The sequence below is a fragment of the Onychostoma macrolepis genome, chromosome 19 (genome assembly GCF_012432095.1).
Source record: "Onychostoma macrolepis isolate SWU-2019 chromosome 19, ASM1243209v1, whole genome shotgun sequence".
Classification (NCBI taxonomy): Eukaryota; Metazoa; Chordata; class Actinopteri; order Cypriniformes; family Cyprinidae; genus Onychostoma; species Onychostoma macrolepis.
This window is the reverse complement of record NC_081173.1, coordinates 28,109,388-28,181,476: the sequence shown is the minus strand read 5'-3', so window position 1 is coordinate 28,181,476 and position 72,089 is coordinate 28,109,388. Positions and strand designations below refer to the sequence as shown.

The following is a 72,089-nucleotide window of genomic DNA, read 5'->3' as shown; positions in this document are numbered from 1 at the left end:
CAGCAAATGAGATCAGGACTAACCCGGGTAAGAGAAATTAAATGAGTGAACTACAAATGTAGTCCCTCCTGTGATTAACCACCAACTGTATCATGACTTGACTCACCAAAAAATAAACCCAAAAGATCAGTGATTTATTAACAAGGAAGTTTATTGAAAAATAAAGTAAAATGGAAACAATCACAAAACAGACAATAGAGTACAAACACAATACATTTAGGCCTGTATTGTTATTATATGGTTGCACATTGTAAATATGCTGTCACTACATACCAATGTATTGCATATATCACAGACACTGTTTGAGATTTTTCACCAGTAAAGGGGTCTGTACCATGATGGTGGCTGAAAAAACTCAGGGTTACAGGATTAGTTTTAGTTGACAAAACCAAACCAGTCCAATCCGGCTTTGTTGATACAATGATGCTGATCATCAACTTTCTCTGTCAGCTCAGGCTTTATCCTGAGTTTATGGAGCGCGTGCACATGAAACTGTGACATCAGTAATGAACAGCCAGAAATCACTGCCAGAGATTAAAAGATTGAAAAATATGAAGAATTTAAATACACAGCAAGGTCAAAAGGGCTGTCCTTGAAAGAGGACAACTAAAAGAAAACTGATCAGTGCAAGTGAAACTTGTGAAGTTAGTTGATAATATATGATAATATACAGTATATAGGTATAAAGAGACTAAAAAATCTGAACTCATATGTAATCATATTTAAAGCTTTATATATTGATTCTAAAGCTTATTTATATTCTATATTATCTGTATATATTTACTTTAATTTAAAATAAAAGATTAATAATAATTATTAAATTAAAATGGCATATGGATCAAGGCTATAATAAATATATAAATCATATAAAATATTTATAATAAATAATCATTGCTAAAGCCAGATGATTTTATCTTTAAAAATGTTTTACTCTGTAGTGCCCTTTGATTTGGAGCAAGAGAAACTATACCGAAACTTACCTGGCTAGCCAGCTAAACCAGCTTCATGGTACAGGCCCCTGGTTCGTAACATTATCTGGCTTTGAGATTGATCTGATGTTTTCCTCTGATCAAACAGGAGCTTCTGTTCCCATCGGCATCATTGTTGGTGCTGTAGCTGCTGTCATCTTGTTGGTTATCATCGGTGTTGCTGGGTTTATGGTGTATCAGAAAAAGAAAGGTGAGAGAGACTCAGATATTATTATCATCACTATTGACTACATTGCATGTTTTACACATTTATGTGCTAATATTTCATCTCTGAATTTCTGTTTTTCAGGCTTCAAACCTGTCAATGGTAAGTTTTTCTTAATCTCTGTTTGATATTATTATCAACAGATGGGCCCTGCCTTCATGATATGGTTAATAGTAAAATGTTAATATTTCTAAAATTTTGGTCACGTAAAATCAAAGAGTAAGTCAAAATATATGTATAGTTCTATAATATTTTTCTTTAAATAGATCTAATAAATAAGAAATTGTGCAACTGTGTGATGTAGCTGTATACTGTCATGATGACTGTAATTGTTTTCTGTTCTAGCATCTGATGATGGCTCTAACAGCTCAACTCATTCAGATCCAAAAGCATAAAGATCTAAGTAGATTATTATTATTATTATTATTATTATTATTCATTAGTGCAACTGTTTCAGTCATGTGAAGTCAATTAAATGTAATTTCTGGCATTTTAGGAGACCAGATGAGTGCGAGAGATGAAGTTAAAAAAGATGCTTGTTCTGCTGTCCATCTTGCTTACAACACAAACACACACACACACACACACACACACACACACAGGATCATATATTTGATGGGATTGATCTATATTTCTACATTAATTACATCTGCTAAGTAAAGTTTTTGTTTCATCACACTTTATGTTCATCTTTGGTTTTCATTAATTGTATGAACTTGTTCATGTTTTAATTGTAAAATGTATATATTTCTCTTTGGTGGCAAAAAGAAACCAACAATACAAATAATTGATTTGCAAGTTTGATTAATTTGTAGGATTTGTAATATCATTACTTTTTTTTTTTTTTTTAACTGTGTTTTTATTCAACTTTGTATAAACATACCAATATACACATAGCATTTACTTAAAATATGAATACACAAATAATAAGTAAATAAATAAATAACCATACAAAGTTGAAGAAAAGGGGGAATGAATTAAGAAGGAACCGTTAATAACTTCAAATAAATACAAATAACAAAAAAAAAAAGGCCCTGACAACATTTCAAAGGTCAAGTAAGGGATAATCAATGGCTAGCTGTGCATTAAACTTTCAAATCGTTTAATGCACAGCTAGCCGTTGATTATCCCGTTTATGCCATGGTCATTTGCCAGCATTCACATATTAAAGATGTTAATAATATTTGCGCTGCAATATTTGACCGGAACGATAAAAATTATGGTTATTTTTGTCTGTATTACTGTTCAACTGTAACTCATCTATTATCTTTAAACCATTCTCTTCCCATCTACTAAAGACACTATCCGATATAGAAGGCAGAAAATCTAGGTTATCTTTAATGGGTATTGCATGTGATGAGGCTATTGCTCCTCTGAATGTTTTTTGTATTGTGCACCAAATTTTGACAGTATACTGTATCCATATATTTGTTTTCTTCACTCTCTTTTTGTGCTTGCAAAGAAACTCCAGGAAGTGAATTCTGTTCAATACTGACCCATTCTGCCTCCTTATCAACACCAAGCCAAGCAGTGAAAGCCCTAAGCTGAGCACCCTAATAATACCATAGTATCTAAGATTAGGAAGATTCAACCACCCCCCTCCCCGGTCTTTATTTGACATAAGCATTTTTAGTATTATTCCTGGTCTTTTATTTTGCCAAACAAACTTTAAAATCTATTTTTCTAATTTATTATGCTGGGACCAAGTAGTACTTCCCATCTAGCCAAGTCTTTTTTTATAGTTTCAAAAAGCTGTGTAGTTATGTATAAACGTGATGCCATGGGTGTAAGGATGACTCCCAAGTATCTAAAACCCTGACTAGACCATCGAAAAGATATTGTCTAACTGAGTGGGCCAATGTCCTGATATCATCATTGCTTCAGATTTGTCAGCATTTACTTTGTATCCAGAAACTAATCCATAGTCTTTAAGGCATTCCAAGGAACAGATGTAAGAGGATTTTCAATTAATAATAATACATTATCTGTGTATAACGATATCTTATGACACTTTCCTCCTTTAACCTTTATCCCCTGTACACTGTAAGCCCGTACGAGTTGATTGAACCTAAACAACTCGTTGCCCTAAAAAAGTTGATTTTGTCTTGTTGAACAAACAAGACATTTCAAGTTCTTTACATCGGAAAGTGTTAGTTCATTGAACTAACTATATGTTAAAATAACTAAAATTTACCAGTTAAGGCAACTCAAAACATTAAATTGCATTAAAGTTAACTTTTAGTAGACCAAATTGCATTTTTAACTATTTAATTGGTTTAATTTGACTGATTTCTCTGCCGATTTATTATTCTTAAAGTTACAGCTGCACAATAAACAAGGACAAAAATACAAACAACAAGGATTTTGTTTTAGAATTCAGTTTATTTTAATTCATTTTGCTAAATCCATTTAACAAATTTCAGGTAACTTTAGGTATGTTGAGATTTTATCTAATAAAACAAAGAGAAAATGTATGTGTTTAATGTATTGCTCATTAATCAATGAGCTGCAAGGCATAAGTCAATCCAAAAACAAGAACAAATGGCCTGAGGGAGGTTCTCTAAACGTCCTTCCCAAGATTACTCTCTGAGACAATTCCTTACAGGGGCTAGATGGAGGAGAAAGACGGGATGCTGTGCAACATCTTCACTTTCGTGGATTCCAACTGGAACGTTTTGGTGTGACTCCTCATCATCAGAAGCCTGGACATGAAGGAAATTAATAAAACCAATTTTAGCTAAAAACTATGTAATGACCCCTTTAGTTTACATCATTTATAACAGAAAAAAAAATCAACAATACTTACAAAGCATGCTTTGAAGAACTTCATGAAGTTCTTCAAAGGTGGGTGATCAGGGATTACAGGAATCCCTCTTATGGCAACACACTTCATGTCAGTGAGGTCTGAGGTGGCAGAGAACATTGTATCAATGAAAAATGAAAATCACATTTCCATCGATTATTGCTTTTTTCTGTATTACAGGAAAAGTTCATGCAAAATGAAAATTTGCTGTTAATTTACTCACCCTCAGGCCGTTTAAAATGTAGGTGACTGAATCCACGGCCCTTGGTGATTCATAAAATGGAAGTGAAGGGGTTCCATCACTTTGTCCAAAAAAAAAAAAAAAAAAAAGCAGAAAAAACAAAATTAATACCCCTGGCTCTTGACGATATATGACATCTTATGAAGCAAAACAATGAGCACACTGACTGTACATTGACACCATTACCTGTAATCCATAGCCTTAACATAAATAAAATGGTTAGTCTAGTATGTTTTAACAAGTATCCTCTTTTGCCACATGCAAATTGACAGCACTTACATTTCCGGATAATGTTTTTTTTTTTTGCTCAGCACTGCTCTTCTTGGAATCTGTAGAGTGACAACAATGCACATTAGACTTTTTTTTTAACAAGCTGTCATTAAGATGTGACCTGTTAAGTTATCCATAAATTGCTTCTAAAAATTGCAGTGAAGTTATCCAGCATTAAATGGTAGAAAATAATTGGTATTAAATTAAATGTATTCAGTAGCTAACTAACACTATGCGGACAAGAGAACACATTTCTTGGGCTAATATCCGGCACATGCACGAAGTTTTTCAATATAAGCTTGTTTGTGTAATACATTACTCGCAGAAGTAAAGTAAAGTAAAAAAAAAAAGAAAAGCTGATCCGTAAAAGACCGTGGCGAAAGGTTTGCAATCCACATGCATTCTTAAATTATATATTTTTTTTATTAGCTAACTGTTATACCTTTCATTTATTAATAATGGTTTCAGAGCAAAAGGTAAAGAAAGAAAGAGTTTCAACTCACCAGCAAAGTTAGTTAACAAGATCATACAGCGACCCCTACAGGGAAACTACGGTACTGCATGGAACTTAAGTACAGAACAGTGTAAAACTCTAGGGGGTTACATGATCATTTACAAAACAGCTCGGTCTCCTTATTAAATACGCTGCAGAGGCAGACATTTGAGAGAGACGGCAGTTTTTCCGTGACCCACTCAGCGTCGCCAGTGGACACGCCCCCAGCATTTGAGAGCAGAGAATACTGCTTATTTTTTTCAAGATTTTGATACCTTATTTTATTTACTTTAGCATTCAAACTTGGCTGGGTGGTTAATAACACATTTTTCTGTGGTGTGACAAACTCAGAACACACATTTAATATTGACTTTACACGAACTTCAAGTGGACCTTTGGGAACGACTTATCCACCTTTTTCTTCAACGCGGAAGTAAGACTATGGGTGAGACTTCCGGTTCATTAGCCGCCATAGGTAAATAACGAGGAGAATAACAACGTGCAGTAAACGGTAGAACTGTTTGCACTACAAACCAGTGTGTTCATAAATAAGATAATACATTAAAATAATATGATAAGACACACTAATTTTCAATTTAAAGCAGCAAAAAGAACTGTTTTGTACAACTAAAAATAGCTGGACGCGACCGGAAGCTAGACCCATAAAATTTGCAAATGGCCACGCCCATTTTTACGTCAGGAAAAAGGTGGATAAGGTCAGTAAGGAAGATTCTGAGTTCTATCCTTCGAGGACAAAGTCTCTACACACTTTTGTGAAATTGAATCAATTCTTAATAATCGTCCTATATCCAGAGCATCTATGGATATTAATGATTTGGAAGCCCTTACCCTTAACCATCTCCTCCTATTGAAAACACAGCCATCTTTACCACCTGGACTGTTTAAGAAGGATGATTTGTATTCACGACGAAGGTGGCGACAAGTTCAATACATGGTGGATTTATTTTGGAAGAGCTGGATTGGGAGTATCAAGATAAGATAAAAGGATTGACTCATCAAGTAAAAATCAAGACCAAGAGCACCTTCTTGAACCGGCCCATCACTAAGATTTGCCACCTTCTTGAAGCAGAGGACCTTTAAAGCTGACTGACTAACTGACTGATTTATGAGAGCTCTCAAATGACTTACTGAAGATTTAGAAGACTGTTGGAAGGACATTGACTTGTTAACTTTCTTTAACTGATTACGGACACTGCTCATACATTGAAGAACTGGACATTTGCACACAAACACGTGCACACACACTCATTTGTATATACATATTTATTTGTGAATATAGAATTCATTGATTTGCATGTATTTGTTTTGTGATGATTATTACAGTTAGAAGTGTAATAATCAGGGGCTGGATTGTAGGTGCGGGAAAGGTTTGTCTTTTATTTTGAAATTGTCATTTCCTATTTGCTATGTCACTTGGGCATAGGTGCACAACATGTACCTGTTAGTTTTTCTGGCTAGAAATGTGGGAGTTCATGCAGATACTGTATTTAGATGTGAGGTGGTGTGCTGTAGTGGTTAAAACTCAGAGCTTGGCTGCAAGCCGTTAATTGCCACAATTTTTGCCCTTGAGCAAGTTGCTTAACCCCAAGTTACCATTTTGGATGAAAGTATCAGCCAATTATGTAGTCTACTAATGCTTACTGAAGACAAAGCTTGTCTGATTTCTGTACGATTTACAGCAGCTGGAGGCTTGGCATCATTGTATTCTCTCTCCAGTCTCTCCTCAGGTGTCTCTGCTGCAGAAGTCTTCCTCGTGTCCAGTCTCGTGTCATGCTACAGGTTTTTACCCCAGTGGAGTAACAATCACCTGGATGAGAAATGTACAAGAGCATCATGAGGATGTGGCGTTTGGTGAATTTCTTCTCAATGAGGACGGGACCTTTCAGAAGACAAGCACCATCAGTTACACCTAATTAGTGGAAGAACAACCAGTACAGCTGTGTGGTGAAACACCAGGGCAAAACCATCAGAAAAATTCTGACAAAGAAAGAGATCAGAACAATTTTTTTTCCCTTGGTTTTTGGCTGACCAAAAAAATATGGATTTTTCATTGAAAACAGTGCAAAGATTCATTAACATAAATGTTTACTGAAAAATTAAGAATTAAAAAGGGTGAAACTGTATTCTTTTTCAAACAAAAAAACTGAGGCATGTCTGTGGTTAGACTGTTTGTCACAGTTCACAGTCACACCACAGCCTGAGTTTGTAAGAAAAAAATATATTTTAAGGCAGGATACTGTCAATTTCTTGCTTGACCTGTATAGAGGGAACAATCCAAAAACAAATAATAAACAAACACTAAATAATGATCACCTGGCTGTTACATTATTTGTTTTGCTCATGTAAACTGTATACTGTACACTCTTAAAAGTGCTGGGTTATTTCTGTGAACACATTGTTGGGTTAATTGTGCTGGGTCAAAATTCTGGGTTGTTTGCGGTACTGTAAACACATAGTTGGGTTGTTAGTGCTGGGACAAATGACTGCAAGGGGTTCTTTCACCACTGAACACCTGGGTTGGGTTATTTTGACCCAACCGGTTTGTTTATTTTTCCTCTTCATCGAATTTTCTGGATTCTTCACTCGTCTCATCGTCAGACGGTCAAGCAACTCGCAGCAAGCAGGATTATAAGGTAAATTAATATGATAATATGATTATTTACCTCTATTTTTATAAGCTGTGGTGAGAGCACACTGATTTCATGGTTAATGTGGTATTTGATCTGTCGCTGTGCGTCTTAAAGTTAGCGTTATTCTGTGAATGAACTAGCCGCCTACATTTTTTTGTTGACAAAAAAGGCCTCAACAATCTCTTTATAGATATATAAAAGTTATGTGTATATATTTTATTTTAGCTGGCTAAAATACTAGTGACCTAAAACTATTGCACAGTACTGTATATAAATATTGGGGGCTTTAAATACCCCATAATTTATGCCATGTTGGTTGGATGAAATTTAGGTAGACAACCAAGAAGTGCCAATAAGCAGAAAGAAACCTAAATCGGTAACACAATAGATATTTTGTTTGAGCAACCTTTCAGACCCAGTTCACAGGAAAACTCAGATGGTTTGGCTGATTTCCATAAAATACACTTAAACGTTATTTATTTAAGTCAACTTAAATTTTACAACTTGTAAAAATGTAAGTTATGTTGCAAGACTAAGTGTCGTGTAATTAACAGGTGGGGACCAACATGGTGATGCATTCCTGCACATTTTGTGGCTTGGTGACGAGACAGCGACATCCCACACCTTCGCCATTGAAACGGACTTGTTGCTTGAGGCTGTTTATCTTTTCCAAGTCCTTTTTTGTGCTTGATGTTATCTTCCTTCCTGGGAATTTCTCCAGCATGCAGTATATCATATTGATGGACATGAGTCTTCATGTGTGAAGTATTTGAGGGCAACAGTTTTTTCTGGCCACTTGTAATGTTTACATTTTTTGTCACATGTATTGTCTGTTGTAGGTCTCTTTGTTTGGCTTAGTTTTAATGGCACAATGTTTGGACTGATTCTCATGTGGCAATAATCAATTTCATAGTGTGTGATGAATGCAAGTGATATTTACAGTCATGTTTGGTATCATTTGAATTGTCTCAGGGCGTCTGGTACAATGGTCTCATTCTTATAAGAAGTAAACTAAAAGGTAATACAGATCCTAAGAGTTTAGATAGATCTTGCATACTGTAGAGGGCGGGTCAATTTCCAGTGGTTTCCATGCAAAATTACCTTTTGTCCCAAAAGGTGTTAACTCAATCAATGCAAATTCCAATTGTTAGCTCCTGTCTCCATCTCGGGGGATGTTGGTCTTGGTCTGAGGTACTTAAGGAAATGTTGCAAAAGGATCAGGGCCTTCTGTAGCCGGAACGAGCCCATAGGATGAAGTGTGTTCGCACAATTCATACTATGTATTTTTCTCAAGTCAGGTATGCTTACTCTTAGATTCATCTTTGATATTTTGATGGTTTGTATTGATTCGATGTCGTTGAATTGGCTGTATAATTGACACAATACATATTTACCTGACTGAAAATAAATTGTTATATTTGATTTTATTCTGACTTACTCTGAAATTATTTTCTCAAGTAGATTAAGTGAAGGCGTATGTTACCGCAAACATGCGTCCAGGGTTAGTACAGACTAGATCTCAGGTTAGATGGAGCATGGGGCACATCAGGTGAGTTTCTAGATTTCTGACTAACTGCTTGACTTTAGTTAAGTTGTTATGCAGTTGCATTAACTATGGGGGGCTAGATAAAATACTATTGAGATACTAGCATGGTTCGGGCATATTTCATAGTACTAGCCATAACCTCTGGTTATTGTCTCAGTTTTAGTTGTTATATAGTTAGATTAGCTATAGGGGGCTAGATAGAAACACTATTGAAGTATCATAGTGCTAGCCATAACCTCTGATTATTGTTTGAGCTTTAACTAAGTTGTTACATAGGTGACTGTAGGGGGCTAAATAGGACCACTATTTAAAAATGACAAGCATGAAGCGGTCTATTAAATAGTTAGTCATAACCTCTGACTAATGATCAGACTGGAGGGTTTGTGACCGTGGGGTACATGTATTTCGGCCGGCATGATACACCCTGAGCGACATAGATTCCTAATGAACGAGTAATAAAGTAAAGAGTTAACTAGAATAATCATGTTATGGATGGACTCTGACACGAAGATGGTAAATGAGAATGATATATTTATTAAAACAGGTGAGACACTCAGGTGACTTAATGTTTCTTGCAAGGTGGGTAGGTGACTTCAGAATGGCAAATTAAACGGATAATACGATGTTCTTGAGATTCTTCTCTTTTCCTCAGGCGTACGGGGAGACGAGACAGGATCGATCCGGGGAGACACACACACACTTCGAGGACGGAGCTCTATGAAGAGAGGAGGATACAAGGTGGGAGAACACAGCAGGTAAGTCAGACAGGGTAAGTATTTCTTGGATTTTCGGAAGGATATAGTCTTTTCAGATACAGGATACCAGAAGGTTGAGTCCACGTAGCAATGACGAGATCGGACGCTGAAGTGTGTGTGTGTTGATCCTTTATAGTGCTGGTGATTGGCGTGGTGATCAGGTGCAGGTGAGTGTGATTAATACTCAGGGGATGTGGAGCGGTGTGATTGGTGGAGTGAAGGGCCTGACTGGTCCGTGACAGTACCCCCCTCTCCACGGCCCGCTCCTGAGGCGGTGGTCTGCCCCTGCCTCGGGGTCCTGGGCGATCTGGGTGGATAGCATGGAATTCCTCGAGTAGAGTTGGGTCCAAGATGTCATCTCTGGTTACCCACGAGCGTTCCTCAGGGCCATATCCCTCCCAATCCACGAGGTATTCGTGTTTACCACCACGACGCCGGGATTCCAGGATCTCCTTTACTTGGTAAACGGTACCTTCTTCTAGGATGTGTGGGAGAGGGGTCTCTTCCTCCAAGTCAGGCCCTGTGGTGAGAGGTGGAGAGAAGGGTTTAAGCAGTGAAACATGGAACGTAGGGTGAATTCTGTAGTGGTGTGGTAATTTGAGTTTGTATGTGACAGGGTTGATACGTTCCAGTATGGTGAAGGGGCCAACGAATCTGGGACTAAGTTTTTTACAGGGCAGGCGTAGACGGATATCCCTAGTTGATAACCAAACTTTCTCCCCTGGTTGGTAGTTTGGGGTTTCTGATCTGCGGGCGTCGGCTGTCATTTTTTGTCTACGCACTGCCTGTTGAAGTTGGTGGTGTGCTGCGTCCCAGACTCTCTCGCTCTCCCGGAACCAGTGGTCGATGGAAGGGACGTTGGAGGGCTCACCTGACCAGGGAAACAGGGGAGGCTGGAAACCGAGTACGCACTGGAATGGGGTAAGTCCAGTGGATTGTTGTCGTAGGGAGTTTTGTGCGTACTCGGCCCAGCCTAAGAACTGGTTCCAGGAGTTCTGGCGGCCATGGCAGAAGGTTCTCAGGAATCGTCCTATCTCCTGGATTTTGCGTTCAGTCTGCCCATTGGACTGTGGAAGATAACCAGATGATAAACTGACGGTCACACCTAGGAGGGAGAAGAAGGCCTTCCAGACTCGGGAAATAAATTGGGGTCCTCTATCGGATACTATATCTTCAGGGAGGCCAAAGTATCGAAAGACGTGATTGAAGAGGAGTTCTGCGGTTTGGAGAGCAGTTGGGAGACCCTTGAGGGGAATAAGTCGGCATGACTTGGAGAAACGGTCTATGATTACTAGTATGCAGGTATTACCATCGGATACGGGTAGGTCGGTAATGAAGTCCACTCCTAGGTGTGACCACGGACGTTGAGGTATGGGTAAAGGTTGAAGTTTGCCTGCTGGTAGATGACGGGAACTCTTGGATATAACCTTCGGACGTCCCGGGCCATGTTTGGCCACCAGAAGCGGTCTCCTAGCAACGAGAGAGTTGCGTTGGCCCCTGGGTGGCCAGTACCAAGTGAAGTATGGGTGGAGTGGATAAGGGGAGTCCGTTGGGTCCGAGGAACATACTGTAGGTTTGGGGGACAGCCCGGCGGATTGGCGGGAGGCGTGGTGGAGGCTACTGGTGGAGAGGACCACTGTATGGGACTAGTGATGATGGTAGTAGGTATGATGGGTTCAGGTTCGGGAGTATCTTCTTCGGGGTTATGGATCCTGGATAGGGCGTCGGCCTTGATGTTCTTGGTTCCGGGTCTGTAGGATATGGTAAACTGGAAGCGTGTAAAGAATAGTGCCCAGCGGGCTTGTCTCGGGTTTAGTCGTTTGGCTTCTCGGATATATTGCAGGTTTTTATGATCTGTGAGTACAAGAAAAGGGTGCTTTGCTCCCTCCAGCCAGTGCCTCCATTCCTCTAGGGCTAACTTTACCGCCAATAGTTCCCGATTTCCTATATCGTAATTTCGTTCCGCCGGGCTGAGTTTTTTGGAGAAGTAGGCGCATGGATGGAGTTTCGGAGGCTTCCCCTGCTGCTGAGATAAGACGGCTCCTACGCCCGTGGTGGATGCGCCTACCTCTACAATGAATTGAACTTCAGGATCCGGGTGAATGAGGAGTGGTGCGTTGGTGAAGGTCTGCTTAAGGTCGTCAAAAGCCTTTTGAGCTTGGGGGGTCCAGGTGAGGGTCTTGTTCTTACCCTTGAGGATGTCTGTGAGGGGACTGGTGGTGGTACTGTAGTTAGGAATGAAACGTCGGTAGAAATTTGAAAATCCGAGAAATCTCTGAAGTTCCTTGATTGTGGAGGGAACCGGCCAGGATGTGACTGCTTCCACCTTCCCCTTGTCCATGCGGACGCCACGCTGGTCGATGATATATCCCAGAAAGTGTACGGAGGGTTGGTGGAAGGTGCATTTTTCGGCCTTGAGGTAGAGGTGAAAGTGACGGAGTTTGTGGAGGACCTCCGCAACGTGGTGGCGATGGTCGGCCAAGCTCCGGGAGTAGATGAGGATATCATCTATATAAACTATAACAAATCGGTTCAGGAACTCCCGGAGCACCTCGTGCATAAACCCCTGGAAGACGGAAGGGGCGTTGACAAGCCCATATGGCATTACCCGGTATTCGTAGTGGCCGGTAGGGGTGATGAAGGCTGTCTTCCATTCGTCTCCTTCTCTTATGCGGATGAGGTTATATGCGCTGCGGAGGTCCAATTTTGTGAAGACGGTGGCGCCGCGTAGTTGTTCAAGGGCTGCTGGAACAAGGGGAAGGGGATACCGGTATTTTACGGTGATGTCATTGAGTTTACGGTAATCAATGCAAGGGCGTAGGGCGCCGTCTTTCTTGCCCACGAAGAAAAAGCTGGAAGCAGCAGGGGAGGTAGATGGTACTATATAACCTTGCTGTAAAGCCTCCGTAATGTACTCCTCCATGGCCTTTTGCTCCGGAGGAGATAGTGGATAAATTTTGCCTTGTGGTACTGGCTCACCCGGGATAAGATCGATCGCACAGTCCCATGGCCGGTGTGGGGGTAGCTGGGCAGCCCTCTTCGGACAGAAGATGTCACTAAAGTGGGAATAGCACGGAGGTATATTGACGGATAAGTTCTGGTGAGGGCTTTCAATGGATGTGGTGCCAACTGTTATAAGAGATTGCTTGGGTCTTCTCGGTTGAAGTAGGTTGGGAAAACATTTATGGAAGCACTTCTCACCCCACTTTAGGACCTCTCCTGTCCTCCAAGACAGATGTGGGTCGTGCTGCACCAGCCACGGTCGACCCAGAATGATGTCTACCGTTGAACCCTCCAGAACCAGAAGTTGGAGATCTTCTTGATGCAGTTGACCAATCTGTAATAGTAGGGGTTCGGTACAAAGATGAATCATCCTCTCTGTGAGAGATTGGCCCGTTATGGATTGTGCTTCATAACCTTTAGGAATGTCAAAGGTGGGGATGCGGAGTTGCTGGACGAGGCGTGAGTCGAGAGAGGTTTGAGTTTTGGAAGTGGAGTGAGGACAACTCACCAAGATTCGTGGTGGTCGCAAGGGACACTCCAGTACTCGATGTCCATCATCTCCGCAATAGAGGCACAATCTGTGGGTTATACGGCGTTGTCGTTCCGATAAGGATAGACGGGTCACATTAGTTTGCATTGGTTCTGGAGGGTCTTCCATCTCTGGTCGGCGAGGAGGAGGAGGAGTTGCGATGGCGGTGGTGTGATCCAGGGAACAAGATTGGATACGATTAGAGCAGCGAATAGCGAGTTGGATAAATTTCTCCAGACCATAATTGTCATCGTAAGCACTGAGGTGAAGACGGAGGCGTGGGTTTAAACCTTGTCTAAAAGCGGTGATGAGTGATGGTTCGTTCCAGCCGCTAGCGGCTGCCAGAGTGCGGAACTGTAAAGCATACTGCTGTATGGTGTGAGTACCTTGACGAAGTCGATATAACTGTTCACCAACAGTGGAATCCCCAGGCGATAGACTAAATACTTCTTTGAAGTGATGAATGAAGTGATTGAAACTTTGGGTAGCGGATCCAGCTTGGTTCAGGATAGTTTCGGCCCATTTCAGGGCAGGTCCAGTGAGAGAGGTGACGATGTAAGCTATTTTGGATTGATCTGTTGTGAAGAGATGAGGGTGCAGATTCATGTTCAAGGTGCTTTGGAGAATGAAGCCATCGCAATCCTCCGCCGAACCAGAGAAGGGCGCTGGTCTGGCCACAGGACTGGCGAACACGATCGGGGAAGGAGTGCTCACGGTGGTGTTGGACGGTGGTTGTGGTGGTGGAGCTGGTGGATTAGTTGGTGCGGGCGGTTGTAGGAGTAATTTTTTAAGAGTATCCACCAGCTCTTGGAAGGGGTCCGGAGTGCTCATCCTGTGTGACGGTGTCGGTCCGATCTTCTGTTATGGATGGACTCTGACACGAAGATGGTAAATGAGAATGATGTGTTTATTAAAACAGGTGAGACACTCAGGTGACTTAATGTTTCTTGCAAGGTGGGTAGGTGACTTCAGAATGGCAAATTAAACGGATAATACGATGTTCTTGAGATTCTTCTCTTTTCCTCAGGCGTACGGGGAGACGAGACAGGATCGATCCGGGGAGACACACACACACACTTCGAGGACGGAGCTCTATGAAGAGAGGAGGATACAAGGTGGGAGAACACAGCAGGTAAGTCAGACAGGGTAAGTATTTCTTGGATTTTCGGAAGGATATAGTCTTTTCAGATACAGGATACCAGAAGGTTGAGTCCACGTAGCAATGACGAGATCGGACTCTGAAGTGTGTGTGTGTTGATCCTTTATAGTGCTGGTGATTGGCGTGGTGATCAGGTGCAGGTTAGTGTGATTAATACTCAGGGGATGTGGAGCGGTGTGATTGGTGGAGTGAAGGGCTTGACTGGTCCGTGACAAATCAAATGTCAGAAGAATAATAATTAGGAACAGATGAACCAATTTGTATTTCAACCTAAATTCAAGGTCATAATAAAATGGAGTCAGATTAGAATTTATCCTAAATTTAATAACTTTGCGCGCTAAAAAGACCGAACACACAGGAAACCTTCATCCACGATTGGATACCGTCCTTGGACCAAATTCGTGGACCTTACAAAGGCAATGAGACAACAGATAACCCAATGTTTGGGTAATGTTTAACCCAGCAACACAGTTAACCTGACCCACTGGTTGGGTTAAATAAACAACCGAGCATTCTGGGTCAAATGGTTAAATCCAGAACTTGGGTCAAAACAACCCAGCGCGTGTTCTGTCCCATAGTTACCCAGCGGCTGGGTTAAGGTTGAGTTATTTTTTAACCCAGCCTTTTTAGAGTGTATGTTTAGATCTATGAGGTTCTATATGGTTGCACATTTTGATTGTTATTAAAATCTAAAAATGTATTGGTGATAACTCAGTCACAGTCTGTGAGTAATCTGATGTTTTCCTCTGATCAAACAGGAGATTCTGTTCCTGTTGGGATCATTGTTTTTGCTGTGGTCCTGTTGATTGTCATTGGTGTCGTTGCATATATGTTGTATCAAAAGAAAATAGATGAGGATGGAAAAATATCCACTTTATAAACCATAATCTCTAGCTTCCGCTAACTGTTGTATGCTCGTTCACGGGAGAGTGACGTTCCAGCAGATGACGTAGGACATAGAATATCATCACCCATTCACTGCCATTATAAAGCTTGGAAGAGACAGGATATTTATTAATATAACTCCGATTGGATTTGTCTGAAAGAATACACTCATATACACCTAGGATGTCTTGAGGATGAGTAAATCCTGCGGTTATTATTATTTTATGGTGAACTATCCCTTTAAATTTTTAGGTTTTTAAAAGTTTTTGTTTCTTCACACTTTCTCATCACCAATGAGTGATTTGTAGGATTTGTGAAAGTTTTATTTGCTTTTGATATCAGTAGTGACCCTGAACCCGAAATCCTGTTGATTCAGACAAACTAAATCTCGCTTTTAACGTAAAACCAGTTAGTTTAGATAAAGATGAAAAAACATTCTCATAGTGTGGCGCTCATTTCTTTCATTAGTGTGTGTTGCTTTGTAATCCATTTCACTAAATTACAAGATGTATTTTGGAACTAAATTACATTTTGACCTTCCAAATGCTATCAGAGGTTTGCTATTGTAGATTAAATATAATGTACTTTGCTACACACACCAAACAGAGCTAAATATAACAAATAGAAACTTTTTTGCAGTTAGTGAAATATTTATTTTTTTAAATATGAAAAATGAAGTATGAATTTTCTTTGTACTCTGCACTTTCTGTTCAAACCTGGGACATTTCCTCCATTTCCTTTCTGACATCATATATGTTTATATACAGTATTCATCATGTTTAGACCATGGTTGAACAATAAAGCAACCCAAATACAGGGGCCATATTTCACCTACAAAATAAAATTATTTTTTGGTTTTGTTTGAGCTAGTTTCAGAAAATACAATTCAAATATTACAAAGAATGCAGCAATATGGTCTTTTAGTTTGAGAAGATTAATTAATAAAACAGTGACTTTGAGTGGGAGATCAGATTTGTGACATATATCCTCTATATTTTATCTGTTTTTAACACAAAGTAAAAAAAAAAAAACCTCTCCCCCTCCAGGGATTTAAGAGACAGAGAGGCAGGTAACATCCTAATGATTCTTAACAAACAGGTCATTAATTCTTTGAAGCTCTACATTAATTAGTGTATGTAAACAATTAAGTTTACATCAATCAATTTGTTAATCAAAGCTCAGAGTCAAGAGTCTTTCAGTATTTAAGATACAATGAATTTATATTTTACATTAGAAATATACAGTTTTTTATTTCCAGCATTTTCTGCAACTGACATAAAAATCAATCTATTTATTAAAATGATGACTGTGTGCAGATGTGCTGTTCGAGGTGATAAAGATCCGTCGGGTTTTCGCAGCTTAAAGCATTTTACTTTCAGTTTACACTGTGTTTACAGCGCATGCGCATTGACTGCTGTTTATTTTGCGCCAATATATATTTCAGGCCATTAATGTAGGCCTAATGTATGTAACACAAACTATTAATGCAACATCATCCAACGATTTTGTGACCTCTCAGACTATAATTTGCAAATCGGGCTTAAAATCCTGTAATGTGAACTAGCCTTAAACCTAATAGTCATCTATTTCTCTAAAACTTCAAGCTATTAGTCTCCACTAGGTGGCGCTCAAAGCCAACAATTAGGTCCTATTCCAAATGCGCCATAAAGGCTACTGTGGATTTGACGCTGGAGGATTTTGGCTATGGTATCACGTGGTTTCTCGTAACATAGTGCATTTAAGGTCACATGGAAATACCATATCTTTTATTGTCTCTTGTAGTCTGGTAACAACAGACAGCAAAACCCGTAGCCTGTGTAGTAATTGTACAGCAGTGTAAGCCTACTTGATTCCTTAGCCAATTAAAAGTAAGAGATAAGAAAAAATAATTTAAACCTGTCAATTAGACCAAAAAAAAAAAGTATTATTACATTCCACATTTCTGTCCCCCTCACTACTGAAATGATGGCTACGTACTGGTCAAAGGTATAACGGATCCGTGCATTTCCTATGGAAATGATAATTAAACAACAAAAGAAAAACAAGTAGCTACTCACTGCTCTTAATTAAATAACATAGCTTTAATAGGCATTTCTGTATAGCCTACTATCTATTTCATACAGTAATATGTAAAACAGAAGTAGTTGTTTTAATGTATCTTTGTTCTATTGTATTTATTTGTGCTATTGCTTGTAATTTACTTATTTGTTCTTATTTCATTATTGACTGTTTACTTGTCTTTAACTTTATATTAGCTAGTAGTTTTTGCTGCAATTGAAATTTGACTGGTCTCTAAAATGTATCCTAAATTTACATTGGTCAAAAACAATAAAAACAATATTTTTGGGGGGCTAGTGAATGTTTTGGCAGGGCCAGTAGGCCTAAATATCTGATCTACTGGCCTGACCAGGAGTGTGTTTCCCAAAAGCATCGCTAGCTAACTATGGTCTGATGTTCCATTGAACTATTGGTAACAACAGAACTTGCAACCATAGGCCTAGTTGATTTTGGGAAACACACCCCAGGCCAGTAGAAAAGAAAAAGAAAGCCTTCATGTTGAAACCTGAGTCAATTTTTTATTTTTGTATTTTTATTATTAGTAGTAGTAGTCTATTCAATAGTTACTTGTTAATAATGACCATTTTCTGATAGTCAAACGTGTACCAATTTGAACTGTAGCCTACTACAGAAAGACTGGTATCATTGTATCATACATAAAATAAAATGAATACAAAAAAGAGGTATATAGCCTAAAAAGTGGATTTATTGTTTACACAACAGCTAAAGAAACACCATTATAATACTGGTATTGTAGTTTATTGTAGTCTCTAGTAGGAGGACCACTACTAGAAAAACACATGCTTGTGACCAACACCTTTTATTAGTATTATTTACATTTTTTTGTTTAGCTAGGTTTTGTACAATAGGTGGAACAATCTAAGAGATTAGCTAGTAAGGCAACAACACTGAATTTGTGTTTAAGCTTGATTAATGTTTGATTGACTTAATCAACTAAATCATTATTTAGACTAACTCCATGAGACTTACAGATGTAATAATTAACAGAATAGTCCAAGTTGCTAAATTAAATTAGCTCCAGTCGGGAAAACAAAACGACCTTAAAATTATATTTTCAAAAATTACAGTAGGGTAATGTCAAACATCTGTATGTACGATGTGGAAAAAATATAGGTTGGGAAAGGTATATAAGGGTGGTTAAGGCCACGATACACTTTATTTTGTTTTCGCTTTCGAAAACAACCCAGTGTATGAAATTCATCTTAGAGACTGATGACGTTGAATCTGTCCAGAATATCTATTGGCTACAGCTTCAAGAGCTATATATGAGCTCTCGCAGGGACATTCGCCAGTTTATAGACAGTCACTGAGGCGTCTAAAACAAGACAAGCTAAATCCTGTAGAACAATATTTTTCAAATCAAAAAGTAAACATGCAGTCTGGACTAGCTCTTCTGCTCATCGGGATTCAACTCGTTTATGCTGGTGAGTAGATTGTTTGACGCTATTCTATGATTTCTTCCATGAAGTAAATTATTTGATGAATGTTTTATACAGTGTAACATTTATACAGAGTAAAAGTTTTCATGTTGCGATCGTCACTGATTTAAAATGAATTATTAACAGATTCAAAATGTCATGTGTTTATTTATTTATTTATTTTTATAATGTAATTTAGTTTCATGATTGGATTAACAATACAGACTGATGATGAGACACATTGAAAAAAACCTGACCTGATTTGACCTAAATGTGAATTTGAGTAACGGCATATCTGTTGTGAGCATTTGTAACCTGAAGATTAAATAGCCTAGAATAGGCCAGAATAATTTAAAATGTATCCTTACGCATGTTCGTTTTGTAATAGCCTATGCTGAGCCTCAATTTAGAGAGTTAAAGTAATGTAAGGCTATAGCTATAAACAATTGATTGCTCACAACTTGTCTGATGAACATGTTTTAGTACATGCATCCTAGAGATTAATGAGCAGAGGTAATTTTAAATTCTATTGGCCCTAATTTGTTAACGTAGGCTAGTCCGCTGTAGGCGTGGACACCATTGCCTAAAATGCATTGCACTTGAGTTTCTAGTCTTTCAGTTTGCGAGCTCGGATCTTTCGCTTCTTAAATGAAGGCGCATACTATTGTAGACATGCATATCTTGGTTTTTCTTTTCTTTTTCATGTGTAGTACAAGAGCTGGTAAGATTTCATTATCACGTAATGTTTTATACATGATTAATTTTCAGGTTTACAAACAATGTGTACAGATGTTATTATTATTATTGAACTTCATATGCATTTGTTTGTCGTATTAAATAATTTATGTAATCTAAAATATGTAAATTATTGTTATTATTTAATGATAATGACGTATTTCTAGTATTTTGAGATTCATTTAAATACATATAAAATACATTTAAAAAATGTAAAGCATTTTAAATTATTTTTTTTTGGTATGATGTTTCGCAGTTAGGATCATTCTAAATGAGTTAAGTCATGGGGTACAGTAATTGTTCTTTTGTTCTTTAATTGTTCTTTTGCTCTTTAAAACGTTTATAGTTTTTCTCAGTCGATTTGGTACATTTCTTAAATCATTCTTAATATTTACAAACCAGTAAGTCCATTTCTCAAAACAATTTACAGCATCACAACATGGATATTACCTGCAAAAGGCTGTAACTTTCTCAAAATGCTTAGTTAATATCTCAAAAGTATTTATGTCAATGAACATATTAGTGCTTGAATGACAAGTCCTTGTGTCATTTTTCAAAAACAATATAATAGCCATGTTGTCAATAACAGTGTAGGATGTCCTGATGTCAATTATTGCTATTGTTTTGATGACAATGATTAAAAATGCACAAGGCTGCACTTTTTTCTGTATGGCATATATCAGTTTCAACAGTACAAAGTTATACATTGTACTGAATGTGGGATATTTTCCACTGCAATGTAACACGGAAAGAATCTTCTAGAATGTTGTATCGAACACATTCCCCTTTATTACTGAAAGTCAAGATTCACCTGCAAGAAATGTATTAATTCAGGACATATTTACAAAAAAAAAAAAAAAAAAAAGTATAAAAGTGTATAGAAAATAATATGCTTGACAATAACGGCAACTGGTCCATTTTGCATTTATTGACTTATGCAATGAACTAGATGTTGTGAGGGGTAAGACTATTCAACAGGGGAACCAGTATAATATATTATGTTTAATAGGACATAAGCAATTGTTAATGTAGGAAACAGCAGACAATTTTACATAATCAACTGCATGAATGTACCAAAGCATTGGTACTTTCAGGAATGAGAAGTTGCTTTTCTGATGTGCACAAGTGACTAGATGATTCAGAGCTTGAACAAGCAATTTTGTGAATTTCAATAGTGATCTGAGAAATGTAACACAGTGCTGAGAGAAACTGTAGTTTCCTTCAATCTGAGGCTGACACTAGAGAAACTGTACCTGAGGTTGCTGTTACAATGTTACTCCAAAGAATATGTTTGCTGTTGACACTAGAGGGCAGTGTGGGCTATATTAACTATTATTATTAGAAAACTCTTTGAGCTACATCAGGCAAGGCAGTTCACAGAAAAGAAATCTGCCATCAGATCTTCAAAATGTCAAATGTCAAATTCTTAATCGATGATAGTGGTTGAAAGGAATCTCAATTATTATTGAGGCATTGAGGTTTTCTGTTTCTTTTCTTTTTTCTTTCAGGGAAACATTCCCTGCAGTACTTCTATACAGCAACATCAGGTTTACCAAATTTTCCACAGTTCGTGTCGGTAGGGCTTGTAGATGAACAGCCTTTCACATACTATGACAGCAACATTCGCAGAGAGACTCCCAGGCAAGACTGGATGGCTAAATCTGAGGGAGAAGACTACTGGGAGCAACAGACTCAGACACTGACTGGGACTGAGCAGTCCTTCAAGAACAACATCAATGTTGCCAAAGAACGCTTCAATCAGACTGGAGGTGAGCACTATATGATACTAGAAATTCAGTAATTTATGTATTTTTACACAATAACAAACAAATAAATAAATGAGTGAATATTCATAAATATTCTTCTCTGACCTTTTACAAGTTTGAAATATTTTACTCAAGTGGTTGCATAGTATTTTTATACATATACATTATAATTTTTACACATAAGATGTTTTATTTTTAGAGGCATCTGGGGTGAACACAAAAGATTTGACTTGAAAAACATGTTTTTATATTAATATAATATAATAATTAATATTATATTATATAGTATTATAGGCCTTGAGCTATATGTTACAGGAAAGTTTTGTATGGCTACAGAGTTGCACATTAAAGTATCATGAAAGGTGCACTGAATCAGTGGGCTTTTCAAACTCCAACTGTCAAAATTCAATGTTAAACACTCCGAAGCCCTTGAAAACTAGCCTACAACATGTTACCAACATACGAAAAGATGTTAACAATGTGCTAAATCAGGCTAGCTATGTATTAAATTAGGTTAGCAATGTGTTAAATCATGCTAGTAACATGCGAACAAAGGGCTGAATCATGCTAGAAACAACTACATACATGCTAAGACCTAACAACTACATAATAACACTCTAGCAACTACCCAGAGTACCTTAGCAACTGCCTAGCAACCACATAACATCCCCTAGCAACCATCCAGAGTACCCTAGCAACTGCCTAGCAACCACGCAGGTCATAATAGCAAATGCCTAGCAACCACAGCAATCTGTGTCTGAAAGACATCACTTTCAAACTTTGAGCTTTTAATCCCACTTTAAATTTAAAACTGCTTTTTAAAGTTTTTTAAACTGCTTTCTAAAGCAACGTAAAGTTTGTCTTGACAGTCTTTTTAATCTAGTTCTTCTTTTGTAAGAAATGAACTGGTTTTTCTTTAGAAACAGAGGAGAAAAGTGAAATGTGTGAGCAGAGATGGAAATAGTTGAGCAGCACTATTCATTCATTGTTTGTTTATCCTCTGAGAACAGCACGTTTTGTTTCTTTTTAACCAGCGCTATTTTATGCTCGATTCAGTCACGTACTTCGGCTGCAGTTGTATTTAGTTTACTTCACCGTGAGTCCTGAACTATTGCGTCTAACAGACTGGTTTCCTCGTCACGTCAATTAAGTTAGCTGCTATTTACAATTGACCAATTTAATAATAGTCAAAAATAATTTAGTAATTTAATAATTGTTCATTTATGATACACTTTGTTATTAGCTTGTACACTGTAAGAAAAATATCTAGAAAAATGGAAAAGGTACAAGTAATTTTCCAGGACATTATCCGTTCTCCATTATCTGCTGTAACCCAAAAACACAAAATACAACACGTGATTAAAAATGCAGGTAAAAACCTGTGGAAAAAGTAGAGTGCTGCAGGGTGCCGTCACAGTGTGCTCTGAGATGATTGGTTCGTGTGTTAGATCTCTTACACACACACACACACACACACACACACACACACACACACACTCAGGTCAGCGAGCAGGGTTATTAAAGACCCCTCACATGTTCTTCACTCAGCTTTGAGTGGCTCTCGTCTGGAGGACGGCTTCGAGGAGGGACACCTTTGTTGCTGAAGCCGTTCTGCTTTTAAGTTTCTAAACTTAGTATTAATTCTATTCTGTACAGACTCCTGACGGAAGACGCTTCTCCTTATTTGTTTATTATGCACTTTTAGGACTCCTTCTTACTGTACAGAACCAAATTATCTTTGCTGTTATTGTTATTGTTTATCATTATCATTGCAATAATATTGTAATGTTGTAAACACATAGTTCCTGGAAATCTACAATTCTTGTCTATACTATTTAAATTCTTCAGTTTTGAATTTAAAAAAAAAAATTACTTATTTATTTGTGCATCGTGTATTTGTCTGAAAAAGTGTTGACTTTCTTGAAGTGCTGCTCGGTGTGACTTTGAATTGCTCCTCGAGGACAAATGAAGTTTTTTGAAATTGAAATTGAAAGAGATGCTTTAGATGAGATGAAAATATTAGAAAAAAGTTATTATTTTGATGGGAAAAAGTGATCATGATTATTACATAAATATTAATTAGGACCATGAAATTATCTTAAAATACAAAATAAAGAAGACAAAATATTATTGAACTAAAATATATTACATTGATTTTACTGAAAATAAAAATGTGTGAGCAGAGATGCTTTAGATGAGATGAAAATATTAGAATTCATTAATTAATTTATTTATTTTTCAGCGGCGGAAAAATGTATCATAATTATTGCATAAATATTAATTAGAACCATGAAAATCTCTCAAAATACTAAATAAAGAAGACAAAATATTATCAAACAAAACTATATTACATTGGTTTTAATGAAAATAAAACAAAGTTGCATTTCAGGTGTTCAAACTTCAAGCTTTTAAAAACAATTCAGATTTAAAACGACTTCAAACTTCAAGCTTTTAAACTGTTTCTCAAACAACACAAAGTTTGTCTTTTAATATCTTTTAATCTAGTTCTTCTTTTGTAAGAAATGAACTGGTTCTGCTTCAGAAACAGAGGAGAAAAAGTGAAATGTGTGAACAGAGATGCTTTAGATGAGATGAAAATATTAGAATTTATTTATTTATTTATTTTTCTGGGGGAAATTGATCATAATTATTGCATAAATATTAATTAGAACCATGAAATTCTCTCAAAATACATAATAAAGAAGACAAAATATTATCAAACAAAACTATATTACTTTGGTTTTACTGAAAATAAAACAAAGTTACATTTCAGGTGTTCAAGCTTCAAGCTTTTAAAAGCAATTCAAATGTAAAACTACTTCAAACTTCAAGATTTTTAAACTGTTTCTCAAGCAACAGATAGTTTGTCTTTTAATATCTTTTTAATCTAGTTTGATTTATAACCCCATCCACCCCCCGCACCACGTCTCTGAGATCATTGTTTATCAAGGGGCTCCTTGTATTTTATGTGATTTCTGGGACTTCTGTGTATACACATTTCAAAATGCGATAAAAAAACAACACAAACAACATATGACTTAATTTTCTTTTTCAACTTCTCAAGACAATGTTCACAATTAATACAGTTGTATTGAATTTTTTTGCTGAAAAAAGTAAGATTAATAAATGCCTACGTTCTACATTTTCTGGACGTCCAGCTCCAGACGTGTTGCCTTCAGCTCAAACTGACAAAACCAGCAGAGCATTTGAACCAAGTCATGTGACCCTCGTTCTCCAAACAACCTCAGATATGATAATCATAACAGTATTGGATGAAAAATACTTCCTCGAGCCTCCTACGAGAGACTAAAGAGTGTATCTCGTGGTACACGCGGCCTGTTTTAGGGTTAAAACTACTTCAAACTTCACACTTTTTAAACTGTTTCTCAAACAACAGATAGTTTGTCTTGACAATGTTTTTAATCTAGTTCTTCTTTTGTAAGAAATGAACTGGTTCTTAACTACCTTAATTAGGAACTAAACCAGCATCAGACCAGCACAAACCCTCATAAACCAGTCTAAGCTGGTCTTCAGAAGGGTGTTGATTATTTGATGAATGCAGCAGAAAGAGCTGAACACAAACACAACACTGCTGCGACTTAAAATAAAAACCGTAAAGGAGACAAAAGCCTGTCGGATTCACAACACGTGAATTCATCCTCTTCTCCCTGAACACAAGAAAGTGAGCGACGGACGACTGAGATAAGAACAGAGTAAACTTTATAGTGACCCACACAGTGTATAATTGACGTGAATAAAACACATCATCAAATTATGATCAATTTTATCAAATGTAAACAAAAGTCTAATTTCGTCAGTCAACTCCACATTAGTCTCTAATGAGGCTCTGTTTCAGTCGCTGCTTCAGAAGAAGCTCTGAGACGGCGAGGTCTAAGCTGGTCTATCAGCTGCACTTTCATTGTCTCTAATGAATAATGAACTGTAACGACGCTCAGAGTCACAGAGACACACTGAACCCAGTGAAGAGAGACAGAAAGACAGACGCATCAATTCAAATATCATTTCATTTCAAATAAAATAAATAATGAATAATAAATGAATGAATCGAGAAGCCATTACTGTGATTTTCCTGACTTGAGCTGATTAATTTGTTTATTATTTGATCGTTTCTAACTGATCAGACAGTTTTCCGCCGCAGATGATCAAGACTCACAAGAACCTCATGAACCCTTTTCACAAGACTGTGATGAACGCATTTAACCGTCATCAGCATCATAAATCCTCAAGTTTTTCATATTTGTATTTTTAAAAAATGTACTTACATTTATAACACTATTCTTTGTATTGTATTATCTTACATCAAATTACAAATAAACTAGTTAACGCTAATGCGAGTGTTTCTAATGCGCGCCTGTGGGAGGGAAGGTGAATCTGACATCGTTGTCTCTTCTGACTGCCGTTATCAGTCTCTCTCAGTTTTTCCCTTTTATTGAAAGTCATGAAACACTTTCATGGAGTTTTTCTATTGCTGTTTGAGCAAATGGGAGTGCAAAAATATATTTGTGGTACCCTCCCATTCACCGCTCTTCAAGTTAACCCGACTATGATGACTTCCGCTGCTGAGAAACCCGGAAACGTGAAAAGGTCCGAAGACTTTCATTGACGGAATGTTCGGAATCTTGAATCCGTTCAAACTTCAACTGAATCTCAACTGTCAGAAGATTCAAATGTAAACAGACACACATCTGTGTCTCTGCTGCAGAGCGATCAGATATAAACTATATTAAACTCTCAGACGAGTCTCTGTCGAAGCAGCATCAGAGCTGATCTCGATGAACTTGATCTAGTTTTGCTCTGAGATCAATCAGATGCAGTTCTGGTTTGATTTTAATATCACGGTCACTTTAGAGATTCTGCTCTCTGCTGTCGAGAAAACTCTGCTTTATATTTTTCCATCCACTTATTTTTATTATCATTTTGGGATATCGCATTAAAAAACGCTGGATGGAAACGCCAAGATGCGCATAAACTCTAAAAATGAGCATAAAAAACTTATGCGCTCAACTAAGTCGGATACATTTCTTATCCAGTAAGAAAACATGCACATAAACTACGATAGAAACACTTTTACTGAATAAATTCCTTCATGAGCATCAAAAAGACGCGTGGCTTTGCGATGGGACGCATAACTGGACTCGATCTCGCTCACAGCGTCTGAAATATAGTTTTGTCATTTTAAAATGCTTCAGCAAAGTCTCGTTAAAGTGCTTCGTTATAATTAACTCCCAGAACTGCGTTAATTAACAAACAGCAGACTCAGAAAATAAGAAAAATGAGCGTGTTTCATCTGCGAGCTCTGAAGCTCGTGATTTATTATAAAAATGATTATATACAGTTCTCCTGCTGCAGCAAATTCATGTTTTCTTTGTGATATTTAGCGACGTTAATCAGGAAGTGATGATTTTGTTCTCTTCAGCTCACTGCATGGAAACAGTGCTTTATTCGCAAATGTTTTATGCGATAATCCAATTTTGTGCGTAAGTTTAATTCGTAACTTTGGATGGAAACATCTTGATTAGTTTAGACAGTAAAATAATAGATGAGCAGTGACAGAAATCATATTTAAGGCAAAGAGCAAGAGACGAAACTCTAGAGTCCACTAGTTTCTAGCTGTCGCTGTGGCAAATATCAGCTGATTTGTTTAAAAAACCGTGCATTAAAGCTGAAATACAGCCTGAAACGATGACAACAATAACGTACAATCACTAGACTAGTGATCATCAAATCCTTTCAACAGTTTATTTTACAGACTTTATTTTAAAGTCTTCCCTTTTTTTCACAAAACCTTTTGCTCTCTAGAAACCAGGTCAGCTTCGGCTGAAAATATTTCAAGTTCAAGTGTTAGCATTATAAACACTGAATTAATATCAGCATTATGAAATTAATTAAATTAATGACAGAAAAATTAGGACAATAATGTTGGACAATAAATATATAACAGGAATATAACAGCTTGACAGTAAACTGTTTTTGCAGTATTGTCTTATATTAGTGTCCGTTAAAGGAAGACTGTAAAAACAACAAAAAAAACGTTTTTATGTAACAAACAAAACAAAAACACATGTACAGCCACTTTATCCAAAATTGTTTAATTGTTTAATGATGACAGACACAGCAATGCATCAAGCTCCAGATCCTCATGTTCGTAGTGTGTTCAGCAGATTAAAACCTACAATATTTCAGACCCAGTGGAGCAATGATAAATAATAATATAGTAAGTAATTGTAAATGTGTAAAGTTGCATAAGCTCATTATAACTATAGTGTCATATCCATATAATCATTATTATGTTTTCTATGGCTAGGACCTGCAGATCCTAAAAGGATGTAAGTTTACTACTAGATTAAAAACAGTTAAAGGCAGCAGGTGCATAAGACAGCGCTACGTCCCGCTTCAAAACACACAATATTTTTACACTTTTGTGAATATTCACCTGTCAGGGTCTTTGAACAAATGATGAAAGGCAAGATTTTTACTTAATGTGCATGTTTCCCAAATAATCTTGTATACTAGAAGTCACTTTTCACTTCATTTTGTTACTTGAGATTTAACATTTATTTTCTTCAGTGTAGATTGTCTTTGTTTAGAAATCGCCTCTTGGTCTTCTGTACTCTTTGTTTAAGGTTCTAGTTCATTAACTGATTCATTAATGATTCTTTAAGTACTTGGAGAATAATTGATCCTAATGCTTAAAAATATTAAGCATAATCAATACTACTTTTTGTAACATTTCTTTTTAAATTAAAGTATTATGACAGAATGTTCTTCCTAATGTTCGTCTTTAACAGCCGGTCAGTATCTTCACTGATCTGAGTCACACAAACCTAAAATACACACGACGCAGAAACAGTTCATGGTTCAGTTTGATTGGACGTGATGAAAATCACATGACCTCCGCCGCAGCGAATCAGTAAACAGCTGATCACACTGATTGTGCGCTGATTGATCGTTTTCATCCAGAGAAGACATCACAATAGAAATCATGTCTGTTTATTGTTTTTGTATTATTTCACAGCAACCGGTCTTTCTCTCTCATTATAATAAATTCAGATGATAAACTCACATTTCAGTTAAAAATGATTTATTTTGCTGTGCTGCTGTAGATTCAGTGGTTAGGAAACACTGTCAGTATTTCAGTTCAGTGTCTGTCAGCATCAGAGGAAGACGAACCGACTGAACAAACTTCAAATCATTTGATTAATATTTCTTCTTTTGTAAGAAATGAACTGGTTCTGCTTCAGAAACAGAGGAGAAAAAGTGAAATGTGTGAGCAGAGATGCTTTAGATGAGACGAAAATATTAGAATTTATTTATTTATTTATTTATTTTTCAGCTGGGGAAATTGTATCATAATTATTGCATAAATATTAATTAGAACCATGAAATTCTCTCAAAATACTAAATAAAGAAGACAAAATATTATCAAACAGAACTATATTACTTTGGTTTTAATGAAAATAAAACAAAGTTGCATTTCAGGTGTTCAAACTTCAAGCTTTTAAAAACAATTCAGATTTAAAATGACTTCAAACTTCAAGCTTTTTAAACTGTTTCTCAAACAACACAAAGTTCATCTTTTAATATCTTTTTAATCTAGTTCTTCTTTTGTAAGAAATGAACTGGTTCTGCTTCAGAAACAGAGGAAAAAAAGTGAAATGTGTGAACAGAGATGCTTTAGATGAGACGAAAATATTAGAATTTATTTATTTATTTATTTTACTGCGTGGGGAAAATTTGATCATAATTATTGCATAAATATTAATTAGAACCATGAAATTCTCTCAAAATACTAAATAAAGAAGACAAAATATTATCAAACAGAACTATATTACTTTGGTTTTAATGAAAATAAAACAAAGTTGCATTTCAGGTGTTCAAACTTCAAGCTTTTAAAAACAATTCAGATTTAAAACGACTTCAAACTTCAAGCTTTTTAAACTTTCTCAAACAACACAAAGTTTGTCTTTTAATATCTTTTTAATCTAGTTCTTCTTTTGTAAGAAATAAACTGGTTTTACTTCAGAAACAGAGGAGAAAAAGTGAAATGTGTGAACAGAGATGCTTTAGATGAGATGAAAATATTAGAATTTATTTATTTATTTATTTATTTATTTATTTATTTTTCAGCGGGGAAAAATGTATCATAATTATTGCATAAATATTAATTAGAACCATGAAATTCTCTCAAAACACTAAAAGAAGACAAAATATTATCAAACAGAACTATATTACTTTGGTTTTACTGAAAATAAAACAAAGTTGCATTTCAGGTGTTCAAACTTCAAGCTTTTAAAAACAATTCAGATTTAAAACGACTTCAAACTTCAAGCTTTTTAAACTGTTTCTCAAACAACACAAAGTTTGTCTTTTAATATCTTTTTAATCTAGTTCTTCTTTTGTAAGAAATAACTGGTTTTACTTCAGAAACAGAGGAGAAAAGTGAAATGTGTGAACAGAGATGCTTTAGATGAGATGAAAATATTAGAATTTATTTATTTATTTTTCATGGGGGAAAATGTATCATAATTATTGCATAAATATTAATTAGAACCATGAAATTCTCTCAAAATACTAAATAAAGAAGACAAAATATTATCAAACAGAACTATATTACTTTGGTTTTACTGAAAATAAAACAAAGTTGCATTTCAGGTGTTCAAACTTCAAGCTTTTAAAAACAATTCAGATTTAAAACGACTTCAAACTTCAAGCTTTTTAAACTGTTTCTCAAACAACACAAAGTTTGTCTTTTAATATCTTTTTAATCTAGTTCTTCTTTTGTAAGAAATGAACTGGTTCTGCTTCAGAAACAGAGGAGAAAAGTGAAATGTGTGAACAGAGATTGAAATAGTTGAGCAGCAGTATTCATTGTTCTTCTTATATGTTTATGTTGTGTTTTGTTGATCTTCTGAGAGCAGCACGTTTTGTTCTCCATTATCTGCTGTAACCCAAAAACACAAAATACAACACGTGATTAAAAATGCAGGTAAAAACCTGTGAAAAAATCAATACAGAAAATCCCTTCATATTAACAGAGTAGATTGTGTCCTATTTTACAGACTTTTCTTAAAGTGTATCACTAACTAACTACTAACACACGGATTAAACTATAACCGTTTAGTAGCTAATAAAAAAACTTTATAATAATCGTTCAAAATGTGTGTTTTCACATATTTAATGTATTTAAAACAGTTATTTACATTTTAATATTATATTATGCCTTTATATTATGTTACGAACAAAACTAAATGAACATATAAAATGTATGTTTTGCTGAGAGTTTGCTGCAGCGACACAATTTAGTTTCTTAAACCCGAGACTTTCTCTCAGATCTCGTGAAAACACACAAATACTCGACTAAACATTCGCTCAAGTTAACATCCAGAATAACAGGCTTTAAACACGACTGCGTTTAAATAAGACGGCAAGTAATGCTAAACCAAAGCACCACACGTGACACAAACATCGGCGCTTATTTATTAGCGTTATAAAACATTAACCGTGAAAACAAAGCCACAGCGAGCGGCGCCTCAGTTTTTAACCGCACCGCATGATTCACACGCCACACGATCAACTAAACACACAGTTTAACTGCTAACAAACTGTTGAAGTAAATAAGCCAAAGCACAATATGACAAACTTTAACTTAGTAAATAAATAAACACGTAGGACTCAGATAACAGGTGCGTCGCCTGAGCCGCCAGATTCACGTTCGCTGTAAACCAACACTTTTGCACATTTATCGCAACTTCAAGTTTAACATGTTTTCAGTGGCGTTTGAGAATTGTTTCCAGACGTCTTGCCTTGCTTTGCTTTCGTCGAGTAAACAGCCGCTTTAATGTTCTTCTCAACCTCGTGTGTCGACTCCGTTTCTATTACACGCCGAATCCCACGAGTCTCCCGCCAAACTTTCAGACCGAAGCAAAGCTAAACCCGCCGGCTCCGTCAGATCTGCGCGGGTCCCGCGAGAGCCCTTCACACCACACCGTCCTGCTCGCTCCAGCATATACACCAGCTGTTAGCAGACCCACGAAGCTCACTAACAACATCACACAGTGCACACTGGAAAGTATTCAACCCCTACAAGCACAGACTGGGACAGCCTTCGTTCCTCCTCCAATAACATCAGCGAGCAGATAGAGACGGCGTCGGCCGCAATATCTTCTGAGGAGACTTCGCTGCTTTGGAGACGTTCTGTTGTGCTTTTATTACTCTTTGATTGAGAGTCTCGTCTCGTTCTGCAGAACTTGTTGGTTTCAGTGTATTGGTCTCAGAACAGAAGCGGCTGCAGGGTGCCGTCACAGTGTGCTCTGAGATGATTGGTTCGTGTGTTAGATCTCTTACACACACACACACACACACACACACACACACACACACACACACACACTCAGGTCAGCGAGCAGGGTTATTAAAGACCCTCACATGTTCTTCACTCAGCTTTGAGTGGCTCTCCTCTGGAGGACGGCTTCGAGGAGGGACACCTTTGTTCCTGAAGCCATTCTGCTTTTAAGTTTCTAAACTTAGTATTAATTCTATTCTGTACAGACTCCTGCCGGAAGACACTTCTCCTTATTTGTTTATTATGCACTTTTAGGACTCCTTCTTACTGTACAGAACCAAATTATCTTTGCTGTTATTGTTATTGTTTATCATTATCATTGCAATAATATTGTAATGTTGTAAACACATAGTTCCTGGAAATCTACAATTCTTGTTTATACTATTTAAATTCTTCAGTTTTGAATTTTGAAAAAACTTTACTTATTTATTTGTGCATCGTGTATGTGTCTGAAAAAGTGTTGTGTTTCTTGAAGTGCTGCTCAGTGTGACTTTGAATTGCTCCTCGAGGACAAATGAAGTTTTTGAAATTGAAATTGAAAGAGATGCTTTAGATGAGATGAAAATATTAGAAAAAAAGTTATTATTTTGATGGGAAAAAGTGATCATGATTATTACATAAATATTAATTAGGACCATGAAATTATCTTAAAATACAAAATAAAGAAGACAAAATATTATTGAACTAAAATATATTACATTGATTTTACTGAAAATAAAAATGTGTGAGCAGAGATGCTTTAGATGAGATGAAAATATTAGAATTCATTAATTAATTTATTTATTTTTCAGCGGGCGGAAAAATGTATCATAATTATTGCATAAATATTAATTAGAACCATGAAAATCTCTCAAAATACTAAATAAAGAAGACAAAATATTATCAAACAAAACTATATTACATTGGTTTTAATGAAAATAAAACAAAGTTGCATTTCAGGTGTTCAAACTTCAAGCTTTTAAAAACAATTCAGATTTAAAACGACTTCAAACTTCAAGCTTTTTAAACTGTTTCTCAAACAACACAAAGTTTGTCTTTTAATATCTTTTTAATCTAGTTCTTCTTTTGTAAGAAATGAACTGGTTCTGCTTCAGAAACAGAGGAGAAAAAGTGAAATGTGTGAACAGAGATGCTTTAGATGAGATGAAAATATTAGAATTTATTTATTTATTTATTTTTCTGCGGGGGGGGGAAATTGATCATAATTATTGCATAAATATTAATTAGAACCATGAAATTCTCTCAAAATACATAATAAAGAAGACAAAATATTATCAAACAAAACTATATTACTTTGGTTTTACTGAAAATAAAACAAAGTTACATTTCAGGTGTTCAAGCTTCAAGCTTTTAAAAGCAATTCAAATGTAAAACTACTTCAAACTTCAAGATTTTTAAACTGTTTCTCAAGCAACAGATAGTTTGTCTTTTAATATCTTTTTAATCTAGTTTGATTTATAACCCCATCCACCCCGCACCACGTCTCTGAGATCATTGTTTATCAAGGGGCTCCTTGTATTTTATGTGATTTCTGGGACTTCTGTGTATACACATTTCAAAATGCGATAAAAACAACACAAACAACATATGACTTAATTTTCTTTTCAACTTCTCAAGACAATGTTCACAATTAATACAGTTGTATTGAATTTTTGCTGAAAAAGTAAGATTAATAAATGCCTACGTTCTACATTTTCTGGACGTCCAGCTCCAGACGTGTTGCCTTCAGCTCAAACTGACAAAACCAGCAGAGCATTTGAACCAAGTCATGTGACCCTCGTTCTCCAAACAACCTCAGATATGATAATCATAACAGTATTGGATGAAAATACTTCCTCGAGCCTCCTACGAGAGACTAAAGAGTGTATCTCGTGGTACACGCGCCTGTTTTAGGGTTAAAACTACTTCAAACTTCACACTTTTTAAACTGTTTCTCAAACAACAGATAGTTTGTCTTGACAATGTTTTTAATCTAGTTCTTCTTTTGTAAGAAATGAACTGGTTCTTAACTACCTTAATTAGGAACTAAACCAGCATCAGACCAGCACAAACCCTCATAAACCAGTCTAAGCTGGTCTTCAGAAGGGTGTTGATTATTTGATGAATGCAGCAGAAAGAGCTGAACACAAACACAACACTGCTGCGACTTAAAATAAAAAACCGTAAAGGAGACAAAAGCCTGTCGGATTCACAACACGTGAATTCATCCTCTTCTCCCTGAACACAAGAAAGTGAGCGACCGGACGACTGAGATAAGAACAGAGTAAACTTTATAGTGACCCACACAGTGTATAATTGACGTGAATAAAACACATCATCAAATTATGATCAATTTTATCAAATGTAAACAAAAGTCTAATTTCGTCAGTCAACTCCACATTAGTCTCTAATGAGGCTCTGTTTCAGTCGCTGCTTCAGAAGAAGCTCTGAGACGGCGAGGTCTAAGCTGGTCTATCAGCTGCACTTTCATTGTCTCTAATGAATAATGAACTGTAACGAGACGCTCAGAGTCACAGAGACACACTGAACCCAGTGAAGAGAGACAGAAAGACAGACGCATCAATTCAAATATCATTTCATTTCAAATAAAATAAATAATGAATAATAAATGAATGAATCGAGAAGCCATTACTGTGATTTTCCTGACTTGAGCTGATTAATTTGTTTATTATTTGATCGTTTCTAACTGATCAGACAGTTTTCCCGCCGCAGATGATCAAGACTCACAAGAACCTCATGAACCCTTTTCACAAGACTGTGATGAACGCATTTAACCGTCATCAGCATCATAAATCCTCAAGTTTTTCATATTTGTATTTTTAAAAAAATGTACTTACATTTATAACACTATTCTTTGTATTGTATTATCTTACATCAAATTACAAATAAACTAGTTAACGCTAATGCGAGTGTTTCTAATGCGGCGTCTGTGGGAGGGAAGGTGAATCTGACATCGTTGTCTCTTCTGACTGCCGTTATCAGTCTCTCTCAGTTTTTTCCCTTTTATTGAAAGTCATGAAACACTTTCATGGAGTTTTTCTATTGCTATTTGAGCAAATGGGAGTGCAAAAAATATATTTGTGGTACCCTCCCATTCACCGCTCTTCAAGTTAACCCGACTATGATGACTTCCGCTGCTGAGAAACCCGGAAACGTGAAAAAGGTCCGAAGACTTTCATTGACGGAATGTTCGGAATCTTGAATCCGTTCAAACTTCAACTGAATCTCAACTGTCAGAAGATTCAAATGTAAACAGACACACATCTGTGTCTCTGCTGCAGAGCGATCAGATATAAACTATATTAAACTCTCAGACGAGTCTCTGTCGAAGCAGCATCAGAGCTGATCTCGATGAACTTGATCTAGTTTTGCTCTGAGATCAATCAGATGCAGTTCTGGTTTGATTTTAATATCACGGTCACTTTAGAGATTCTGCTCTCTGCTGTCGAGAAAACTCTGCTTTATATTTTTCCATCCACTTATTTTTATTATCATTTTGGGATATCGCATTAAAAACGCTGGATGGAAACGCCAAGATGCATAAACTCTAAAATGAGCATAAAAACTTATGCGCTCAACTAAGTCGGATACATTTCTTATCCAGTAAGAAAACATGCACATAAACTACGATAGAAACACTTTTACTGAATAAATTCCTTCATGAGCATCAAAAAGACGCGTGGCTTTGCGATGGGACGCATAACTGGACTCGATCTCGCTCACAGCGTCTGAAATATAGTTTTGTCATTTTAAAATGCTTCAGCAAAGTCTCGTTAAAGTGCTTCGTTATAATTAACTCCCAGAACTGCGTTAATTAACAAACAGCAGACTCAGAAAATAAGAAAAATGAGCGTGTTTCATCTGCGAGCTCTGAAGCTCGTGATTTATTATAAAAATGATTATATACAGTTCTCCTGCTGCAGCAAATTCATGTTTTCTTTGTGATATTTAGCGACGTTAATCAGGAAGTGATGATTTTGTTCTCTTCAGCTCACTGCATGGAAACAGTGCTTTATTCGCAAATGTTTTATGCGATAATCCAATTTTGTGCGTAAGTTTAATTCGTAACTTTGGATGGAAACATCTTGATTAGTTTAGACAGTAAAATAATAGATGAGCAGTGACAGAAATCATATTTAAGGCAAAGAGCAAGAGACGAAACTCTAGAGTCCACTAGTTTCTAGCTGTCGCTGTGGCAAATATCAGCTGATTTGTTTAAAAAACCGTGCATTAAAGCTGAAATACAGCCTGAAACGATGACAACAATAACGTACAATCACTAGACTAGTGATCATCAAATCCTTTCAACAGTTTATTTTACAGACTTTATTTTAAAGTCTTCCCTTTTTCACAAAACCTTTTGCTCTCTAGAAACCAGGTCAGCTTCGCTGAAAATATTTCAAGTTCAAGTGTTAGCATTATAAACACTGAATTAATATCAGCATTATGAAATTAATTAAATTAATGACAGAAAAATTAGGACAATAATGTTGGACAATAAATATATAACAGGAATATAACAGCTTGACAGTAAACTGTTTTTGCAGTATTGTCTTATATTAGTGTCCGTTAAAGGAAGACTGTAAAAACAACAAAAAAACGTTTTTATGTAACAAACAAAACAAAAACACATGTACAGCCACTTTATCCAAAATTGTTTAATTGTTTAATGATGACAGACACAGCAATGCATCAAGCTCCAGATCCTCATGTTCGTAGTGTGTTCAGCAGATTAAAACCTACAATATTTCAGACCCAGTGGAGCAATGATAAATAATAATATAGTAAGTAATTGTAAATGTGTAAAGTTGCATAAGCTCATTATAACTATAGTGTCATATCCATATAATCATTATTATGTTTTCTATGGCTAGGACCTGCAGATCCTAAAAGGATGTAAGTTTACTACTAGATTAAAAACAGTTAAAGGCAGCAGGTGCATAAGACAGCGCTACGTCCCGCTTCAAAACACACAATATTTTTACACTTTTGTGAATATTCACCTGTCAGGGTCTTTGAACAAATGATGAAAGGCAAGATTTTTACTTAATGTGCATGTTTCCCAAATAATCTTGTATACTAGAAGTCACTTTTCACTTCATTTTGTTACTTGAGATTTAACATTTATTTTCTTCAGTGTAGATTGTCTTTGTTTAGAAATCGCCTCTTGGTCTTCTGTACTCTTTGTTTAAGGTTCTAGTTCATTAACTGATTCATTAATGATTCTTTAAGTACTTGGAGAATAATTGATCCTAATGCTTAAAAATATTAAGCATAATCAATACTACTTTTTGTAACATTTCTTTTTAAGTTAAAGTATTATGACAGAATGTTCTTCCTAATGTTCGTCTTTAACAGCCGGTCAGTATCTTCACTGATCTGAGTCACACAAACCTAAAATACACACGACGCAGAAACAGTTCATGGTTCAGTTTGATTGGACGTGATGAAAATCACATGACCTCCGCCGCAGCGAATCAGTAAACAGCTGATCACACTGATTGTGCGCTGATTGATCGTTTTCATCCAGAGAAGACATCACAATAGAAATCATGTCTGTTTATTGTTTTTGTATTATTTCACAGCAACCGGTCTTTCTCTCATTATAATAAATTCAGATGATAAACTCACATTTCAGTTAAAAATGATTTATTTTGCTGTGCTGCTGTAGATTCAGTGGTTAGGAAACACTGTCAGTATTTCAGTTCAGTGTCTGTCAGCATCAGAGGAAGACGAACCGACTGAACAAACTTCAAATCATTTGATTAATATTTCTTCTTTTGTAAGAAATGAACTGGTTCTGCTTCAGAAACAGAGGAGAAAAAGTGAAATGTGTGAGCAGAGATGCTTTAGATGAGACGAAAATATTAGAATTTATTTATTTATTTATTTATTTTTCAGCTGGGGAAATTGTATCATAATTATTGCATAAATATTAATTAGAACCATGAAATTCTCTCAAAATACTAAATAAAGAAGACAAAATATTATCAAACAGAACTATATTACTTTGGTTTTAATGAAAATAAAACAAAGTTGCATTTCAGGTGTTCAAACTTCAAGCTTTTAAAAACAATTCAGATTTAAAATGACTTCAAACTTCAAGCTTTTTAAACTGTTTCTCAAACAACACAAAGTTCATCTTTTAATATCTTTTTAATCTAGTTCTTCTTTTGTAAGAAATGAACTGGTTCTGCTTCAGAAACAGAGGAAAAAGTGAAATGTGTGAACAGAGATGCTTTAGATGAGACGAAAATATTAGAATTTATTTATTTATTTATTTTACTGCGTGGGGAAAATTTGATCATAATTATTGCATAAATATTAATTAGAACCATGAAATTCTCTCAAAACACTAAATAAAGAAGACAAAATATTATCAAACAGAACTATATTACTTTGGTTTTAATGAAAATAAAACAAAGTTGCATTTCAGGTGTTCAAACTTCAAGCTTTTAAAAACAATTCAGATTTAAAACGACTTCAAACTTCAAGCTTTTTAAACTTTCTCAAACAACACAAAGTTTGTCTTTTAATATCTTTTTAATCTAGTTCTTCTTTTGTAAGAAATAAACTGGTTTTACTTCAGAAACGGAGGAGAAAAAGTGAAATGTGTGAACAGAGATGCTTTAGATGAGATGAAAATATTAGAATTTATTTATTTATTTATTTATTTATTTATTTATTTTTCAGCGGGGAAAATGTATCATAATTATTGCATAAATATTAATTAGAACCATGAAATTCTCTCAAAATACTAAATAAAGAAGACAAAATATTATCAAACAGAACTATATTACTTTGGTTTTACTGAAAATAAAACAAAGTTGCATTTCAGGTGTTCAAACTTCAAGCTTTTAAAAACAATTCAGATTTAAAACGACTTCAAACTTCAAGCTTTTTAAACTGTTTCTCAAACAACACAAAGTTTGTCTTTTAATATCTTTTTAATCTAGTTCTTCTTTTGTAAGAAATAACTGGTTTTACTTGGAAACAGAGGAGAAAAAGTGAAATGTGTGAACAGAGATGCTTTAGATGAGATGAAAATATTAGAATTTATTTATTTATTTTTCTGCGGGGGGAAAATGTATCATAATTATTGCATAAATATTAATTAGAACCATGAAATTCTCTCAAAATACTAAATAAAGAAGACAAAATATTATCAAACAGAACTATATTACTTTGGTTTTACTGAAAATAAAACAAAGTTGCATTTCAGGTGTTCAAACTTCAAGCTTTTAAAAACAATTCAGATTTAAAACGACTTCAAACTTCAAGCTTTTTAAACTGTTTCTCAAACAACACAAAGTTTGTCTTTTAATATCTTTTTAATCTAGTTCTTCTTTTGTAAGAAATGAACTGGTTCTGCTTCAGAAACAGAGGAGAAAAAGTGAAATGTGTGAACAGAGATTGAAATAGTTGAGCAGCAGTATTCATTGTTCTTCTTATATGTTTATGTTGTGTTTTGTTGATCTTCTGAGAGCAGCACGTTTTGTTCTCCATTATCTGCTGTAACCCAAAACACAAAATACAACACGTGATTAAAAATGCAGGTAAAAACCTGTGAAAAATCAATACAGAAAATCCCTTCATATTAACAGAGTAGATTGTGTCCTATTTTACAGACTTTTCTTAAAGTGTATCACTAACTAACTACTAACACACGGATTAAACTATAACCGTTTAGTAGCTAATAAAAAAAACTTTATAATAATCGTTCAAAAATGTGTGTTTTCACATATTTAATGTATTTAAAACAGTTATTTACATTTTAATATTATATTATGCCTTTATATTATGTTACGAACAAAACTAAATGAACATATAAAATGTATGTTTTGCTGAGAGTTTGCTGCAGCGACACAATTTAGTTTCTTAAACCCGAGACTTTCTCTCAGATCTCGTGAAAAACACACAAATACTCGACTAAACATTCGTTCAAGTTAACATCCAGAATAACAGGCTTTAAACACGACTGCGTTTAAATAAGACGAAGTAATGCTAAACCAAAGCACCACACGTGACACAAACATCGGCGTTTATTTATTAGCGTTATAAAACATTAACCGTGAAAACAAAGCCACAGCGAGCGGCGCCTCAGTTTTTAACCGCACCGCATGATTCACACGCGCCACACGATCAACTAAACACACAGTTTAACTGCTAACAAACTGTTGAAGTAAATAAGCCAAAGCACAATATGACAAACTTTAACTTAGTAAATAAATAAACACGTAGGACTCAGATAACAGGTGCGTCGCCTGAGCCGCCAGATTCACGTTCGCTGTAAACGAACACTTTTGCACATTTATCGCAACTTCCGAAGTTTAACATGTTTTCAGTGGCGTTTGAGAATTGTTTCCAGACGTCTTGCCTTGCTTTGCTTTCGTCGAGTAAACAGCCGCTTTAATGTTCTTCTCAACCTCGTGTGTCGACTCCGTTTCTATTACACGCCGAATCCCACGAGTCTCCCGCCAAACTTTCAGACCGAAGCAAAGCTAAACCCGCCGGCTCCGTCAGATCTGCGCGGGTCCCGCGAGAGCCCTTCACACCACACCGTCCTGCTCGCTCCAGCATATACACCAGCTGTTAGCAGACCCACGAAGCTCACTAACAACATCACACAGTGCACACTGGAAAGTATTCAACCCCTACAAGCACAGACTGGGACAGCCTTCGTTCCTCCTCCAATAACATCAGCGAGCAGATAGAGACGGCGTCGGCCGCCGCAATATCTTCTGAGGAGACTTCGCTGCTTTGGAGACGTTCTGTTGTGCTTTTATTACTCTTTGATTGAGAGTCTCGTCTCGTTCTGCAGAACTTGTTGGTTTCAGTGTATTGGTCTCAGAACAGAAGCGGCTGCAGGGTGCCGTCACAGTGTGCTCTGAGATGATTGGTTCGTGTGTTAGATCTCTTACACACACACACACACACACACACACACACACACTCAGGTCAGCGAGCAGGGTTATTAAAGACCCCTCACATGTTCTTCACTCAGCTTTGAGTGGCTCTCCTCTGGAGGACGGCTTCGAGGAGGGACACCTTTGTTCCTGAAGCCATTCTGCTTTTAAGTTTCTAAACTTAGTATTAATTCTATTCTGTACAGACTCCTGCCGGAAGACACTTCTCCTTATTTGTTTATTATGCACTTTTAGGACTCCTTCTTACTGTACAGAACCAAATTATCTTTGCTGTTATTGTTATTGTTTATCATTATCATTGCAATAATATTGTAATGTTGTAAACACATAGTTCCTGGAAATCTACAATTCTTGTTTATACTATTTAAATTCTTCAGTTTTGAATTTTGAAAAAACTTTACTTATTTATTTGTGCATCGTGTATGTGTCTGAAAAAGTGTTGTGTTTCTTGAAGTGCTGCTCAGTGTGACTTTGAATTGCTCCTCGAGGACAAATGAAGTTTTTTGAAATTGAAATTGAAAGAGATGCTTTAGATGAGATGAAAATATTAGAAAAAAAGTTATTATTTTCGGTGGTAAAAAGTGATAATAATTATTGCATAAATATTATTTAGTACAATTAAACTCTCTCAAAATACAAAATAAAAAAGACAAAATATTATTGAACAAAAATATATTCAAATAATTTTACTGAAAATAGAACAAAGTTACATTTCAGGTGTTCAAACTTCAAACTTTTAAAATAATTCTAATTTAACCCTAAACAGGCAAGAATGGAAAATGATCAGCAAAAAATCATGTCATGTCACTTTTTATATCATCTGGACTTAAGTAAAACATATTCAAAATAATTTTTGTAATATATGTTTCGAATGTTATGAGTTGTATTTATCAGGACACGTTGCCTGTTTAGGGTATAAAAAAACAGCAAAAATAATCAATAATTCTATGATTTATTTGATGCAAACAAATATGGATTATTCAAAATATGCTGAATGTATGACATGTCTAAGTGTCCTAAAATTGAGGCGTAGACGTTTTCTGTATTTTTAAATTTTTTAACGGTCTCATCTTTATCCTCAGTGGTGGGCAATTCAACGCTTGAGCTTCACTGTCCTGCACGGTTTAGCGCCGCCCCTAAACAATCATACAATGTAATATATGTAACAAAATATCATTTTTAATGTAATCCTGAAGACTTTAGTCAGATTTTTCAGATGTGTTTGATCAGGGTTGAAGCTAAACGCTGCAGGATGGTGGGTTGGACCCCTGATCTAATCATAAGATTATAAGCTATAGCTGTGAAACCCTGCAAGAGAAAAATCTTGTTTAAAATGCAAAGATGTAGTCAACTAAATGTAATATTCTGTGTAATATATCTGTTTTACATGCAAATATTAACATTTGCACAACTTTTAAAAAAATAAATAGAAAGGGGACTGTGTACAGGGGCCTATAAGGCTCTTCTCTGTGGGCCCCAGGCCCCGGAATGAGATTTTTACTGAGAGGGATCTGCTCTCCTTGATGTGATTTATAACCCCATCCACCCCCCGCACCACTTCTCTGAGATCATTGTTCACACTTAATACAGTTGTATTGCATTTTTTTGCTGAAAAAAGTAAGATTAATAAATGCCTACGTTCTACATTTTCTGGATGTCCAGCTCCAGACGTGTTGGCTTCAGGTCAACCTGACAAAACCAGAGCAGAACATTTGAACCAAGTCATGTGACCCTCGTTCTCCAAACAACCTCAGATATAATAATCACAACAGTATTGGATGAGTATCAAGCCTCCTACAAGAGACTAAAGAGTGTATCTCGTGGTACACGCTGCCTGTTTTAGGGTTAATTACTTCAAACTTCAAGCTTTTTAAACTGCTTTCTCAAACAACAGATAGTTTATCTTGACAATCTTTTTAATCTAGTTCTTCTTTTGTAAGAAATGAACTGGTTCTTAACTACCTTAATTAGGAACTAAACAAGCACCAGACCAGCACAAACCCTCATAAACCAGTCTAAGCTGGTCTTTCAGAAGGGTGTTGATTATTTGATGAGTGCAGCAGAAAGAGCTCAACACAAACAACTGCTGCGACTCAGAGACATGCATTAAAATATAATTTCATTTAAAATAAAAAAAACAGTAAAGGAGAAAAAGCCTGTCAGATTCACAACACGTAAATTCATCCTCTTCTCCCTGAACACAAGAAAGTGAGCGGCGGATGACTGAGATAAGAACAGAGTAAACTTTATAGTGACCCACACAGTGTATAATTGACGTGAATAAAACACCTCATCAAATTATGATCATTTTTATTGAATGTAAACAAGTCTAATTTCGTCAGCCACTGTGACTTTCCCTCACTGCTGTGAAAGATAAATGAGTGAACTCCACATTAGTCTCTTATGAGGCTCTGTTTCAATCACTGCCTATGTAGACAGCGAGGAAGTGCACTAGATAGAGTCCAGTGAGCACTTCAGCTGGAAACACTTATATGTGTGCTTGAATACTGCTTTCTTAAACGATCCCACCAGACATATTAACTACCTTAACCAGCACTAGACCACATAGACAAGCAGGAGCTATAAATACAGGTCTAAGCTGGTCTTTCAGCTGGACTTTCATTGTTTCTAATAAATAATGAACTGTAACGAGAAGCTCAGAGTCACAGAGACACAGGCCACGTACACACAACAAGTTTCAGGAGTGACAACCGCATTTAAATGCAGGAGTGAGTCCCGTTAATTATTGTTCCATGTGTGTACGGAACAGCAGTCACTATGAGTGAATAAAAGTTTAGCCGTTTGTTATGTGCCATTTTTTGACTAAAGACTCTTTTTGTCCGTCGATTTTAACTAAACTACCGCTGATAGACGTGCTGTTTTTTGTTTATGCTTGGGAGGCTGCTTTAGAGAGTGCTGTCTTGCAGTGTTGCCATGTCCTCATATTTACAAGCGCTTTTAGGCATGTTGTTTGGTCTTATCTCATAAAGATAGGCACTTTATGAAGTTAATAAAGTGGTCTGTTGTGGATATGAGATATATGAATTTTTTTTTATTTTACAAAACAAAGCATGTGGGTGTTTTAGTGTGTTTTTGTGCTTGTCCTTGTTTTTTTTTGTATGAAGATCTGGCAACACTGACACTTTACAGCAGGGCTCATGAGCGCAGCTAGCCCCGTGCTAAGTTAAGTCTTCTTTCACTGTTATTTTCTTGCATCTCACATACAGACGAAGACACATTTCTGATACACGTTCAAATACGTCATTAACAACTAGTTGTTCAGTTCAGTTCTGTACACACTGCGTAGAATTTCTGTAAATGCGGTTGTCAATACCTGTATTTTTCGGGAGTTAATGCGGTTGTAGAATGTGGTTGTCACTCCCGTATTTTAGAGAATTATGTGTGTACAGAACGCGATTAAGGAGTAAAAGGTGAACTGACAACCGAATTTAGCTGCAGTGTGTACGTGGCCACATTGAACCCAGTGAAGAGAAACAGAAAGACAGACAGATCAATTAAAATATCATTTCATTTAAAATAAAATAAATAATGAATAATAAATGAATGAATCGAGAAGCCATTACTGTGATTTTCCTGATTTAAGCTGATTAATTTGTTTATTATTTTATCTTTTCTAACTTATCAGACAGTTTTCCTGCCGCAGATGATCAAGACTCACATAGACTTTCATTGACGGAATGTTCGGAATCTTGAATCTGTTCAAACTCCAACTGAATCTCAACTGAATCTCAACTGTCAGAACATTCAAATGTAAACAGACACACATCTGTGTCTCTGCTGCAGAACGATCAGCTATAAACTATATAGAGCTTGGGAACCTACGTCACGCCACGTCAGATTCCGCCATGTTTTAGGTCACGCTCAGGAGCACACAGAGTAAACAAATGCAAATCACCACAGAAAAAGCCGACCGTTTTACATTCATATTTTTTTTTAAATATGTAAATCTCTTTAAATAAAAAATCGCTCTGTTGTTTGTCTGAGAAGCTACAAATATTCATTACTAATCAGTCTCCCTCACTACAGTACTGATGCTAACTGCTAAAACACTTACGACAATTAACCATGGTTTTACTATAGTAAACGTGTAGCGACCGTGTTTTTGGTGTATGTATTACCATTCGTATAATCACAATCTTATTAAATACCATGGATAAACTATGGTTAGAGTAGCAAAACCATGGCTAACTTTGTAAAGGGAGAATACACTACAGCTAGATCTCAAACATTGGATCATTGTTATATCGTGATAACTGCTCAGTGTTAAGAGTTAAGTCATTATAGAGGTAACAGAACTGAAGCTGCTTTGAAACGATGTGTATTGTGGATGCTATGCAAATAAATACATTGACTTGACCAAACCAAGTTGAAGATTACTACTAGCGATGCCGAACAACGATGCGACCCATTAAGTGAATGAACCAAACTTAATCCGTACAAAAAAGTGGCCGGGTATTAACGAGCTGCCGCAAATAACATTTCCATATATGATTTCTTTATATTAACTTAGTGGTGTGAGGGCTTACAGTTTAATGCAAATCACTGTATCTATAATATATTAAATCTACAGAGATGAATTATAAAGCCACATTTTTATTTGAGATGTTTACCATACCGAGTTTCAGTTTAATTTTCATCCGAGTTACGTAGTGAATGTAGACATATTTAATGTTTATGATTCAACTTAGATCGCGTTGGAATGATCAATTGCCATAGCCCTTATCATCAATGTCTGCAGGTAAAACCTCTGCTTTTTCGGCATTATAACGCGGAGAAAGCCTTAACCACTATAACGCAATCTTAAGTAGAATAATATGAACATTAAATAATATAAAATGCCTACATTCACTACCCTTCAGTCTCCGCTGTAGCTACCGTGACCTAAATTCCCAGAATGCATTGCCGCTGTGACGACACATTCCCAGACTCTATTAAACTCTCAGACGAGGTTTTGTTGAAGCAGCATCAGAGCTGATCTTGATGAACTTGATCTAGTTTTGCTCTGAGATCACTCAGATGCAGTTCTGGTTTGATTTTAATATCATGGTCACTTTAGAGATTCTGCTCTCTGCTGTCGAGAAAACGTCTCTGGTTACATGCGTAACCTCGGTTCCCTGAAAGGAGGGAACGAGACACTGCGTAGCTTACGCTTGGGGGTAATCCCCCTCCTCCCGAAATACTGAAGCCTTATTGCATCACGCCGGTAAATCTTACTGGCCAATGACGCTCGAGCGCTCGAGCTAGGGGCGGAGCCACCCACTATATAGGTCGACGTCCAGCGTCATTGCCCCAGAATCTTTCGACTGTTCGAATGGGTACAAGACTCTGAGGATTACAACACAGCAGCACGCGCAGTGTCTCGTTCCCTCCTTTCAGGGAACCGAGGTTACGCATGTAACCGGAGACATTCCCTATCAAGTTCGGTCTCTCGACACTGCGTAGCTTACGCTTGGGGAACGCGTAAAATCCCGCTGTGTTGCATTCCACACATCTGGTAGGAAGAGTCTAATCGGATCATCGGATACTCAGGGAAACCAACGCCCTCCAGCTCCTGCGGAGCGGGACTAAGCATAGCAACAAAGCACCACACATGGACTGGCCGGAGCGCTGCTGGGGTCACGTACATATTCAGCATTTACCACTTGATTTATGTAGAAATCAGTGCTCCTACCGCGGTCGACAACAGCTCGAACGCATGTAGAAGTCGCTGACTATATCTATTATAGGCATGTCTAAGGCCACCGGACCTAGTCGAAACCACCCTGATCATCTGGGGGGCGTGGCCAGGTGCAAGCGGCAGCCAACTGCCAAGCTGTAGACACATCACTGCACAGACAGAACGAGCGGTGCGAATGACAGAATCTCCAGGTTGTAAAATCTAGCAAAAGTGTCTTGTGAAGACCATCCTGCTGCCGGACAAATATCCTGAATCGACATACCTTTTGCCCAAGCCCACGACGAAGCCATTTTTCTTGTGGAATGGGCGTGTACTCCCCACGGACAGGCCTCATTTTTAGAAGCATACGCCAACGTGATCGCTTCCACAATCCAATGTGACAGCCGCTGCTTTGACACTGGCAGTCCTTTGGTACGGCCACCAAAACATATAAACAGCTGTTCTGCTTGTCTGAAATGACTAGTCTTCTCCAGATAAACTCGCAGAGCACGGACTGGGCATAGCAGGGGTGTCGCTGGCTCCGAATCCTGAGGAGCAAACGCTTGAAGCGTAATAACCTGTGCTTTAAACGATGTAGAAAGCACTTTAGGCACATATCCCGTCTTGGCTGCAGTCTGACCATACAGTCATCCTTACCAAATTCCATACACGCAGTGTTCGTAGACAGTGCATGTAAGTCACCCACCCTCTTACCACATGCCAAGGCAAGCAAGAGCGCTGTCTTAAACGAGAGCACTCTCAACTCTGCCGAAAACAGCGGCTCAAGGGTGACTCAGAAAGTGCACTAAGCACTAAGGACAGATCCCACACTGGTACCAAATTAGAACGAAAGGGTGCAACCTCCGCTCCTCTTAAAAAGCTGGCCACCAGATGATGCCTACCGACTGAACGATCCAAAATAGGTGAATGGAAAGCTGAAATAGCAGCCACATACACTTTTAGAGTAGATAGCGTGCGTCCAGCAACCAAGCATTTCTGCAGAAATGATAGAATGACAGACACATCACAGCTGGCTGGGACCTCATCCTTCGACATGCACCATGAAGTGAAAACTTTCCATTTCAGATTGTACAAACGCCTGGTAGACGGGGCTCTGGCTTCAGCAATTGTATCCAAGACTCGCTGAGATACGTTTAGCGACTGCCCTCTGCGCTGACTTGCCAAACATGCAGGTTCCATAGCTCCGGTCTGGGGTGCCACACCGAGCCCTTTGCCTGCGATAAGAGATCTCTCCATAACGGAATCGGCCACGGGGGAGCCGTTAGAAGCTCTATCAACTCCGGGAACCACGGCTGGTTGGACCAGTTCGGCGCAACCAGAAGCACCGTCCCCCTTTCCTCTCTGATTTTCTGCAGCACTAGCGGCATAATCTTCACCGGGGGAAAGGCATATTTGCGCTTCTTGGGCCAGCGACTCGAAAGAGCATCCCCCTCCAGAGGTGCGTTCGTCAGCAAGAACAACAGCTGGCAATGCGCGTTCTCCTCTGAGGCAAACAAGTCGATCTCCGCCTCTCCGAACAGGCTCCAAATCAGCTGGATGGTCCGCGGGTGCAGTCTCCATTCCCCGTGAACTGGACCACCCCTGGACAGCATGTCTGCGCCGCAGTTCTGACTGCCTGGAACATGAACTGCTCGGATCGACAGAAGATTTCTGTCCGCCCAAAGGAGGAAACGTTCTGCCAGCCTTTGAAGCGAGAGTGAACGAATACCTCCCTGATGGTTGATATAGGATACCACCGTCGTGTTGTCCGTCCGAACCAGGATGTGTCAATCCCTTACCAGTGGAAGAAAGCCCTGCAAAGCTAAAAATACTGCCTTCAGTTCTAGGCAATTTATATGGCACCTCGCTTGCGCACTCGTCCAAGTGCCATAAGCCGGTTTGCCGTCGCAAAGGGCTCCCCAGCCCGTCAATGACGCATCCGTAGTGACAATTTTTCTGCTGACCACTCTGCCCATCGAGACTCCCTGTTCGAACATCCTTGTGTTGAACCAGGGGGCTAACGTCTGCATGCATTCGCGGGTCACCAAGATGCGCAACTGACCGTTCTTCCACGCGTTGTTTGGCACCCGGGATTTCAGCCATAGCTGAAGTGGTCTCATATGCAGCAGCCCGAGTTGACACACCACAGCCACTGCTGCCATACGGCCCAACAATCTCTGAAAGCATTTCAGAGTCACCACTCTCCCCGGCTTGAACGAGGTGAGAGAGCTGGTCAAAGCTCGCATTCGCTCTTGAGAGAGACGTGCTCTTATCGATTGCGAGTCCAAATCCATTCCTAAGAATGCGATGGCCTGTGTGGGGCGAAGCTTGCTCTTCTGCATATTGATCGTCAGACCAAGGTGCTTCAGATGCTCTAGAAGCTGACATTTGTGGCTTTCCAGTGTATTCCGTGACTGGGCTATAACAAGCCAGTCGTCCAGATAATTCAGGATGCGAATTCCACTCTGCCTGAGGGGGAAAGTGCTGCATTGATACACTTCGTAAAAGACCTCGGCGCCAAAGCCAAGCCGAATGGGAGAACTTTGAATTGATAAGCTCTGCCCTCGAACGCGAATCTTAGAAAGCACCTGTGACGAGGGACTATCTGAATGTGAAAATAGGCGTCTTTCAAGTCCACCGAGATAAACCAGTCCCCGGGCTGAATGTGCGCGAGGATCTGTTTCACTGTTATCATCTTGAACGAGCGCTTTGTAAGCGCGCCGTTCAGTGGTCTCAAATCCAGAATAGGTCGAAGCCCCCCGTCCTTCTTGGGGACTAGGAAGTAGCGACTGTAAAGGCCACACTCCATATTCTCCAGGGGGACTTCTTCTATTGCCTGTTTCGCAAGGAGAGAGAGAATTTCTGCTCGCAACACTGGTGCGTCTCTGCTCTGCACGTCTGACATCCTCACGCCGCTGAAGCGGGGTTGTCTGCGTGCAAACTGAAGCGTATACCCGCTCAAAACTGTGTTCAGCACCCATTCTGACACTCCTGGAAGCGTGCGCCACGTGTCCAAGTAGTGAGAAAGGAGTAGAAGCGCCCCGTGACGCGTCTGGACTGGCTCGTTGTCTGATGATAGGAAGCCGCCCACCACCCGAGGGGCATCGTATACGTCTTCCGCACCAGTTGGACCGCCAGCATGAGCCGGGGGAACACTCATGCTTAGACTGAGAGGGTGCGTGGGGCTTGCGCCCTGCAGAGTGCCGCTCAGAAACGGGACTCTGCTTATAACGCGCGATTGGGGAAAATTCTGAGGGGAAAAAGAGCTCTTTTGCTGAACAGTGTTTGTTTTGTGCTTTTTTTGTGCAAACTTTATTGACAACAAATATTTCCCCCTGTCGCCCACAACATGCAAGGGGACAGGCAGGTGAAAAACAGCAAGACGAACTCTCTTGCGAAGCGGCCCGTCGTCCATCTCTCCGGACGGCCACTTCCCCCTCAGACCAATCCCGCCAGGAACACTGCTGTGGATCTGGTCCAGCACTAGACGGACGGGGTCCCATCTTCTTTGGATACCGGAACTGCCTCGCTTTTGGTCTCACGGCCGGCTCCGGGTCCACCCTCGCCCTAGTATGGGAAGGAGTAGGTGGCGGTCGTTCCCGCCTTTTTGGACGCTGTAAAGAAGAGGACCTGGAACGTGGTGGAGGCGCCGCGGACCGATCTCTCTTCGGCAAGAAATGGCTCATCGCCTTCGACTGCTTCTGGGCCTCCAGAAACTTCTCAGAAAATGAGCCCACAGCATCACCAAACAGGCCGAGCGGGGATATGGGCGCGTCCAACAGCTGAGCTTTCTCCGACTCCCTCATGTCGGTCAACGTCAGCCAAAGATGCCGCTGAAGCGTGATGAGATTGCCCATACAACGGTTGATTCCTTGGGCCGTCTTTTTCGTGGCTCTGAGCGCCAAGTCAGTGGCCGAACGCAGCTTTTTGAAGGCGGCAGAGTCCGGCCCCTCTTCATCCAACGTCTGCAGCATTTTGGCTTGGAAAGCCTGGAGAACGGCCATAGTGTGGATCACAGATCCTGCTTGGCCGGCTGCCATGTAAGCCTTATCCGCGATGTGGCTTGTGGTACGGCACGGCTTCGATGGAAGCGATGGCGCTGATTTCCACCCACGTGTGGACGGACACAGGTGTGCTGCAACTGCCTCTTCGACGGGCGGCGGCTTAGTATAGCCCCAGCGGTCGGCTCCGTCGACAGAGGAGAGCATACGTGATCCCGCGGCTTGGGCTCGGGCCGAATAGGGGGAGCGCCAAGACCGCGAGACCTCCTCGTGGACCTCTGGGAAAAAGGGAGCTGGTCTCTGGGGGGCGGCAATCTGGCGGCCCGACTGCAGATACCGCATGTCCAACTTGTTCTTAGCTGGTTGCTCAGGGGGAGACCAATCCAAACCCAGGTCCTGCACAGCCACAGACAGGATCTTCACCAGCTCCTCATCGATCGGAGTCGAGGGCTCATGCACCTCGCTGTGTGAAGCCTCTGACTCCTGGCAGGCGGCCAGTCACCTGAACCAGAGGCTGCAGTTGACATAGCGTCGTCATCGGCGTCCACTTCATCCTCTGCAGCACCAAACGAGACCAGGTCCGCGCATCATCCGAGGCGGTGGCTGAACCTCGTAAGAAACAGGTGGTTCTCTTGAGTGATGAGCATGCAGGAACTGAGTCGACATGCGTTCATCGGAGGGGCCTACTGCACATGGCTGCCTCGGCCTTTCCTCCCGCGGCTCGACAGCGACGGGGGGCGGAGGCAATGGATTAGCCGGTGCGCAGTTTAGGATAATGGAAATCCTGGCCCGGAGGGTCTTGACTGACATTTCTTCACAGGAAGGACAGTCAGGCCCATCCAGCGCGGCCTCTGCGTGGGCTCGGCCCAGACAGAAGGTACACACGTCGTGTGCATCAGGGAGCTCAACTGGGCCCCCGCATGCACAGCACTCCTTAAGTGACATCTCGTCTTCTTGCCGGATCGCCAAAGATGAACTAAAAACAAATGGCATCCTCTTAGGGCGTTGTCAATGGCGAGAAGAGTTAACGGCAGTGAGTAAATTCTTTCAAGTCTTCAATGCTTGCTTCGTGAAGGAGAAAGATTCTGGGGCAATGACGCTGGACGTCGACCTATATAGTGGGTGGCTCCGCCCCTAGCTCGAGCGCTCGAGCGTCATTGGCCGGTAAGATTTACCGGCGTGATGCAATAAGGCTTCAGTATTTCGGGAGGAGGGGGATTACCCCCAAGCATAAGCTTCGCAGTGTCGAGAGACCGAACTTGATAGGGAACTCTGCTTTATATATTTCCATCCACCTATTTTTATGTGCATTTTAGGATATCGCATAAAAAAACGCTGGATGGAAATGCCAAGATGCGCATAAACTCTAAAAATGCGCATAACTATGCGCTCAACTCGAATAAATTTCTTATACGGTAAGAAAACATGCGCATAAACTACGATGGAAACACTTTTACCAAATAAATTCCTTCATGCGCATCAAAAAAGACGTGTGAGTTTGCGATGGGACGCATAACTGGACTCGATCTCGTTCACAGCGTCTGAAATATAGTTTTGTCTTTCTAAAATGCTTCAGCAAAGTCTCGTTAAAGTGCTTCGTTATAATTAACTCCTAGAACTGCGTCACAAACAGCAGACTCTGAGAATAAGAAAACATGACCGTGTTTCTTCTGTGTATTGTAGCGAATTAGCTTAAAAAGGGAATTATTTATAATTAATTATAACTGGTTATAATTAATAATAAATATTTAGATTAGATCTTAGAATTAACTGTAGCAGAATCGATATTACAATTACTTGATCTGTCCGTCCACCGAGCAGACAATATAATTATTTATCAATTCTAGGAAGATTACTTTCCTGGCCAAGGAACAATAGCCTTCCTGCTTATACAGTGCTAGCAGTAGTTTAGCATGTAGCAAAGAGCAATCATTCAGTGACTTCGAAATGTGAGCGGAACACAGAGACAATCAATTGTGAATATAAGGGATTTAATAAACGAAACTATAACTAACATACAAGCAAACTAAGCAAAACATATATATAGAATGAAGGAAAGTAAGGAAAAGAGAGAGAAGAGCAAAGAATGGCAGTATTTCACATCAATTAACCACAACCTAACATGAGAATCATCAGAGTCACAATTCACCTTAAAAGGGGTTCAAACTTAAACTCGCATCTAATCAGTTGTAAATGGTTACTTGCATTGGTTTGTTGCTGAATAAAAGTCTTGATGCGGTAGACGAGGTTCTCGATGATTTCTTGAGGAGGAAGTTGAAGATGTCCACAGCAAGTCCACAAGTTACTTGAAGGTAAACACTGCCAGAAGGTTAAACTCAAGAGGAGAGTTTTGGAGTGTGTTTGTCTCAAGAAGAAGAGTTTTGAGCGATGATTAGTCTGCGTTCAGAACTTTTAATGATTCATTGCCGCACCCATTTCGTGGGTGGAGTGGCCAATCAGAGGCGTGCATTTTGAGTGGGAGAAGCTCCCTTTGTCTCCGTTTATGGCCCGTTTAAATTTTATTGCTGATCTGGAACGCTAGTGCAGCTTTTAATTCAAAACACAGTAAGAATAGTTTGATGCATTTCACGACCACATAGTGTACATCATTGTGTGAGAAATAAAGAGGAGATCATTTTGATACCAAGAAAGTAACCTTCAAATGATATTAAAGAAGAGATACACTCATACACTGGAATATAGGCATTTAACGTCTAACTAATACAAGAAAAGGGTTTTAACTAAGTTAATATAACAGGGGAATATACATATACAACACATGATACGCAGATACATTTATAACTGTTTAATTATGGCCTAAATAGAGAAAATGTCTTTAGGTGTGTGTGTGACGTGTATTGGAAATTGTGAAGACAGACACTGGTCTGGTCCCTGGCACGGGGGTCACCCCCTAATCTGTGGAATGTGTTTGAAGCTTGATGCAGACTATAGGGCACCCTATAGCCGTCCTGTTTAGCGTCCTCTTGTTAATGAAAAAGACTATCTGCAATTTAGCACCCATATAAATGTAAACAATGAGGCCAGGTCAGTAATTTATATGCAAATGTCAAAGGCTAAAAGGTTTTTCTAAAAACAAAGTGTAATCAGCCATCACTGATCTTACACAGACGCTACAGTATTATACACTGCCTTCTCCTGCTGCAGCAAATTAATTTTTTCTTTGTGATATTTAGCGCAAGTTAATCAAGAAGTGATGATTTTGTTTTCTTTAACTCGCTGGATGGAAACGGTGCTTTATTCACAAATGTTTTATGCGATATTCCAGTTTTGCGTACAAGTTTAATTTGTAACTTTGAATGGAAACATCTTGATCAGTTTAGACAGTAAAATAATAGATGAGTGACAGGAATCATGAGGAATTTAAGGCTCCAGTTCATTAACTGATTCATTAATGATTCTTTTAAGTACTTGAAGAATAATTGATCCTAATACTTAAAAATATTAAGCATAATCAATACTACTTTTGGCAACATTTCTTTTTAAATGAAAGTACCATTTATTATGACAGAATGTTCTTCTTAATGTTTGTCTGTAACAAGCCTGAAATACACACAACACAGAAACAGTTCATGGTTCAGTTTGATTGGACGTGATGAAAATCACATGACATCCGCTGCAGCGAATCAGTCGACAGCTGCTCCGAGCGATTCATTCAGTGAGTGATTCACTCAAACCGATTCATAAGAGTCATTGATTTGTGAGTCAGATCACACTGATTGTGCACTGATTGATCGTGTTCATAGAGAGGACATCGCAATAGAAATCACGTCTGTTTATTGTCTTTGTATTATTTCACAGCAACCAGTCTTTCTCTCATTTTAATAAATTCAGATGATAAACTCACATCTCAGTTAATAAATAATTTATTTTGCTGTGTTGCTGTAGATTGCTAACTGACTGAACCAAACGCCATAAATAATTTGATTAATATTTATTTTTTTGTAAGAAATGAACAGGTTCTGACTTAGAAACAGAAGAGAAACAGTTCATTGTGTGTGCAGAAATGCTTTAGATGAGCTGCAGTGATCTGATGGAACATCCTGCTGAATTAAATCAAGGCTGATTTCTCGAAGAATCTGTTTTCTGTGAATCACAGGATCTTTATGACTCAATGTTTCTCGTCGTCTACTGTGGTTCCTCAGAATCACATTGTTCTCCTGCGGTCGTTCAGTTGCTGCTGAAGCTCAGGATCAGATGGGTTTGTCAGATTCAGATGGAAATTAAGTTGCTTTGCTCTTATTAGAGAAGAAGGAATGTTGATCAGTTATTATTTATTGATCAGAATGTCACAGATACTCTGATCTCTGTGAGATTAATCTACTGATCGCTGATCACTAATCTACTGATACAGCTGTTCAGTACAACTTTTCAGATTGATAAGTAGATCAATTCCATTGATTTCTATTGCTTTTATAGGGGGCCTATAACAAAAAGTTACATTTGAGGTGTTCAAACTTCAAGCTTTTAAAAACAATTCAGATTTAAAACTACTTCAAACTTCACGCTTTTAAACTGCTTTCTCAAGCAACATAAAGTTTGTCTTGTCAATCTGTCTGTCATCTTCGATCTGCTGCGGTGGAGGATGATGGACAGCTGTCAGCGAGTAAATTAGTTCCATTGATTTCTATTGCTTTTATACTGAGCTAATGATATTTTTATAGCCTACATCAAATCTTGAAACAAACCCTCACACAACCCTTTCTCATTCAGACATGATTTAATGAGTTTATCATGTGTTTCTCTGAGGACTGTTAGCAGGTGGTTTCAGGTTCTGTCCTTCTTAAGACGTTTGATCCTCAGATTGTAGACGAAACACACACAAAGAGCTCTTCTCTGCTGTTTTAAACCGCTCTGAGTTTCTGGTTCAGAGAGTAAATATCCAGCAGCTCTGATCGCTGAAGCTGTAGAGACGTGTGAGCTGCTCTGTGGAGGATGATGGGAAGTTTGTGACGTCTGTGAGTGAAGACGAGTCTGTCCTCATACAGACCAGATAAAATCTGAGTCTCTGAGTGACTGAACACAAACACACTGATAGACTCACGCTGAGCAGATTAACACTGTGAGACTCGCTGACCTCTGACCTTTACTCACATTTACATGCTGTTTAATACTGCAGGAATACAATCCTGACATAAAAGCAGAAAAAACACATACTGTTCATTTATTACGTCTTTAATCCAGTTTCTTTAAGAAATGTAAAAGGGCTTTACTGATCCTCGTCATCATTTACTCCAGCAGCCGCTTGTAATGTAAATCTCTTCTTTACTCTGATACTCAACATGTTTCTCTCTCACTCACACTACAGTCTCTACACTTTACAGCTGTTAATTGATCATGTGTGACTGATTAAACTAAACCTGCAGCACAGTTGTGAGAACAGCACACGCTTTACATTATATGTGAAATTTTGTCACATTATCTATTACTATTAATGCTTGTTAATGTCACTTATGGGTTAAGACATGTGCCACATGACAATAGTGTTGTCCATTGTTTTTATTGAGACCACTGCAGTATCTGTATGAGCTTAATAACCTACAGATTTGATGAGTTTGATAAACAGATAAACTGACATTTTCCTGTTTAATATCTTAATTCAATTATTCATTTTCTTTTCTGGTCTCTCCTGCTCTCTTTCTCTTTTTTTCCTCTCAGGTGTACATATAAATCAAGTAATGTATGGCTGTTCTTGGGATGAGGAGACCGGAGATGTGGATGGTTTTGATGAGCATGGATATGATGGAGAGGACTTCTTTTCTCTTGATTTGAAGAACCTGAGATACATTTCCACTGTGCCAGAGGCACATATCACTCTAGTAAAAGTGAACAATAACAAAGCTCTTCTTGAACAAAAAAAACAATACAGAACTCAGGAATGCATTGAGTGGCTAAAGAAGTACCTGCAGTATGGAAAGAGCACTCTTGAGAGAAAAGGTAGATCAGTCACATGAATATCAGTAACAGTATTTTGGTAGATGTCTAACCACTTGTTTGATTTACAAAACAGAAATGAATTAGAAATCTCTATTCACCTTCTGTAGTGTATTTATCAGTCAGTACTCTTTCTCTTCAGTCTCTCCTGAGGTGTCTCTGCTGCAGAAGTCTCCCTCGTCTCCAGTCACGTGTCATGCTACGGGTTTTTACCCCAAAGAAGTAACAATCTCTTGGCAGAAAAACAAACAAGATCATGATGAGGATGTGGATCTCGGTGAACTTGTTGTCAATGAGGACGGGACCTTTCAGAAGACGAGCACCCTCAGTGTTAAACCTGATGATTGGAAGATGAATGTGTATGAATGTGTGGTGGAGCACAAGAGCAGAACCATCAGGAGCATCCTGACAGAGGACAAGATCAAAACTAACTATGGTGAGAGAGATTGTCTTGATGAGTAGACCATGAAAGTCAAAAAATGTTAATGGAAATCATTTGCTATTGCCAGTATCTGGTTAGGCAGTACTGTACTGTCAGAATCTTTAATAACCTGATATTTTTGTTTGATCACATTCTTCAGCTCCTGTTCCCATTGGCATCATTGTTGGTGTTGTTGCTGTTGTCCTCCTGCTGGTGATCATTGCTGTTGCTGGGTATAAGGTCTATCAGAAAAACAAAGGTGAGAAAGAGACTCAGATGTTACTATAATCACTACTGATTACATTTTGTGCACATTTGTGTGCTGCTCTGATAAGTGAAATGATTTAACTAATATTTCACCTCTCTGTTTTTTCTGTTTTTCAGGCTTCAACCCTGTCAATGGTAAATCTTTCATAATCTTTGCTTAATATTTATTAATAGCAGATGAGCTCTGCCATTGGGCATGACATGGTTAATAGTAATGTTTTTAAAAAAAAATATATATATATAGTTCTACAATGTTTTTCTTGTAATATAACTAATAAATAAGAAGTTGTATAATTGGCTGATATAGCTATAATCATGCTGATTATAATTGTTGTAATTTGTTTTCTATTCTAGCATCTGATGATGGTTCAAACAGCTCAGCTCATTCAGATCCAAAAGCATAAAGATCTAAGTGATTATTATTGGATTTGTTATTGTATTATTACTATTCATTAGTGCAACTGTTTCAGTCATGTGAAATGAATAAAATGTTATATGTTTCAGACATTTTAGGAGACTAGATGCAAGAGATGAAGTTAAAAAAAAATGATGCTAATCCTGCTGTCCATCTTGCTTACAACACAAACACACACTTTCACTTACACACACAGGATAGATTTCAGTGTTAGGATTGATATATATTATGGTTCTACATTAATTATATATAAGAAATAAAGATTATGTTACTTCACACTTTATGTTGATCTTTTGATCTACTGCAAAACTTAAAATAACTTTAAATTTACTTTAAAATGATCTAGACTGGGCTATTCCATCAATTAAATTAAACAACCAATATGTAGGCTTCATATTTTATTCCTTTTATGGGATTATTGGGCTTTTTTTGTTTATATAATTCCTTCTTTTTGCTTTACATTATTTAGATCATAAGCTGTACTATAGAATAATATTGATTGTTGTAATGTTTAAGATACTGTATTATTAAACCTTTACATGAACATCTGTACAGTACAGTAAACTAGATATTTAGCTTTATTTGAGGTTACTAAATCTAAATTGTTACATTAATGTTTTTTGTATATTGGTGGCCTTCAAAACATTGTAATGTTATTTGGATTCTTTAAAAATAAATAAACTTCACAAAAAGGAGCAAATGGTGAATATCTTTCAGGATACTCTTTCCAAAACAGCAAAATCCATATTTCATCAGAGTCTATTGAATTAGATTTGTGCCAAATAAAATGAATGTAATTTTTCAAGAAACGTATGAAAATATAAATTGAAACTGAACAAAATGTCTTTGAAACTAAAAAATAAATAAATTACAGGCAAAATCTTTGACCTCATTTTTAATACACTGCATGTTTTGCAACTGTTTTCTCATCTTTCATTCGCTGATCTGTACTTACAAATGCACTTCCAGAGTTTTCATTTACGCGTCTGAAGTTTTCGTTTACAATTCTGAAGAATTCGTTTACGCTTCTGAAGTTTTCGTTCGCCATTCTGGCACACATTTCTCGTGGGGGCGGGGCTAACAGCGGTGTGTTCTCATTGGCTACTGAGTTTTGATTGACAGCTTCTTGACCTCGAAGTGAAGGCGTCAGTATTTTTGCGCCTGTGTGGATGTGAACGTCTGTTAGCGGCTTCCTATTTCATTTTAATGATATAAAATGATATATAAAGATTTTTTTATTATTATTTTATCAGTATTTTTCTGCTGCTACACTACATTGATGAGATGATTTCTTAGGAATAGCACAGATGAATAATATATAATCATCATGATCATCAATCATCGTCGTTATCAGGATACTTGCGGTAAGTTGTCTTGATTTAGTCCAATCACAGGACCTGGTTATCTACACACAGTTACAGTCTTCAATTAGATCATATTTGCTTCGATTAGTTCATATTTTCCCCCAGCACATAGAGTGTACAGTACTAAATTTACTGTATCTGACAATAACCAATGCTATCTTACAAGCGCGCTGTCAATCACTGCGCTGTCAACTTTAGCAAGGTAAGCTGTTTTTCCATGCTTTTTCTGTGTCCAGATTTTACTGTAATAATAATGAAAAAATAGTCACTTCAGATGAACATTTCGGGGGGAAAAACAAACAAACTTTGACAAATAATGCCTAAATATATATCCAAATGCAAAACCTAATAAATGCAAATAATTATGACTGAAAACAGTTTCCAGCAACTAGGGTATACAGTCATGATTATATAGGCATATACAGAGCCATCTAATGGTTACATAGCGGTATTACAGATGATTAATGGTACGTAATTTTGAGGTATTTTAGTACCAAGTTAATACTAATTGTTAGATTCTAGCAGAAACACTCTGTGCCCTTTTGCACAAATGATGTGCTGATGTAAGCTGATTCTGCAGTAATGGAATATACTCTGAACTTTGGCCTGATTGCTTGAACAGCACAGTTCCATATTTAGATGTCTGATGTGACTTTGTGATAAACTGATGAAGTAACTTCTTCTTTTTCTGTATATATACTCCCCGATGTTTAATAAAGAGCTGAGCTATGGTTAAACGGGACATCTGTGTCTTGTCTTTAATCATTGACTCCCGGGTACCCGAAAAGGTTTCTTTTCTCTTCTTTTGTGCAAACAGACAACCTGACTTCAGATCTCGGTTTTGTTAAGACTTTATTTCTAACAATGGCTCGTCCGGGATAGGGGGGAATCTCTCTATGAACTGGGAAAACTGTTCCGAGATCAACAGGGAAAGACGTGTCAAGAGATCAACCAAGGACCTACGATAAATGGGGTAAGTGTTTTTGCATATTTCTTGAGATAGAAATACAGCGCTTACCCCTGTAGGATCCTAGAGATATTCCGTTGAGAGACGGGATAGTGTAAATCACTTCGCTAGTGGAATTAACTTTCCATTGTTGTGCACTTCGGCTGGCAACAGTAGGTATACTATTAGCATGAAGAGTGATGGTATAAGCAGTACTGATCACACTGTATTTTTGTTTGATCATGACAACGTATATACTTTCGCGGGAAGAAAGAAACATTTTAATAATTATTGTTGCATGCTGACGTATTGTGACTGAAAAGAAGGTGTTAGGGGCGATCAGGACGAAAGTCTTGTGTAAGCCTGAATTATAGGAAAATCACCCACAGTCACAATATAACGCATTTATTGCAGTCTGGGTTGGGCGGCAAAAGTGCAGAAGAAAAGAAACCGTAAATATTACACTAGTAGCTTTTACTGCCTGTGAATAATTTGCTGCTGCTTTATTATCCGTTATTTGAGACCCACAAAGTGAAAGATGGGAGGTTCGATATCAAGACCCCTACCGGGGGAAAAACCAATTAAATAATTAATAATTATATTGTGTTTTTATTTGTTTGAAATATTTTAAGTTTGAAATGTGCCATGGGAGTTCAAAGCAGTTTGTATTGTTAGACTATAATACATGTCCTTTCTCAATTTCCAGAGAGCGGAGCAACTTTTCCAAGAACTTCTGATGCTGACCCAGAGAATGTAGTGATAGTACCAGAGAGCCCTCATCAGACAAGAATCCCATCAGAATCAGACAAGACACATCACCTTTGAATGACTGGGATCTTGATCTTCAGACACCTGATATTATGCAAATATTTTTATTTCTTTGGAGCTCTAGATAAAACAAACACTGTTCACAAGTACACAAGAGGTTGCACTTTATTCTTATTAGTCTATGCTGATCTTGGATTGGCACACCAACAGCATATGATTGTTAAGGGGATAGTTCAAAAATAATATTTTTTTTTTATTTTACTCACCCTCATGCTGTCCCAAATGCATATTACTGTACTTTCTTTCTACTGGACAGGTAAACACAAGTTAAGATTTTTAGGCAAATAATTCATCTCTGTGAGTCCTAAAGATGCTTTAAAAACCACACACAGCGACCGTGACCGTAATCCATCTGACCTTAGTTTTTAAATCAGTATCTTTTGAAGTGAAACAACAGATAAGAAAAACACTAATAATATAAACTTTTGACTATTAATAATCGCTTCCACTCAACTGTCAAATGTGCATGGGTTACAGTTCACTTGTGTTATGTGGATTCTCAGAGATGGATTATTTTCTTAAAAATCTTTGTGTCAAGAAAGAAAGTTATATACATCTGGAAAAGCATGAAGGTGAGTAAATGAGAGAATTTTCTTTTTTTGGCGTGGACTATCCCTGTAAAGACTGATATTGCACTCCAGTACATTACATACTCATTCACTGTTTTGTAACTTATACTGTAACAGGAACTGTTGAAAGGATCATTGCAGTGTTTAAAACATATGAATTTTAAACATTCTGTATGTTATGTTCTTGTGCATTTTTGTAATGTAAATTATAATACTGTGCATTATGTATACTATGCAGTTAGTGTTTTGTGGATTCTGGTCTTTCCGCTCAAAACATAATTGCATCCAAGACTTTCACTTTGATACTTGTGTATATGCTATAGTGACAATAAAGAATGTCAATTTATTTGAATTAATTCATATTTTCATTTACATTCATTCAACTGGTTTATAAAAATCACACTTGAAAGAGTTGATGATTGTTAAAAATGTATTTCCAATTTTAAATGTTAGATGATGATGTTAACTAAATAAAATAACTAAACAAAATGATCAGCATGATGAAAACAATAGGCAGCAAGAACATTCTTTGTGTGGAATATGTAATAAAATAAGCTTGATTGCCTGGTTGGAGTGAGACTTTATTGACGTCTGAATATATAACAGGATAGTATTATATTTCAAATGTAACAGCTCAACCTAATTAGACCCTACAATGCAAAAGAATCAAGAGCAATAAACAAATATAATAAGAGAACACTGGACATTATACAATATTTCCAGTATTACAGTACTTTAATAATTAAAACTCAATATGACCTTCTTTTTCTCTCGCGTTTTCTCGTGCACCTAAAAGCTTATGTTGACAGAGTAGTAGCAACAGATAAATACAGATTTAATTCAAAAACAAAACTCCTAACTTTATATCATTAAAATGAAATAGGAAGCCGCTAACAGACGCTTCCAGGTCAAGAAGCTGTCAATCAAAAACTCAGTAGCCAATGAGAACACACCGCTGTTAGCCCCGCCCCCACGAGAAATGTGTGCCAGAATGGCGAACGAAAACTTCAGAAGCGTAAACGAAAACTTTAGAAGCGTAAATGAAAACTCTGGCACTGCATTTGTAAGTACAGATCAGCGAATGAAAGATGAGAACACAGTTGTAAAACATGCAGTATATTAAAAATGAGGTCAAAGATTTTGCCTGTAATTTATTTATTTTTTTAGATTCAGACATTTTATTCAGTTTCAATTTATATTTTCATAAGTTTCTTGAAAAATTACATTCATTTTATTTGGCACAAATCTAATTCCATAAGAGTCTATTAATTAACTGAATATTCTAGAATTACAGAACTATGACGTCAACCTACATGATTCTTTCCCAAAGTTGATGTGAAATATTAATCAGAATTTGTTACTTTTGTTACTTCTAAATTTGTAGAACTTAAGAAAGGTAGAAAGAACATTGAGCTGCTCAGATATGACACCAGAAAATATAATTTAGTACTTTAAAGAGCTCTTAAGCGTCAACTTGTGATTAAAGTAGATTCCAAAGAAAATGATAGTTGACAACGGTGGCTGTGGTGCATGGATTCAGCTATTTCTGAACTATTTCTATGTGATGTGGCCTGTAAAAAAAATTACAAGTATTTTTGTACCATAGCAGTTTGCTACAGAAGATTAATAAGTAAATCTGTATACAGTAATTTATATACATTTATTTAGCTATAATCAGTGACTTGCTATCAAATTCTTAGTATTTTTTATTTTGATTAATCTTCCCCTGCTCACACTGAGACAGGAATTTTCCATCAGCTGTTTTTCTCTAGTCATCAAATACAGCAAATAAGACTTGATACACAACCTGTTACACTTAATTCTAACTAACAACTTAAGGCCTTTAGTAATATTGGACAATATGGCACATTCTTTATTTAAAATTTTTTATCTAGATCAAAATTTTTGTTGAAGTGACTTTAACTAAAAATTGCACATTCATAATGTCTGTGTTAGTAGTAAATATGGCATAGCTTATGACCTTTCCCCCTCCCCCACGCGGCCCACCCATGTTGTGTTGACCCCGTGACCCCTTAATGAGATCCAGATGTGGGGATCAGCATGCGTGAAATTCCAACGTCATCCAGGGATGAGATATGGGCTGCGTCCGAAACCGCATACTCAATGAGTAGGTACTTAATTTCAAGAAGTACTTACTTAACGGACGCTAAAAGAGTACGTACTCTACAGCCAAATCTCGTATGAATCCGATCCGCCATGTTTACGTTATCATGTGATTTATGACGTTATAACAAACGCAAACACAAACTTAAAAGATATGAGCTACAGGCTTAATTCATCTATCTGTAAATTTTGATGTTGATGAAATTTGCTCATTTTTGGTCTTGTTGAAGAAACAGCTGCCCTTATGATTGTAGTATAACCAATAAATTTGGGGTTGATTTAAGTTTTTATATTTTTAACTACTAATATAGCCTAACCCACAGTTTAATCCTTAAAGATATTTTCATTAAAAATAAATTATAAATCGTTATCTCTTGAATATGTTATTAATTTCTTAATTTCATGTGCAAAATTGTTCACCCACACGTAAAACTAGCTTAAATCTCCTTGTTGTCCTCTTTTTCTGGTTGAATATCTCTCTCGTTTCATCCCTGAGGCTTATAAATAACAAAAACAAATGCAATTTTAATGTATTATATGAATTTTATGATTATTCAAAGATATTCAATCTTTTTTTCCTGTGTATAATATTATACTATGATGTACGCAAACCCATTATAGTTATGTTTTCTTTTCTTTTCTTTTGGTCATTATGATTGTTCATTGTTAAAGATACTACCATATTTCCCTGAGCTTGTATGTTCTTCAATAATAATAATAAAAGGAAAATAAGAGCGACAGGCGCACAAACACATCCCTCACTGCTGCAGTCACACTGAATCTGATCATGGATGAGAAAGGGGCATCGAGGCTATCATTGTCTGAGAGCACAGAGAGGATGAGGCTCCCTGAAACACACAATCTTGAACAAGAGCAGAAGAATGCGTGCAGGACAATCTGGCTGCTGCTGTGTCTGCTCCAAACATCTGTGTGCTGCTCTCCATGAGAACAATTACCTGTAACACATTTACACAGAGCAAAACATTTTACATATCATATTGTCAGCATTCCATTTCTTGACAAATTTAAATTTCATATGTTTACAATTACATGCTAATTTTTTTTATATAGCTTCATTACTTTTGCGGTGTAATGAACTGGTCAGCAGAAGGTTGCTGGTTCGATCTCCGCAGTCGTCACCACCGGTGTCTTTACTCCGAGCTGCTGGGGGAATCGGGGTCTCTGTAATAAGAGCATTGTAAGTCACTTCAGATAAAAGTGTCTGCCAAATGCATAATTGTAAATGTAAAGAAAATGAATAAATTAAAATTTAAAAATTTAACTGTAAATGCTTTTTTGTGCCTTGACACAAACGCTCAATAAAGCTGCTTATTTCTTAGTTTATTTCTTCAAACATATATATATTCAGTCATTATTTACTTGCCTCAATGCTGTTCAATCCTTTTGTTTGTGTGTGTGTGTGTGTGTGTGTGTGTGTGTGTGTGTGCGTTCCCCCCAACCCAAAATAAACTACACCTTAAGATTTAAAAGATGTTTTATTCATTTCTATAGTGTACTCACTGAGAGGCTTTGATGGCAGCATTCCTTCATCAGTCAGTCTTCAGCGGATAAACACACGTGTGTGTCTGTAACATCCAGACAAGAGTCAGTCAGCTGTGATTTATCTGATCAATACTACATTTACATGTTGAGGTGGTTGCTGATGCGTTAACTCACTTTTTATTCAACACAAATGTTCCTCAGATTATCTACAATACTAATGGACAAATAAAACAGATAAGTTATGTTTAGTTACTCCACGTAGATTTGTATATTTACATTACATTCATCTAAAGCAGTGTTGACAGTGAATTCTACATAATAACACATGCATCTCACTCAGATGTGTGTTCATGTTGTGATGTGCTCATCTGCAATTATTTTAGTACATTTTCCTGTCTCATATTAAATAGACATTTAGTAATCGTCTTTAAGATGTATATGGTTTATGTAAATGCACTCTGGAAATGCACTCGTTCGCTAAACATAATGAGACGTGTTTTTACAGCAAAATCACAAATATCTGGGCTGAAGCAGTAGGACATCCGGGAACTTCTCGACTACTCTTTTATGAATACTGAGGTTTCGGACATACTTCTTCGCTCGCCTACTGCTTTTCCCCTACTATATAGTAGGTAAGAGGCATATTCGGACGCACTTTAAGTAGACGTACGTCCGAATCTCGCGAGAATTGGTATGTCACCCAGGTAATTCTCGCCTACTCTAATATGAATACTGAGGTTTCGGACATACTTATTTGCTCGCCTACTGCTTTTCGCCTACTATATAGTAGAGAAGTAGGCGGTTTCGGATGCAGCCATGTTGTTTGTGTTCGTCCAGTGACAGAAGATAAAATGAAGCCCTGAGGAATGTTTTTGAAGATTTTATGCTCATCCGGGGGGTTTGCCAATCTGCGGACCACGTGGCCGGTTGCGTTCTGAGGCTCTCTCTCTGTGTGGGAGATGTATGAAAAAGAAGGATGAACAGAACAAATAAACAATTTTAACAGATTATACAAGCTTATCACAATGTGCGGTGGCCACACATATATTCTGTTGGTTGTATAAAAATAAATTAAATAACACTCCTAATAATGAATTGGGAATAAAACAATAAATAAAGAAATAAAACCCTCTTACATTTTTCCAAGAGAAAAAGATTTCCTCCTTTTGCAAGGAACCCCATTCTTCGAATGAGAGGTTTACAAAAAAAAATAGTGTTTAGTTTAAGTTGGAAAAGGTCCTCTGTCTCTCTCTCTCTCACACACACACACACACACACACACACATACACACACACACACACGCAGGCGTGTGCATTCAATCGTCCGAGTCGTATTCTCTTCTATTAAATGAAAATAAATAAATTATGCAATTACACACAATATAAAACAATGCAAAACATTTACACTAGTTTTAGTCATCACTAAAAATATAAAAACGTTGTACATTTTACCAGGAGCGGGAAAAAATAGTTTGTCATGTTAGAAAAAGTTATCAAATTTCTGTTTTCCATAGACAATTCAATTCCATTCATTTATTTGTATAGCTTTTCACAAAACAAATTGTTGCAAAGCAGTTTCTACATTATATGTAGAACCTTTAATATTTATATTTACATTATATTAATGAATTTTATACTGTATCATCCCCTAAACCTACCCATCGCAGTAAACTTTCTTCATTTTTTTTTTTTTTCATAAACATCATTTAGTATAATTTAATTTAAAAAAGCTAATTTATTTAAATTTTTAAATTTAATTTAAAAACATTATGCTCGTGGGTACAATTATTTAGAGTATCACTACACTCCATAGACAAAATAATTTTTTACTGTACGCTTACCAACATTCTGCATACACCCCTTTTTTTAATAAAATATTGTTTGCAAGCTATCTTAATTATGAGGTTTTCATCATAAACCACATTGTTATATCAGAGTAATACCCACATCATTATTTACATTTGTGTACTGATAAATCATATAAACACACATACATAAACATTCATGCTGCTCACATATTATTGTAGCACAGTATAATCAAATATGTGATAATTATTAAATAAAAATATCCTCATTGAGAACTACTTGCGAACTATGACCAATTAATAAAGAACAACCAATGAATTACTAATCACAACAGTAACGTCTTAAAAGTGAACAATTGGGTTCTTTGTGGAAACTAATTTATGAATATGATATCCCCCGAATAAGTCGGCTACATTTTAAAATTGTGACTACTCTTACCAAAGGATGGATGTTTTCTGTTTATTTCAATAAATCACTGTAGGCATTTTTGTGTTTTTGTAGAAGGACTTTTTTATATATGCTTAATGCATAGTTACGCCAACATTGTGGTCCATATTTGGATGTTGCTACATTGGACATTTTGATTACCACAATGGCTACCTTTTGATTGGGAGTCTATATATGTTTGATCATGGTCATCTACTTCATTGGATAATATCACCATCAAACATCATCATCACTTGACTCCTTAGAGACAGATAAGCCTTGCATCTGTCCACACAATCACATTAACTTTCTACAACAGAGAACTTTATAAAGACTGATGGGTGAATTGCTGGAACTTCAACTCGCATACATAACCATATATCCTTTTGTGCGGTTTGTTATTCAATACTGTTTGAATGTTGTTTTGAGGTTTTGTTGGTGTTTATATAAAATCACAAAAGGTGTTTAGGTTGCTGTTTTTTTTTTACTCATTGGTTTAAACATATGTTGATGCCTCTTACCCTCCCTAAAAACAGATTTATAATTATCATTTGCTCAAAGAAGCATGTGTTGTTTATACTGCTTAGTTAATCTTGCGTCTCTATTAGTTAATAGTATTAGTATTAAGTAAAAAATAAGTTGTCGGGAGCACGGTGGTGTTGATGCTGAAGGCGAGCGACCGTGGTGCTGTAGTTCATTTATTGCCTAAGTTTAGCTTTTCAGTTCTGGCGCTTTTATTTAGGCTTCAAAATTCGTCAAAGTTATATTATCTTGTCAAGATTATCTTGATGGACAAAACGTGTAAGTTTCACGAACTATGGTTGAACACAGAGTTTATTTGTTGCGATTATCCAAAAGCCTATGGAAAAATCCTATAGGCTCTGTGCACAAGCGTAGCGACAAACTTCCGCTATAGCCAGAAGTCGGGATATCAATTTCCGGTTTTCATTATCGTCGCCCAAAATGTCAGTATTTACTAGATGTCTCCGAGATCTGCCAAGCAGAATCAGCGATGTCCATCACATCGTTAATGCCTGGACTCCTGCTCCAATACACAAACGAAACAAGGGATTCAAACGCAATATAGAGATTTATATGCACAAATAGTTGAATGTGTTATTTCAGCATCTAGCGGCTAAGCTAGTTAACGTGTTCTTCTAACTATGTTCATTTTAGAAGATTTTATTTCTCAATTTTAAACGCAGACTGTTCGTTTTTTTATTTATTTTATTTTATTTTTTTGGTGATAATTGTATTATCAATTGTATTAAACACCTCCCCCTCTCAGTTTCTAATAAAGATCAGGGCACAGGTGAAGCATTGTCTGGTCATTGTGCTACAGGTCCATTTAAGAACACTTTAGCATACTTTTTTTAAAGTACTTATTATGGAAATCATTTAAAATAATATACTTAACTGTAACAACATGTGATGCTTTTGGACACTTAACTGCACGTTAATTGCAATTCAATGAAAATGTGTACTTTTGTTGAACCACTTAATCTATCTTTATCTTTATATGTAATTTCACAATTATTCCAGAAACTTTAATTTGACATTATTATAAAGTGTACTTTTAAAAATTGGGCTCCTTTTAAGTACACTCAGGTGGCCTGTTATTAAAATTATTAATATTATCTGTAAGTGAATTTAACATCACAATATTATAATATATATTCTGAAATAACATGAACAAGAATGCATGCAGTAACCCGAATGGGGACCAGCAAGGCAAACTCACCTGCCCATTTTAGCCACTGTTTTCATTACATGCTATTTTAAGAGTTATATTAAATATGAATTACCTTGGCAAAATCCCTGGGACATTAGAAACGCTGGGTTATTAAAGTAACGTTAACAAGTTTATAATTGTGGGTTTATCAATCCTAGCTTCACCATACACTCGAACTGTGAGTTTTCTCAGCATTCCTCATCATGGACCTGTAGCACAATGAACAGACATCACCTGCGCCCTGATCTTTATTAGAAACTGAGAGGGGGAGATGTTTAATACAACTGATAATACAATTATCACCAAAAAAAAACAAAACCAAAAAAAACTAAATCTGCGTTTAAAATTGAGAAAGAAAAGCTTCTAAAATGAACATGTCGCTAGCTTGGCCTCTAGATGCCGAAATAACACATTAGATTAAACTATTTGTGCATATAACTTGATAGGCATATGCGTTTGAATCCCTTGTTTTGTTTGTGTATTGGAGCAGGAGTCCAGGCATTAACGATGTGATGGACATCGCTGATTCTGCTTGGCAGATCTCGGAGACATCTAGTAAATACTGACATTTTGGGCGACGCGAATGAATACCGGAAACTGATATCCCGACTTCTGGCTATAGCGGAAGTTCGTCGCTATGCTTGTGCACAGAGCCTATAGCCTTTTTGTGGAGGAACCAGTTTCATGCCAACAGCCGATCCGCCTAAAAAGTGACGTCATAGTTCCCCCACTCTGTACCTATAGACTGTAAAAAAGATGGACAACGCGTCTCCGCTTCCTTCCACTATAGAAAAGTGAAGCCAAAGGATCTCTATGTGGCCGCTGCCACCTTGAGAAAATGACGTCATTTGGAGCCCGAGTCTGCGCAGTAGAGTCGTGAGGTGGAGCCGCGGAATCAAACTCCCGCCCAAAATCCCGCAGACCCAATCAACCATAACGACACGCCCCGTTTTTATGGCATCAAATTACTAGCTAAAATCAAACGTATCACAAAAATGAACAATTGAGCATATATCAGCGTGATAACAGCTACCTTAAATTACTAAAACCATATTTCGGAAAATTGTATTGGAAGTGTAATTTATTTTTTATTTTGACTGAAGTCCCATTGGTTTACATGGAGAGGGCGGGGTTTATGACCTGTACTGCAGCCAGCCACCAGGGGGCGATCAAAGAGCCGGCAGCTTCACTTTTCAGGACGTGTGATATTATATTTTATTCCACGTTGTTGAAGCAGAGGTTGCACACCAAAGCAACTTAAATACAGGGGCCATATTTGACTAATACATTAGAAGCCATAAATTCACTTTTTTTTCTTTTTTTTTTTTTTTTTAAATTTAGTTACAGAAAATCCATTTTATATATTACAAAAATGGCACCAATAAGGTCTTTGGTTCAAAAAGTATGTTTCTATTTGAACACTACACTATAACTAGTATATATCTAAACAACTGAATTTGATCAGTCAGGTTTAGTTCATCAAACAAACAAAAAAGCTTAATGCTCAGAGTCCCAAAACTTAATAGTGGTAACAAGGCAACAATTTTGCAATATTTAAAATACAACCAATATACATATTTTCTTTATTTACAGCATTTGTACAACCAGCATTAAAATCTGTGAAAGTAACCAACCCAAAGACAAACATTATAGAGCAGTCTAAAAATAGCAAAGACTGAAACACAATCCATAAAAATATTCTTAAAGGATTATTCAAAATTAATTTTACTGCACATTATTCAGCCTTCAAAAAGAAATTGAAAACAGGAGCTTCACAGTGAGACAACACGTAAAATCACCTCAGGTTCCAGATTTACTTCTTCTACAGAATAGAGATATACAGTACAATAAACAGACATCAAACTGAAACCAAAACAGCATCACACTAAAACAGAAAACTTGACTATAATTTTTACAATAGGAGAAAAATATTTATTTACCTTATCCTTTAATTCATTGTCACTGGAGTCTATAAAAACAGAAATTTATTTTTAATAAAACTATTCACATTTACATGTTTGGACATTTAATACATTTCAGGGCATCTCATATCACAAACACAATTTTAGTCAAAATATACTGCAATGTGGTAAGCAAAGAAACTCAACCATTGTAGTGATCAGACAGAACAGACTCACCAGAAGAGCTGAATGTCCAGGAGAAAAACTTCATGCTGTAAAGAACAAGTGCAACAGCAACCATCGCCATCGAGTCCTCAATAGAAGGAGCACTGACACCTGATATCAACAAAACATCACATCAAGAATAGGAGGAACATTCTGACTGACATAAATGTTCTTTTGGAAATGCTAATTTAACATGAACTGAAATCTAAAAAAATAATGTTTCAGATGACTCTCTCACAAAGACAATCATTTGTCGCCACTCACTAAAAATAGTTGGGTTAAAAATGACCCAACAGATAACCCAATGGTGGGTTACTATAGCACCTACCTAATGTTGGGTTATTTTAACCCAATGGATTGGGTAATAAGTTTTACCCAATGCATTGGGTTATAAAATAACTAATTTGTTGGGTTATTTGGCCAAAATGTTTTAAAATGCTTTAACCATCCTGGTATTATTATTATTATTATTATTATTATTATTATTATTATTATCATCATCATCATCATCATTATTACTATATAAATAAATAATAATGTACAGCATACAAATATATGGAAAATGCTTTATTTCCATTACATTAAAAGTTGCAAATACTTCTATTAAATTAAATGACTGGTTGAAATTGTGTTATTATTTCCTTATCACATTAGGTTATATGCAATTGTTTCAGTTTACAAGATAAATATAAATTCACAAACAAACAAACAAACAAACAAACAAACAGAACAAAGCTAGTACAGACAATGCAATTAAAGCTGCAACAGGTTTGGGATACTCAATGTTCAAAATGTAAAATAATTTAAAGCATGTATCAACTGCTTGTAAAAAGACGGCCTTGCTTCAGTGCCATTTCTCCCACAATAATGAAGGCTTGATTATGAGGAATTGCCTTGGTTGCTCCTCCTCCTCCTCCAAATACAGAATGAAATTTATTCCGACCTTTAAACAGAAATCTAAAATGGTAAATTTGCACACATACATTGGATCAAATAATACCCAAAATGTATTGTCATAAATGATGCACTTACTCACTTTGTATGGCAATGAAGGAGGATATCTGGCAAGGTTTTACTGCAACTTTAATGCAATCTCCAAGACCAACTTAAATAGA

General features: G+C 37.3%; 2 protein-coding genes across 2 annotated transcripts in view; both read left to right on the top strand.

The window, feature by feature from the left end:
* LOC131525369 (major histocompatibility complex class I-related gene protein-like) overlaps nt 1-1,998 on the top strand; it is a 10,272-nt gene extending 8,274 nt beyond the window's left edge. Inside the window, exons 4-8 of the mRNA XM_058752878.1 lie at nt 1-27; nt 1,078-1,179; nt 1,279-1,296; nt 1,540-1,597; nt 1,691-1,998. The exon at nt 1-27 is cut by the window's left edge and continues 255 nt beyond it. Of these exons, the coding sequence (XP_058608861.1) occupies nt 1-27; nt 1,078-1,179; nt 1,279-1,296; nt 1,540-1,589 (197 nt within the window). The 3' untranslated portion in view covers nt 1,590-1,597; nt 1,691-1,998. The remainder of the gene's footprint in view (nt 28-1,077; nt 1,180-1,278; nt 1,297-1,539; nt 1,598-1,690) is intronic.
* A 16,894-nt stretch (nt 1,999-18,892) lies between these two features.
* Nucleotides 18,893-58,430, top strand: LOC131525407 (class I histocompatibility antigen, F10 alpha chain-like). Its single transcript, XM_058752998.1, has 7 exons — nt 18,893-19,032; nt 21,270-21,530; nt 56,172-56,450; nt 56,590-56,883; nt 57,029-57,127; nt 57,253-57,270; nt 57,490-58,430. The coding sequence occupies exons 1-7, from the start codon at nt 18,981-18,983 to the stop codon at nt 57,537-57,539; spliced, it is 1,053 nt and encodes a 350-aa protein (XP_058608981.1). The 5' UTR covers nt 18,893-18,980; the 3' UTR covers nt 57,540-58,430.
* Nucleotides 58,431-72,089: the final 13,659 nt, after the last annotated feature.

Excerpts from the sequence above, each read along its gene's own strand:
- LOC131525407 (XM_058752998.1), top strand. The coding sequence starts at position 18,981 with ATGCAGTCTGGACTAGCTCTTCTGCTCATCGGGATTCAACTCGTTTAT. Across the intron at positions 56,451-56,589 it reads GAGCACTCTTGAGAGAAAAG|TCTCTCCTGAGGTGTCTCTG; the intron begins GTAGATCAGTCA and ends CTTTCTCTTCAG. Across the intron at positions 56,884-57,028 it reads CAAGATCAAAACTAACTATG|CTCCTGTTCCCATTGGCATC; the intron begins GTGAGAGAGATT and ends CACATTCTTCAG.